General features: G+C 37.1%; 3 protein-coding genes across 5 annotated transcripts; 2 read left to right on the top strand and 1 right to left on the bottom strand.

Moving 5' to 3' along the window:
* Positions 1-693: 693 nt before the first annotated feature.
* Positions 694-25,071, bottom strand: LOC137958643 (protein transport protein SEC31 homolog B-like). Of its 2 annotated transcripts, none has more exons than XM_068805723.1 (22): positions 24,701-25,071; positions 16,664-16,721; positions 16,442-16,564; positions 15,478-15,574; positions 15,361-15,397; positions 15,137-15,242; positions 14,977-15,034; positions 13,974-14,071; positions 13,710-13,829; positions 13,507-13,576; positions 12,781-12,887; positions 12,578-12,705; positions 11,933-12,488; positions 11,672-11,764; positions 4,701-4,886; positions 4,382-4,592; positions 3,213-3,328; positions 2,779-2,970; positions 2,011-2,136; positions 1,605-1,908; positions 1,192-1,430; positions 694-1,077 (listed from the first exon to the last, which is right to left on the bottom strand). In XM_068805723.1, exons 1-22 carry the CDS (start codon positions 25,018-25,020, stop codon positions 979-981), a joined length of 3,444 nt encoding a protein of 1,147 aa, XP_068661824.1. In that variant the 5' UTR covers positions 25,021-25,071; the 3' UTR covers positions 694-978. The 2 variants fall into 2 exon arrangements, with proteins under 2 accessions (XP_068661824.1, XP_068661823.1); XM_068805722.1 differs by having other exon boundaries at positions 11,933-12,491.
* A 2,877-nt stretch (positions 25,072-27,948) lies between these two features.
* LOC137960568 (protein transport protein SEC31 homolog B-like) lies at positions 27,949-48,165 on the top strand. 2 transcript variants are annotated; one of them, XM_068808223.1, is made up of 22 exons: positions 27,949-28,453; positions 30,321-30,378; positions 30,478-30,600; positions 38,541-38,637; positions 38,718-38,754; positions 38,873-38,978; positions 39,080-39,137; positions 40,011-40,108; positions 40,252-40,371; positions 40,500-40,569; positions 41,190-41,296; positions 41,368-41,495; positions 41,582-42,140; positions 42,309-42,401; positions 44,076-44,261; positions 44,370-44,580; positions 45,633-45,748; positions 45,991-46,182; positions 46,762-46,887; positions 46,990-47,293; positions 47,468-47,706; positions 47,822-48,165. In XM_068808223.1, the coding sequence occupies exons 1-22, from the start codon at positions 28,134-28,136 to the stop codon at positions 47,918-47,920; spliced, it is 3,447 nt and encodes a 1,148-aa protein (XP_068664324.1). In that variant the 5' UTR covers positions 27,949-28,133; the 3' UTR covers positions 47,921-48,165. The 2 variants fall into 2 exon arrangements, with proteins under 2 accessions (XP_068664324.1, XP_068664325.1); XM_068808224.1 differs by having other exon boundaries at positions 41,585-42,140.
* Positions 48,166-57,274: 9,109 nt separating this feature from the next.
* On the top strand, positions 57,275-59,496 carry LOC137960049 (NADPH:quinone oxidoreductase). Its single transcript, XM_068807514.1, has 3 exons — positions 57,275-57,461; positions 57,600-57,791; positions 59,025-59,496. Exons 1-3 carry the CDS (start codon positions 57,362-57,364, stop codon positions 59,324-59,326), a joined length of 594 nt encoding a protein of 197 aa, XP_068663615.1. The 5' UTR covers positions 57,275-57,361; the 3' UTR covers positions 59,327-59,496.
* The last annotated feature ends 12,440 nt before the right edge of the window (positions 59,497-71,936 follow it).

Below are 71,936 nucleotides of genomic sequence, written 5' to 3' on the forward strand. Positions count from 1 at the left end.
TTTTTTTTTAACCAAGCTCAAACGATTTACGACCCGATTTGGCATGATGCCACCCCTACCTATGAAGACAAGATTTTGGATCATGCAAATAATCTGATGAGAACAGATGGCTTGGGCTTGAGTTCAAGTTTAGTTTTACACAGAGTAAACAAATTTACCCGAGAGTTCACGAAGTAAACCAACTTTTAAGTCTCCAGCTTCATATCTTTCTCTTAAGATCTAATTGGAAGACTTCTGTTTCCATTTCTTTTTATTAGCACGCTAGGTTGATAGCTCATAGTCATCTTCATCGTTAGTAGGATTGAGGCATCTGTCACAGGTCATAGTTATTTTCACCATGAACCATTTTCTCCTCCAATCAATGGGAGGGGTATAATCAGCGTCGAAGGCTGCTACAATGATGTGACCATTTGCTCTTTGTACAAATAGAGGAACTATAGCCTGGACAGGTTGTCGAGTGTAATGTACCTCTGATCTACTAAAGATTATTTTATATCCCTTGATAACTCTCATGCACCCAGTGTCTTCTAACATTTCTTGCCCTCGTGCGTCATTGTGATAGGCTATGCAACCTTGTGACAGGTTCTTCGTAGCCCATACAAATCCCACTTGACTGGTAGAACTCCAAACGTTCAAGATAACAACCAATAAAAAATCAACGTTAACAAGCCAGTTTAAGCTGAAACACTGGAACTACTAATGAATTAGAAGGTACAACACAACTAAACCATCAATCAAAATAATCAGGCTCCTCAATGTTCTTTGATTCTCTCATATTCATAGCAGTCGAGAGTCTCCCCTGATTGAGGGCATACTTACAATCTAAAGAGTACAAAAAGATGAAAGAGTAAGATGGGCACAAAAAGAATCCTGCAATTCTATGGAATGGCAGTTTTGTATACACTGGGTGGCACTGTAGTTGAAAAATGTCATTTGCTGCAATAAGAGAATGTGTACTAAACTAGGCATAAAAAAAAACTACCCTTGATTTAACCTTGCCTGCTTCGTTCTAATCATTCTTTTGAGGGCTGCAAGCCAGAAGTTGCACTCGTCCCAGTCACTGGTTGTTAGAAGCACCTGCCAGCAAGAAACGGGAGTCAATTTAGCTGCATAAGTGGAACATTTCTCCTTCATTCTCTCAATCATATTACCATGAGATCTGGTTCTATGAGGTCTGGTTATTATATGTACCTGGATATGTAATGCTGAAGAAAAATCACCAGCATCCAGAGCTTGGCAAAGCTGACTTAGCTTGGATACAGCATTTGGAGAAATGTCCCTACTATTAAGTTTTGCAAATAAAGCACCAATTTTCTTCGAATTGTCATCTATTTCACGCTTTTTGGCTACACCTGCTGCTGGACCCCCCAAAATTTCAGTCGTCTCATGGTACAGCCGTGTCAATGTTGCAATCACAGGCTTCAACTCAGCTGCTTGCACAACAATAGAGCAAGTAAGAATGGACGTACAATTTATAGACAAAAATAGTAAAGATCATGAATTAATCTCAAGATTGTGTGTTAACGAAAAGATACAAGAAAAAAACGAGGCTTTAGACCAATTTGAAAGATAAATATACATATATGATAAGATAGCCCCAGTACCTGGAACCTTTGAAGTGTCAACAGTCTGCACCGTTGCTGGTGGTGCTGGAGGTGCTGCAACTGGTTGCGATGGTGCTTGCTGTATAGGACTTGACGGTTGACCAGGAGCCACACCAGGTCCAGGAGCAAAACCTGGACTACTGACTGGCATAAAACCCCTTGGAGCAGTCATAGATGTTGCACCATGGGACAACTTGGCCCCAGGAACAGGACCAACCTGAGATGGTGGGGCAGCACCAAACGAACTAGGTCTGGGAGTACCAGTCAAGTATGTTGAGGGTGCTGAGGGTGTAAGGACTCCTTGCTGCGAGAAGTGGGATAGGAATGAGCCAAAGCAAAATCAAGATATCTACTAAGACTTAAGAAGATGGTATTGTATATGCTACAGAAAGGTGGGAATACAAACAGGATACAGCTGGGATCCCAAAGTAGGTTGCTGATATTGGTCCACATTTCTCAGCACAGGAGGTGTTGAAGGAATGAAGTGTCTAACAGCAGGCTGGGTGGTCACAGGAGAAGGAACAAAACTTGGCTGAGGAAAAAAAATTATGAATCAGCTTAGTAACTAGTAGTCAAGAGAAAAAAAAAGAAAAAAAACCTAAAATTACAATTTCACCAGTCACAATTCGGAATAAAATCTTTTACAGCTAAGCTCCAAAGATTTCATTGTATATCCTGAATGATGCTAATAAGTGGCACAGAATTTTTTTGTTACTCCCATTATGGCATTTTCACCCTTCAACCATAAAATCAAAACAAAAGAGAGCACATATATCCAAGTACACAAAATCCTATGAAGCAACATTTCATGTATCATGTAGAACAATAAAGAAGGGGGGAGGGGGGGAGGAATCTTCAGAATGACTGAGTTAGATAGTATCAAGAACCCTTCATAATTTACATTTTTTTCTTAATGTACAATTTACATTTCTCTATTCATATTGCTCACAGAAAATGGATTTAGACATCATAATAGTACATTACTTTTCATTTTAGTTATGATGAATGCCTTTTTCTCCTAAAACTCATGTACATATGGAATGTTGATTCTTTCTTATGCATGGATGTAAGAAGCCAGTATAAAAAGGATAAAACGAACTAAGAATAAAAAAAAAACTGCCAAAACCTTGTATTAGAATTTAAAGATAAAATCCAGCTAGAATATGAGGATTACCTGCGGAGTCTGAGAGACCTGAGAAGGGACAAATATATTGGGTGACTGAGATGGCTGAAAAGTAGTCATATAGTCTGGCTGCTTAGGCTGCACTGGTTGATGTTGCCCATCATATGACGAGCCAAATGGTTGTTGATAGGCTTCATAAGAACTGACTGGCATGTTTGTGCTCTGCAACTGCTGAGTTTTATCCTACAAAACAAATTAAAAATAAACTGAGAATGAAATTATCACTAATCACATAAGAATCTTTTGCATGTTTTTGAAAAAAAGATAAAAATCTAAAAGCAACCATTACTGAAAAAAAATCAAACTGTATTAGGTTCTTGGCACGTATTTCTTTCTTGTAATCTTTCCGCTCTTGCTCTTAATGAAATTCTCACTATTCTAAAAAGAAATGTAGAAAAACACCAGTTCATATTCCAGAAAAACACCTGATAATAATGTTGAGATGGATCAGCTACACCTAAACCAGGTTGATCAGCAGTGTAGCTCGGCTGTGTTTGGGCCTGAGAGAGGTCATCAGGCATGGACTTTGGTGCTTCTTCCCCTGCAGAAATGTGTCACTTAATAAGGCAAGATGAAACTTAGGTGACACAATAATATGTAACAAAAATTTATGCAGGAATAGAGGAAACAAAAGGCCATCAGTGCCACAAACTATGAAAATAATGTTCTCTATAAAAAATAGAAAAAAAAAAATCTCAGTAGCCAAAATGTATTGTACTTCACTGAAAGAAACTATTTTCCAGCGAGACTCTTGACATGTTAGCTGCTTTTTATATAGAAATAGATGTAATCAACAATAGTAAGGAGCCACTAAGAAACTTCAATATGCACTAATAGTGTTGAGAAAGCTCACAAATACATCTTTCTAAAAATATAAAAAAATAAAAATCAGAGTGTAAACATGTAAAACATAAGGAACATTAACATCAAATTTTGGCACAGATTAAGTTCTTATCCTCTAACCACATGTCCAAACGATTCTCTCATATTAACTTAAGCTATCATATCCAATTTGACATCACCCAACCACCCAATAGTGTAAAGTCACGCATATTATTATCAAGTACAATTAGAACCACATACCACAATCAGTAACTTATTCTATGCCTTATCAGTGACTAATTTTAACATTCATATGTATGTAGAGTTTTACTGTCATTTTTGTGTTTTATCATTTGAACAACAATAATGATCCTTGCTTTCTATGAACTAGAATGATCCTCAATACTTTTCCACTAAAGCATAAAATACCACCACATTAATACTCTTCTTGTTAATAGAGAACTCATCTGAAATCCTGCCTTAATCATGATTATAGTTAAACTTTAATCTATATCTGAGCCATACATATCTTATCCCAGGTATCTTCTTCCACTAGTGTTTTTGAAAGTTAGGTACCCTTCTCCCATATTAAAAGAAAACATACAGAACCAATCCAATGGCATGTCCTAGCATCTTTCCATAGCACCCTATACAATCAGTTCAAATGTACCAAGCAATAAGTAGAAGGTATAATGTCATGGACTCCATCATAAATGAAATAACATTGAACATGATAAGCATACTAGTTGAAACTAAAACCAAATGTAGCTACCTTCAGTGGATAAAGCAATACGATTCCATAAAATAGAAAGCTCATGAGATGAGCCATCCGTCCCCAAAAGTTTAAGATACTCCATTGCAGTAGTAAGAAGCCCTTGGCTAGCAAGCAGTTCTGCATAATTCTCAACAAGCTTGGATAATGTTGGACTAAATCGCTTCTGCCCGGTTGCTAGAGCAAATATCATAGTCTTTTCCATTAAATCCTGCACAAATATAGGCCCTTGTTAATCTTAATGTCGAACCAAATGTGACATGCATTTGCATAATTTAACAGAAAAACATGAGCATGGAAAAAGAGAATGAAACATTACCTGGAGAATGTCCACATAACTTCGACCTTCATGGTCACTCTTAAGGTTGTGTGACCAAATTTCTACAGTTTTATCAATATTTCCTGCGCAGATGTAGCAGAGAGTTGCAGCCAGTGTGTTATTGGCAGTCATTAATCTTGATGCAAGAGTATCACATAAAATGGCCCATTCCTCTCCCTGAGCTAACTGTTTAATGGTAGATGAACTTGGTAAGACAATTGCAAGACGCAGGTCTTCAAATAATAAAATGAATTTCATCAAACAATAAGTAGTTAACACTACATCAATACTGGTAAAGAAATGTTGACTGAGAATAGACAACATTATAGCAAAGAAAACTGACAAAGAAATTAACAGGAAGAAATTGTTAGTGGCAGTTTGAAAAAAGAACAATTTTTTTTATAAAAAATAAAAAAATGTCTTAACTATATATTTTGAGTTAGTGCTGCATCCAATGAGAAGGAAAATCTCATTGATTACTGTTACCAAAGAAAGGAGAATTTTTTCCTATTGTCAATGAGAAACGCCATGAAAATAAAATTGACTAGAAAGAGAGTCCCGCACAAAAAATCTCTCTCCGTGTATATATATATATATATATATATATATATATATATATATCTGTGTGTGTGTAAAGAAAAAGATTTGAGAGAGAAAGAGGGAGAGAAGTTTGAGAAAAGAGAGGAAGAAGAAGTAGAAAGGGCTGCATTCGAGTTTGTGCCAGAAAAGCACGAGCTCCCCCTCTTTTATGACCTCTTAACTTGTACTTACAAGAAAGGATAAAAATACTCTTAATTACAAAATCTCCTGTAACTCATACATACAACACTGATTTGAATGAAATTTGAAACCTAAAAGCTTAATGAAATTATCTAATAGAACCATGTTGATAAACCTCCAATTCGTTTTACTTACTCTAGAAGGAGTAAGCAGCAACTGAAGGCTAATTAGAAGAAATAACAGTTGATGATAGATTAATAAGGATGGGGGTATTTTTGGTATACTATCGGTTGAGTACTGGGGGCAAGTTGGTTACGGGGATCGTGGGTGAATATAGGTACAGGGAAGAGAGAGAATAAGGGGAATTTTGGATTTGTTTCTTAGAGCTTGGCTCAGGGAGAGTGCTGGTATCTCGAATACCAGTGGCTAGGTTGGTTTATTTCTCTCGATTTTGACAGTGAATATTCTGCGTTTATTTTCATTTTATTTGAAAACTTTCATTACTGTTATCGGGATACTTCATCATTATCGGGGGTACATCATATGGTATCAGAGCATCTAGTCGATCCTCATGGCTACTACGATAATGGAGTCGAGAGTGGATTCGGTGGAGGGAATCGTGAGTTCAGTAAGGGAGGAGGTGAGCTCGATGAAGGAGGAGGTTCGGAAGACTCTGGCCAAAGAGCAAGGGTTGACGACGTTGATAGGGCGAGTTGAACAACTATCATTAATCTATCATCAACTGTTATTTAGGGCGAGTTGAACAACTATCATTAATCTATCATCAACTGTTATTTCTTCTAATCAGCCTTCAGCTGCTGCTTACTCCTTCTATAGTAAGTAAAACGAATTGGAGGTTTATCATTACCCCCCGCCCAAACTTTCATCTTATCCTCAAGGTGAAAAACTGGAAACTGGAGCCTCATTGCCTCAAAATCCTCCCAAGTGGCTTCAAACTCTGGTAGTCCCTTCCTTTGCACCAAAACCTCTAACTGTTGCTGCCTATTTTTTTCCACTCTTCGTATATTCAAAATGGTAGCAGGTTCAACCAACATCTCTAATTCAGCAGTCAATTGTGGAGGAAGAATTGGAGATGAATGTGATATTCCTTTTGCTCGACGAAGTTGGGAGACATGAAACACCGGATGCACGAAGGACTCTTGTGGGAGTTGCAGTTTGTAAGCAACTTTTCCAACTCGTGACACCACCTCAAAAGGTCCATAAAAACGTGTTGCCAGCTTCTCATTGCGCCGAGTGACCAAAGAGCGTTGCCGATAGGGCCTGAGTTTGACAAACACGCGATCCCCAGCCTGAAACTCTTCATCCCTCCATTAAAGATCAGTCGTGGCCTTCATTCTCTGTTGAGCCCACAGTAATTGCATCTTCAAATCATCAGGATACGCATCCCGTTCCTCTAAAATATGTTCTACTTCAGAAACTGTAGTTGTTCCTGACTTATAGTGCAATAAGGAAGGAGGGTCACGTCCGTATAATACTCAGAATAGAGTGGTACCCGTAGATGAATGGAAGCTGATGTTATACCAATATTCTGCCCAGGATTACCTTTTCACCCAAGTTTTTGGTTTATCAGAAGCGAAACATCGAAGATAGGTCTCCAAACACTTGTAAACCACTTCAAATTGTCCATCTGTTTGAGGGTGGTAGGCGGTGCTGTGTCTCAAATCAGTCCCTTGGAGTTGAAAAAGTTCCTACCAGAAATGACTCATAAACACTTTGTCCCGATCTGAAATAATAGACTTGGGCACCCCATGCAATCGAATCACTTGTCTCACAAATAAATCAGCCATTGTTTTGGCTGTAAATGGGTGCCTCAACACCAAGAAGTGAGCATACTTGCTCAACCTATCCACCACCACCATAATAGTATCAAAGCCCTTTGACTTTGGCAACCCTTCAATAAAGTCCATGGTCAAATCCTCCCAAACCAGCTCTGGTAAGTCAATAGGCTGTAGAAGACCAGCTAGGGACCTTGCCAAGTGTTTGTTCTTTTGGCAAACCTCATAATTCTGAACGATTTCAGTCACTTTTTTCTTCATACCCGGCCAATATAAGTCAACAACCATTCTTCTATACGTTTTAACCTCTCCCAAATGGCCCCCAATAGGTGTGCAGTGGTACTCACGCAATAAGGTTGGAATTAGGGAAGAAGTCTCAGATAAAACCAACCTACCATTGTAAAAGAGCTGCCCATGTTCAACTTGAAACCCCACTACCTTGTCACCAGCTGCCAACCGTGTGATAATTTGTTGTAAGAATGAGTCCGCTGCCACTTCTTGTTGTAAAACATCCATATCCAGCCATTGCACCCAAAACTGCAGCTATATTCATCATTTCAGCTTTGTGAGAGAGTGCATCCGCCACTCTATTACTTGCTCCCGACCGGTATTGAATGTCAAAGTCATGGCCCATCAATTTCACCAACCAGCGTTGATATTCAACACTTACTAGACGTTGTTCCAGCAAGAATTTTAAACTTTGTTGGTCAGTTCACACCAAAAATCTCCTTCCAAGCAGGTAAGGACGCCATTTTTGAATAACCAACACATTAGCTCCTTTTCATAAATAGACTTCAGTTGGGCTCGTTCACTCAATACTTGATTGGAAAATGCAACCGGCCGTTGATCTTGCAGTAAAACAGCCCCTAGCCCATATCCAAAAACGTCAGTCTCCACAATAAACAGCTTCGAAAAATCAGGTAGAGCCAAAACTGCTACCGTAGACATGGCTTCCTTCAAACGCTCAAACGCCTCGGTTGCTTCATCCGTCCACCCAAATCTATCTTTTTTTAATTGATTCGTCAAGGGTCTAGCAATATCTCCAAAACCCGAAACAAATTTCCGGCAGTATCCTGTAAGACCAAGGAAACCCCCTTAATTCCTTAAGTGTGGTTGGTGCTGGCCAATCAACCAAAGCCTACATCTTAGTAGGATCAACCGACACCCCCTCTCTAGAGATGATATGTCCCAAGTATTCTATATTGACTCTGCCAAAAGAACACTTCGTAGAATTAGCATACAATCTGTGTTCTTTTAATTTATCCAAAACAGCCACTAAATGATCACAATGAGCACTCCAACTTGGACTATATATCAGAATATCATCGAAGAATACCAATACAAATTGCCTGAGAAAAGGTTTGAATACCTCATTCATAAGGGATTGAAATGTAGCCAGTACATTGGTAAGCCCAAAAGGCATGACCAAGAATTCGTAGTGTCCTTCATGAGTCCAGAAAGCTGTCTTGTGCACATCCGCTGCTTTCATTATGATTTGGTGGTATCCCGACTTCAAGTATAGCTTCAAAAAGACTTGTACTCCATGAAGCTCATCTAACAACTCATCGATCACGGGAATGGGAAACTTATCCGGAATAGTTTCCTTGTTAAGGGCTCTATAGTCCACACAAAATCTCCAGCTTCAGTCTTTCTTCTTGACTAAGAGCACGGGACTTGAAAAGGGCTAATGCTAGGCTGTATTATTCCAGCAGCCAACATTTCTCCCACCAATCTCTCTATTTCATCTTTTTGGATTTGGGGGTACCGATATGGACGAACACTCACCAGTGAAGCTCCATCCTTCAAAATTATAGCATGTTCCTTCTCCCTTTTTGGTGGCAACTCTTGGGGCATAGCAAAAACATCCCCAAACTTCGTCAAAACTCTCTTCACCATCGTTGTCATGTCCTCCTTCGGTTGTGACGTTACCACTGTGGTACTTCCCAACTCGACAAGAACCCCATGTCCCTCATGCTTTGATAGTACGCATCATCCCCTTCAGTGAAACCAAAGTTTTGTGCAAGGAGGGATCTCCCTGTAACACCACTGTCTCATTACCCAATCTAAACTTCATAACATGGGTTTTCCAATTCGTATACATTCCTCCTAAGGTCTCCAACCATTGTACACCCAAAATAACATCGGTGCTTCCCAATTCCAAAGGCAAAAAATCCTCCACAAACTCTATTCCTTGCAAAGTTAATTGAACCCCTTTACAAATTCCTTCCCTGGGTAGTGCCACACCTGTGCCCAATTGAACGCCATACTTCTCTGTTGGAGATAAAAGCAGATGCATTTTTTCCACCACTGTAGTGGAAATAAAATTATGGGTTGCTCCTCCATAAATGAGCACGACGACTGGTTGTTCTCCGATGCTTCCCGCAATCTTAATGGTTTTCGGAAGGGTTAACCTAACTACCGAATTCAACGACACTTCAACTATTTGAGCAGCCACCCTAACCTCTTCTTCTTGCTGTTCACACTTCCCGTCATCACCATCCTCCAAAACTTCTTCTTCCAGCTCTTGTAAAATCAGCACTTGCAGATCCTTGTTTTTACATCTATGCCCAGCTAAGAATTTTTCATCACAACAGTAGCACAAACCCCGCTCTCTCCGGTATTGGATTTCGGCTTCCGTGAGTTTCCTGAATGGCACCCTCTTTTCCATCCCATTTTTGGTCATTTCTGCCATTGTCGTGGTCCTCCCATTACCCCTAACTATGGTCCCCGTTGGTTTTGTGAGTACCCAGCCCAAACCGAGTCTGCTTAATAACTCTATTTTTCTCTTCCAACGTTTGGGCCAACTCCATGGTCCTTCCCAACCCATTGGGCTCCAACACCCTCACCTCGGCCCGAATTTCTGGCTTAAGCCCATTAACAAAGTTGGACTCCAACACCTTCTCTGGAATATCTTCCAACGTGGAAGCCAAATCCTCAAATCACCTTCTGTAATCTCTCATGGAGGCCTCCTGCTTCAACGACAGGAATTTCTCATAAGGAGAGCCTTCTTCTAAACTTCGGAACCGTTTGAGCAATAAGGACTGAAATTCTTCCCAGTTCATGTTCTTCCTCCTATTATTTTCATACTTGAACCATTTTAACGCCTCCCCTTCCAGACATACTACAACAGCTTCCAGTTTTTCAACTTGAGATACTCGGTTTAGAGAGAAATATCGTTCAGCTCAGTAAATCTAATCATCGGGGTCTTCTCCCTAAAAAACTGGCAACTCTAACCTTCTGGGTCGCACTTCAAATCGGCCCTACATATTCCGGTCAACCTCGCTACCATCTCGTCCGTTTTCGGTACCTCTCTGGATCGAGTTATCACCAACTGCCGAGTTCAGCCCTTGTTTCGCTGTCGCCGACTTACTCTGCGCAACCAGATTCCGGGTGAGTTCTTCTCGGGTACGCAAGAGCTATTCAACTCGCCCTATCAACGTCGTCAACCCTAGCTCCATAGCCGGAATCTTCCGAACCTCCTCCTTCATCGAGCTCACCTCCTCCCTTACTGAACTCACGATTCCCTCCACCAAATCCACTCTCGACACCATTCTGGTAGTAGCCATGAGGATCGACTAGATGCTCTGATACCAAATGATGTACCCCCGATAGTGATGAAGTACCCCGATAATAGTAATGAAAGTTGTCAAATAAAATGGAAATAAACACTGAATATTCACTGTCAAAATCGAGAGAAATAAACCAACCTAGCCACTGGTATTCGAGATACCAACACTCTCCCTGAGCCAAGCTCAAAGAAACAAATCCAAAATTCCCCTTATTTTCTCTCTCCCCTATACCTATATCCACCCACGATCCCTGTAACCAACTTGCCCCCACTACTCAACCGATAGTATACCAAAAATACCCCTGTCCTCATTAATCTATCATTAACTGTTATTTCTTCTAATTAGCCTTTAGCAGCTGTTTACTCTTTCTAGAGTAAGTAAAACGAATTGGAGGTTTATCACATGCATAGATAAATCAGTATATGTGAAATGACTAAAATACTCACGGACTGGTATTTTAACAATATAAATATGTCAACTATTAGCATACTATAAAAACAGATTTTTTTGAAAATGTACATAATGGGGGTTATATTGTTCACTTATTCTATTCAGTTCTAGTATACGAACCAAAATTTGGTTTCCATCGATTTTCTGTGCATGCAAATGCAAAATATTGGTCAAACAGAAACCTTTTTTCTCAAATAATGGTCATTAGTTTCTCATAGAATTGTTTTTCAAATCGGACTAACCCACCACAAGGTGTGAAAAGACATTACATATCATTGTCCTTGAAACAAACTTCAAAGGCATTTCATACACTAACAAGGTAAGTAAATATAGAACAAATTGCATGCATAAAGATAGTTAAATAATTGAAACAAAACAAATTTCAAAAAATGCAGACTAGTATAACATTCTAGCCTCAAGAAATTGAAGAACTTACTGAACACAAAAGTGCCAATGTTTCTTCCCAGGAATTTAAAGGTCTTGTGTTCACGAGCTTCATGAGATCATTTTTTACCATCGCAGAAACTATCTGAAAGTCCATCAAATTTACATCATAAAATTGACTCCTGAAAATACTATGGTACTGTATTGCAGAGTGAAGCTAACAATGGTGCTGGGAAATTTGTAAACCATGTAAGAAAAATTTGATACTTAGTGTAATTTAGCAATTCACAAAAATCAGAAAATAATCTCTAACCTTCAAGTTGGAAAAATGGCTCTTCTGGAGATACTGATCAAGAGTGCTCTCCCACAAGGATGAACCACCAAGATAAGCAATCACCAATGCATTAGCCATCCTGTTTTCAGATACACACAACGAAACTGCCGCCTTGAAGTCCCCAACAACCAAAGCACGTGTGATATCCCTATCAAGTGAAGAGTCAGCACCCTCCGAAACATTTTCATGTGTTTCACCCCCATTGGATACAGAACTACTATCAGCAACAAAGTCCTCCCCAGATGGTGGCAGAGAATTATCTGCTTTAGGGCTTTGCAGATTATTGAAGAAATCTTCTCCATTGTCAGTAGGAAGTGAACGTTCTGCCAATCCATCAGTTGTTTGAACCGTATCTGTCCTCTCATCCACAGAGACAACTTTGTCAATCTCCTGGCTAAGTTCATGTTGCAGATTATCATCATTTTCAGCAATTGGCACACTGAAACCTAAGTGGGAAAGAAGCTTCGTCCTTGCTGTTCCTTCTTCCTCAAACATAACCTTTAGGAAGCCCCAAGTTTGTCGATCATCCTCAGACCTGCTTCATACAATACAAATATAAGAAAGTTAATATAAGGGGTCAACAACATTGAAGCACTCCATAGATCCACTTCACAGATTACTTACTCAGACTCTTGTGACTTTCTCTCACATAGAACCCTCAATAAAAGCTTTTCTCCATTCTGTACCGCAGCCTCAAATTCAGTTGAGCGCTTCACTAAACTGAGTTCAGTAACTACACCATGCATATAGACCTGAGAAAGATTTAAAAGTCCATGAGCCAATAGGAAAAAATACCAAAATAAAACTACCAAAGTTGATACAGTTACCTCTGAGTTTGCTGTTGATTGACTAGGGCGAAATGAAACAAGCTTCCCACCAAAACCAAAAGATGCCCCCACAGGACGCTTCAACCACTTGGGTGCTCTTAGATGAACTACCAAAAGAAGACAGAATGAAACACCAATCAGCAAAATAATTTCCAATATAGATTATGTCAAGAATTGACATGCCTAAGCTATCTTGCAAATTCTTCTACCAACCGGCAGAATAATTTCAACTCATAGTCCATAGACGAATCCAGTTGGATCTGTTTTTCCAGCCCTTCTTCATTCTCCTGGAAAGAAATTGATTGGACTAGGTGTTCTTTCCAGCTTCCTCAACAAAGATGTCTATCATGGAATGATAATATGAAAGGAAATAACATATATGAAATAGGGATGAATTCGTCACAGATTCAAATAATTTCTTTCTGGAACAAGACAATTTTCTCTGGGTTCACATGTACACATGCCCATGCAACCCTTCCGAAGGAAATATGCAATGTCATTACAAAAAAATGAGCGTAGGCAATTAGATTAAGTTTCCAAACATGTAACGTCCCAGGAGTTGCAAAGAGCATAATACCACAAAAATTTTGAGCAAAGCCTTTTCCAGTCATGAAGGAGACAAGTAATAAAAACTTTAATTCTGAGTTCCAAAGGGGAAATTGTTTTAGTCATGAAGGAGACGAGCAGAAGTAATAAAAAGTATGATTGTGAAAGAAAAATTAGTACCTTCAGAAGAGCCAGAACTTGATAAAGTGCCAGGCAACACACCCTCTGTAGATGCCAATCTTGGACAAGCCTGCAGTAACAATAAGAAAAGTAAGAATACTCCTCACCAAGAAAAATGTATCTGAAAAATATAAGCATCAAGTATGATGATTTTGAAAAACAAAAGAAATCACCAATATGTAAAGCACAAACAAAGGTCAGACCTCCATATTGTAAATACCAATTTTCCCATCAAAAGATGAAGCAGAAATCACTCCCGGTATCATTGGATACCAATGTACATCAAAATTCCAATTGGTCCCAGCAGGCAATTCGCATACTACCTGCACAAAGTTAAATATAAGAAACTATGCTGAGATTACAAGAAATATATTTGAGAAGAGCACAGTACTGTCTCCAAGAAAAGTGAAATTAAATACAGGGAAAAAAGCTAGGTCATCAAAAGGAAAAAAAAAAAAATCTTATACCTCTGCACGTGTTGTGTCCCAACAAATAGTTCTATTATCTTTGGCACAAGTAAGCAAAAATGAATTATCACTAGGACACCACGACATTGCAAGCACACCTAGTCACCAAATAGAAAGTCTGGAATTAATTGCAAGATAGATACCAAAATACAGAAAGTCTGAAATTAAGAAGAAGAATCAGCTTCTAAAGACCCACATTCTTTCTTTTCCTTAGAATTGTTATATAATGCCGCATTGGAGCATCCATTCATTTTTCATTCAGGAACAAGAAAAAAAAAAGATGAAAGGTGTTGAAGAGCAATTATGGAAAAGTCTTACATGACTCTCATAGTAAGAATTCTCATAGAGCCAGAATTAATATGGTGGACTCTCACAGGAAGAGGTCTCACAAATAAGTCTAAGTTAAAGGTGTTTTAGTTATGTAAATCCTCTATTTATGTTCAGTTATTTAATTGTTCTAGAACTCATCTTTTAATGTTTAACTTTGGATTTACATCTTCTTCAAAAAAAAAAACTTTGGATGTAACTGGGACAAAGATAATTTAATTGTAATTGGATTCTACTTGTTTCCTCTATTATAAATAGAGGCTCATTGTACTTGAATTACAACAAGTTAGTGAAGTTTTTCTCTTTTCCAAAAATTCAACAAAAAGTCTAAATAAAAGTATACAAATGATCCACTAAAAAAATGCTATCCACATCTAAACTCTTCCATTGATCTAAATTCACAAAAAACAAACATGTGACTTAAGCATGCAAATTAGACGCCTCTAGAAATGTGCATATTTACTTGAAAAGCTACTAGCAGTAGAACATTAAAAGAAACAAGGCTAGCACAAAAGAAGACAATAGCCATTTAAAAAACACAACAACCAATCAGTCAAGGAAAGCTAAATGACCAGAATCAGAAAGAAGTAGTGAAAATTGCACAGCAACATGTGAAATGGCCAGGAAAAACAAAAAACCTATAGTGTGTAACTATCTGACTGTTATATAAGCAGACCTTTGTTATGGCCAACAAACTCCTTGATCGGTGATATTGTGTTCCTCACATCCCAAGCCTGGAAATAAACAGTCCGAAGAGTAATTAACTTAAACAACTTCACCTTCATATCTAAAAAAGCAAAAACATTGATCAACAAATCCAAAACAATGTCGCTTACACTCAGAGAAGGGTAATTGTCATCATCAGAAGCAACAATAAGATGGGTGGCATTATCAGGGTGCCACTGCAACACTGAACATCGCCTACGTTTGGAATCTGAAAAACTGTTATACATGTATAAAACATTCAGCTACAACAGATCTCACAGAACATTTAAGTGAGCCAATGTAAATAGCTTGAAAAAAATGGATCCATGACACTTGAATCAAGTAAAAAACTTGCCTAATCACTGGTTTCTGCCGTTTTAAATCCCAAATGACTGAAAAGTTACAGGAGTTATCAATTTCATAGTGCACACAGCATCAAAATAATGAATTTGATCAGTGAACATGCATGTACCAGTTGCTCCATTGGAAGAAGTAGATGCTAGTATGTGTTGCACTTTGTGGTTCCATGACAGAAAAGACACTTCCTCTTGTGAACCAGATGCTGAACTCTACAGCAATTTAACAAGCTATGTCAGATATTGGAACAAATTGGTTGAAGAATCATAATTACCCAAAATTTTCCATGAATACCTTAATTAGTGAATTGCTTTTCATTAAAAAACAATAATGAATATAACTAAGAGGAAAAGAAGGCTCAGGCCTCCGAGCATAAGGAGTGAGGGACCAACTCAAACCTCAGAATTGAGGGGAAGAACATTTCCCACTACAATTTGGGAGCAGGTGACAACATCTTTAGCCAAGGAATTTGTCGTGCTGCTTGCCTAGGACACATTGCCACATGATAGTGAGGGGGCCAAAACATCTCCATCTTGTGGCAATATATCCTGAATCAAAACATCAAACAGCCAGAACTAAAGCCAGTCATGGAAAACATTATTCTCTAAATAACCTATTAAAAACAACTCTCCTCAACATCCAAACATACATTCAGTTAGAAGATATAACTTGTGTTTACATAGGTTTCTAGGAAAGTGTTTTCCTATTAAAATCTTATTTCTAAGAGTGTAAAGACAGAAGGGCATTAGTGTCTTTTATCAGTCTTTTGTGTTATAAATAGGTGAGAAGAGGGAACCTAAGAACCTTCTCTTCCACGATTAAACGTTGAGTAAAGTTTCTTCTCCAACCCTCTCTCTCGCGTTGCCTCTTTACTTTATTTCAAGTTCATAAATTTTCACATGGTATCAGAGGGACAGTCCTGAGATGGAGAAGACAATGGAGAGGAAAAGAAGAGGAAGAAGAACAAGAAAAAAAGGAATAATAACAACATGGTTGAACGAAACATCAGGAAAGGCAGCGCTAAGACTCCATAGGTATCAATTTAAAAAAAATAAAATTAAAAGAAAAGATATACATACTTTAAGGACAGGAAAGAAATGAGGCTCTTTTGGGTTTGTAAGATCCCAAATGCAGATTTCCCCACCATCAGCACCTGTAGCAAGCATATTTGGAGAATTGATGTTGAACTCTAAACCACGAACCTGTTGGTGAGACAGAAACACATCTTATAAACCATACACTCAAAAAATAGAAATAATAATAATCATAAGAAGTGAGATGAAAACAGTTAATAAACTTACAGGTCCGGCAAGCTTTTGAAGGCGAGCAACAAAAGCATCATCCTCATCGCCCTCTGAACTGCAAAAGAAGTGTTCTTCCAAAATAAGAATGGTATCTTAGCTGTACTAAACAAAAATTTGTCTATTCATGAAGGAAAAAAAAGGATGAAATAGGATTTTCATATGAGCACGTCTTTACCTGTAGTATTCACGACTACTTTTTTCTTAACTATTTTCCTTTAAACATGAAATCAAAAGTTCTCATGACGGTGACTTGATAATAAATTGCTAACCACATAAATGGAAGGAATGTGGTCAAATCTGGCTAAGACCACTTCTCAACAAGCTGGTGCCCACAAATCTACACCAAAAGTAATCTTGTTTCCTTTGAAGGTTTTATTAAAATTGTCCACCACCTGGAGATGGAATCGGTTTATTTAATGCTTCCATTCTCCTCACAAATAAAAGAGATTTCAGACAAACTTTCTTGACATTCTTGCTATATCTTAAATTTACCCTATTAATCATCAAACTCCCTTGTAGGCATTGAACTGTCATTAACCTGCAAAATCAACTTTTTCTAATCCGTTTCCCCAGCCTAATTTCCAGTTCTGAGGCCTTGTTGGGGATGCATCATAGCTAGTACCAGAATGGGAAAAGTTTATTACAACTCATAGCACCAGGAAATTGTCAAGAGGTTGGCCAATACAACCTAAAAGACTAGTCGTTTAAGTGTGGAAACCCAACCTAATCAAGAGAGGTGGACCAGAACAACCTCTGACACCCACCCCGCCCCTGACCGCTCCCCGCGGGATTCGAAAGCGGGACGTTCCGGACCTAGCTCTGATACCATGTCAAGAGGTTGGCCAATACAACCTAAAAGACTTGTCGTTTAAGTGCGGAAAGCCAACCTAATCAAGAGAGGTGGACCGGAACCACCTCTGACATAAATTCCTTTGAAAAGTAAAGACTTGCTTGTGATGCAGATTAAAGGCATAGTTAACACCAACAAACAGTTTACCACAGCAAATATGACAATGCATCAGCCACCTATTCTACTATTCAAATTCATGATAGTCCCCTGGATCAGAGAGATGACCACTTGAAAAAAATAGAAAGCCTCCTATTGTGAAACATATTATTGTGTACGGCAACCTGCATTGCAGCTGCCTTTATAAGGTACTGAAAGCCTCTCCACACACACATCTAGCTCCCGAATACTACAAATGCGGGGGAAACAAAACTTATGGGTCCTAAAACGACATATAATGAAACGAGACACCCTTATGCTATCGTGATGTGTTAGATCAGAGCCACACTGCAATTTTACTATGACCAGATACAAGAAAAAAAATCATCTTTCCACATACATATTTTTTATTCCAAACATAGACTAAAGAAATGACCAAAAAATGTGTCCATCTAGCAAATGCTGAATTATCATACAATTCCAGAGACTCACTAAACTGGAACCAACCTGTTACTGCACAACTCATCAAATAGAATTGGCACAATTTTTTCCACAAACATGCCCCTCCAGCTTTCATTGCAATTCTCAAACTACAGAATGTGTCACAGCCTGTTTTTCAATAGACAAGCACCAAAATGCACTTCACTACACTCGCTATACAAAGTTTCACTCCTCTCTCGTGAATAAAAGGGCCTTCAGAAATTTAAAAGCATTCAAACAGAGAAAGAAAGAAACATGCGAAGTTAGGTAGAAGGCTTAAACTCAGCGATAATTAAGTTTTATATCATATTTCCTACATCCAAAGGACTCAATAATAGTTTCCGGTTTTCTTTGAAGACGGACGCCATCTAGATCCCAGCCTTCAATTTGTATTTTTAAGCAGAGGTGAAGCAACCTTTCAGTTGATATTAGAATGTAATTTATTTTTTGGTTATTTCATTGTTATGTAAGTTTGTAAATTTACTGTTTTACCCCTCTATTGTATAAAACTTCCATTGTAATTTGTAAACAGCAACCATACCAGAAAATAAAGATTGAATCTGTTTTTTGTCTTCTCGGCTGTGCCTCCCCGACGACAGAGCTCAACGGCTCTCTGTTCGTCTGATTTTCTAACATGGTATCAGAGCGGATGATCCGCCTTCTCTGATTTTTTTCGGACAACGGACATTCCTCCGTCTCTCTCGCCTATTTTCGGTGATTATTTCCGGCGACGATCACCGGCCAGCCCATTATTTCCGACAGAGGGGTTTCCGTCTTCTTTTTTATCTCTGTTCGGAAGGGGCTCCGCGATTCAAGGTATCGGGAGGCTATTTCTGATGTTTCCGGTGTTCTGCAGAGGTTAGGTTCCTCACTCCGTTGATTATTTCCGGCAAAGAGGTTAGATTTCGCCCCTCTTTTATTTTTCGTCTGGATTCTGTTGCCGAGAGGTTGGATATGCTTGCTGCGTTCAATCTCTGGATTTTAGGTGCCGATTTTGGGCGTTTTCTTTGAAGAGATATCAGATCTCTGGATTTTTTGTTGGCCGAGAGGTTGGCCTTATTCGTGTGATTAGTTGGATTTCTGGTTGGCCGAGAGGTTAACATTTTTTGGGTGTTCACATTGAAGTCTCGAGGACAGTGAATATTTTGGTTCGTTCTCTGGATTATTCCCGCTCGATTTTTTTTTTCGAGCTCACTGTTGGATTATGAGGTTGTGTAAAAGGATTTGATTCTTTTTTTTGGAGAGATTTGGTGGAGAAATTTTTTTGGAGCTGCATTGGTAGTCAGCTTCGGTCAGTGCTCCATGGAGACTTATTCATCGACGGGTGCTTCCGATTCTAGTCTTCATACCAGTTCGACTCGTTCCGTTTTTTAAGAACCATCGAACCCCTATTATATTCACCATTCGGACAGTCCCTAGCAAGTTCTTGTCTCGTAGCTGCTTACCGGTGAAAATTACATTAGTTGGAGTCGTGCGATGTTAATTGCCCTATCAGTGAAGAACAAAGTGGGCTTCATCGATGGTTCCATCCCTGAACCTCAAAGTGTTGATCCTATTTTGCTCAACTCCTGGACCCAGAATAATAATATGGTCATCTCTTGGATCTTAAACTCGGTTTCCAAAGAAATTTTTGCGAGTGTTATTTTTGCTGCTTCTGCTCGAGAAATTTGGCTTGACCTTCTGGATCGTTTTCAACAGCGAAACGGCCCTCGCATTTTTCAGCTTAAACGAGAATTGATGAACTTGCGTCAAGACAAGGATTCCTTTAACACTTATTTCACCAAGCTAAAAACCATTTGGGAAGAACTGAGCAATTATCGTCCTAATTGCTCTTGTGGGAAATGCTCTTGTGGTGGCGTTAAAAATCTTATTGATTACCACCATATGGAGTATATCATGTCATTCTTAATGGGCCTTGATGATTCTTTCTCCCAAGTTCGTGGTCAGTTGCTCCTTATGGATCCGATGCCCCCTATTAATCGTGTTTTTTCTCTGGTTATCCAAGAGGAACAACAAAGGAGGACTACTCATGCCTCAAGTTCGAACACTCCCACTTACACGATGGCATTTGCAGTTAAATCTGGGAAGACAGAAGTTACTATACCTAGCTCACAAACCTCTCAGAAATTTCATTCAAATTACAGTGCTCCACGGAATTCGAATTACAATGCTTCCCGAAATCAGGATTACAGTGCTCCCCGAAATCAGAACAAGGACCGGTATTGTACTCATTGCAAGAATGTTGGTCATACTATTGCTCGTTGCTACAAGCTCCATGGCTATCCGCATGGATCTACATCCAAAACCAACCACAATTCTCATGCTGCTACTCATCAAGTTTCTACTGAAGCTGATAACCAAGGTTCTACTTCTGTTGGGAGTTTTGTTCAGAATCTAGACTCAAATCAATATCAGCAACTCATGTCAATGCTTTCAACACACCTGAGTAGCTCAGCAAAGGTCACCACTACTCCGGAATCTTCTACATCCAACTGCTTGGCAGGTATTTGTTTTTCTGTGTCCTTAAATCCTCTAATTTCTTCACCTCATTTCTGGATTGTCGACTCAGGAGCTACTCGACATATTTGCTTTCAAGCTCATGTTTTCGTTTCCTTGCATGCTATACCTCACACTACAGTTACTTTGCCCAATAATTCTCAACTTTTGGTCCACTTTGCTGGTGATATTAAATTGCATTCTCACATTGTGCTTAAAGACGTACTGTTTGTTCCTCAATTCAAATTCAACTTGATCTCTGTTAGTGCTTTAGTTACTGACTCTGGCCTTACAGTAAGTTTCCTTCCTGATTGTTTTATTCTCCAGGATCTATCCACCCAGAGGACGATTGGCAAGGGTGACAAAGTCCAAGATCTCTATGTCCTCAGCACTCAAAATTTGAATTCTGTTTCTCATGCTTTTGTAAACAATGTTTCTGCCCATGTTTGGCATAATAGGCTAGGACACATTTCTTTCAAGATATTTGATTTCTTGAAAGATCGGTTGAACTGTGATGTAACTAGATTATATAAATCGGATCCTTGTTATATTTGTCCTCTTGCTAAACAACGTAGGCTATCTTTAGAATCCCATAATCATTTGTCAAAATTTCCTTTTGATCTTGTGCACCTTCCTGATTGTTTTATTCTCCAGGATCTATCCACCCAGAGGACGATTGGCAAGGGTGACAAAGTCCAAGATCTCTATGTCCTCAGCACTCAAAATTTGAATTCTGTTTCTCATGCTTTTGTAAACAATGTTTCTGCCCATGTTTGGCATAATAGGCTAGGACACATTTCTTTCAAGATATTTGATTTCTTGAAAGATCGGTTGAACTGTGATGTAACTAGATTATATAAATCGGATCCTTGTTATATTTGTCCTCTTGCTAAACAACGTAGGCTATCTTTAGAATCCCATAATCATTTGTCAAAATTTCCTTTTGATCTTGTGCACTGTTATATTTGGGGACCATATCAAACTGTTTCTTATACTGGTCATCGTTTTTTCTTAACTCTTGTTGATGATTGTACTAGATTTACTTGGATTTATCTATTGAAGACTAAATCTGATGCTGTTTCTGTGATACCGCGTTTTTTTAACATGGTTTCTACGCAGTTTAATGCCAAAATCAAGGTTTTTCGATCTGATAATGCACCTGAGTTATCTTTTGTTGAATTTTTTCAAGCTCAAGGAGTTTTGCACCAATTTTCATGTGTTGAACGACCTCAGCAAAACTCGGTTGTTGAAAGAAAACATCAACACCTTTGAATGTGGCACGGTCATTGTTCTTTCAATCCCGCATTTCAGTCTCTTTTTGGACAGAGTGTATTCTTACTGCGGCTTTCTTGATTAATAGAACTCCTTCTCCTCTCTTGCAACACAAACACACCCTTTCATTTGCTCTACAACACATCTCCTGATTATTCTCTCTTTCGAGTCTTTGGCTGTTTAACTTTCGTTTCCACCTTAGCTGCTCATCGCACCAAGTTCCACCCTCGTGCTCGGGTTTGTGTGTTTCTTGGTTATCCAGCTGGTGCGAAAGGTTAAAAATTCTATGATGTGGAGACCAAACAGGTTTTTCTTTCAAGAGATGTCGTGTTCCATGAGGATGTTTTCCCTTTTCATACTATTACAAGTTCAGATCAAGTTACTGATCCCTTTCTTGATTTGGTTCTGCCCCACTCCTCCATCCAAGCTCATCCTCTTCCCGAACTTGATTTTTCACCTATTCATGATTCACCGGTTATTTCTGATGTTTCAGTTGATGATCTTCCACCTCATGATCTTCCTACACTTGTTCTTTCCTCATCCGCTGGTGCTATTATTCGAAAATCTACTCGGAAGACTCATACACCTCATTACTTGCAGGATTATCACTGCAATTTAATTGTTGGTTCTCCTCCATCTACTTCACCCTCTTCGTCTTATCCAATCTCTAACTCCATTTCTTACCTGCCCTTTCTGATTCGCACCGACATTTTGCACTCAGTTTATCTTCTCAGGTTGAACCTCAATACTATCACCAAGCAGTGAAGTGTCCTAAATGGAGGTTGGCTATGCGTGAGGAGTTAGACGCTCTGGAAGCAAACAACACTTGGACCGTCACTTCTCTGCCTCCTGATAAACATACCATTGGATGCAAATGGGTTTATAAAATCAAGCTTAACTATTATGGTTCCCTGGAGCGATATAAGGCTCGTTTGGTAGCTAAAGGCTATACCCAACAAGAAGGTTTGAATTTTGTTGACATTTTTTCTCCAGTGGCCAAATTGGTCACTGTGAAGGTTCTTCTTGCTCTTGCTGCCTCCCATAGTTGGCATCTAGCTCAGCTTGATGTCAACAACGCGTTTTTAAATGGTGATCCTTTTGAAGCCTATATGGATCTCCCTCTTGGCTACCTTCGACAGGGGGAGTCATCTTCCTCTCACAACAAACTAGTTTGCAAGCTTCACAAGTCCCTTTATGGTTTCAAACAGGCTTCGCGACAATGGTATTCCAAATTTTCTCAGGTTTTAGTCACTTTTGGTTTTCTTCAATCGAAATCCGATTACTCTCTTTTTACAAAAGGTCATGGCCCCTCCTTTGTCGCACTATTGGTTTATGTAGATGATATCATCCTTACTGGTCCTTCCTCTCACGTTATTACTGAGCTCAAAAACTTTCTGCATACTCAATTTAAGCTTAAGGATCTTGGTTGTCTCAAGCACTTCCTTGGTCTTGAGATTGCTCATTCCAAGCAAGGCATAGTGCTTTCCCAACGCCATTACACCTTATAATTACTTTAAGACACAGGTTACTTGGCTTGTAAACCAACTTCTGTTCCAATGGATCCCAAGCCTCGTTTAAATGCCACTGAAGGTGACCTCCTTCCTGATATAACTCACTATAGGCGGCTTGTTGGGAAACTTTTTTACCTCACTTTATCTCGCCCCGATATTACTTTTACTGTTCACAAACTCACTCAATTCGTGGCCCAACCCCGTCTTCCTCATCTCAAGGCAGTGCATCACCTGCTTCGTTATCTCAAGAATAGTCCTAGTCAAGGGTTGTTGTTTTCCTCTACTTCTTCCTTGAAGATGCGCGCTTACTCTAATGCTTGTGCTCCAGTTCATTTACAGGCTTTTTCTGATGCTGATTGGGGATCATGTCTTGATTCTCACCGATCTACTACCGGTTTTTGCATATTTATTGGTGATTCTTTAGTCTCTTGGAAGGCCAAAAAGCAAACCACCGTCTCTCGCTCCTCTGCCGAGGCTGAATATAGAGCTCTTTTTTCTACTACCAGTGAACTTATTTGGTTACAACAACTTCTTCAAGATTTTCAGGTCAAGGTTCACTCTCCTGCGCTGTTATACTGCAACAATCAAGTTGCGATACATATTGCTTCTAACCTCACATTTCATGAGCGTACAAAACATATTGAGATAGATTGTCATTTTGTTCGTGAACGGGTTACTTCGGGCGCCCTCAAGTTACTTCCCATTCGTTCTCAGTACCAGTTAGCCGACATGTTCACTAAACCTCTTCCTTCTACCTAACTTTTTTCTTTGTTGTCCAAAATGGCTATAAAAAACATTTACAAGCCACCTTGAGGGGGAGTATTAGAATGTAATTTATTTTTTGGTTATTTCATTATTATGTAAGTTTGTAAATTTACTGTTTTACCCCTCTATTGTATAAAACTTCCATTGTAACATGTAAACAGCATCCATACCAAAAAATAAAGATTGAATCTGTTTTTCATCTTCTCGGCTGTGCCTCCCCGACGACAGAGCTCAACGGCTGTCTGTTCGTCTGATTTTCTAACAGTTGACTAGTGAGACAAGAAATGCTAACCTCAATTCAAAGTGGAAAAAACAGAGAAAGAGCTAAGAGCGAAGTTATAAACGGGGAAAAGATTAATTAGGAACATGAATAATAAAATATATAACAATCAGAAGTTAGACAAGAATGCTGAGAGAACGTGAAAGAAGCACAATAGAACAAAAATCTTCCAATCTAAGATAGACAACTTAAGAAGCCATGAGAACATCAGATCTATAAAAGGATAAAGTTCTTAATTTTACTAACTTTGCCGTCAAACTTTAACGTGAATTCGATGTAAATACCTGATTAATTTAAGAGGATTCCAAACACTAACACTGCCATCAACTAGACCACCAGCAATGAGACCCAAGTCAAATTCGTCTGACGCTGATCCAAGATTGCCACCCCACGAAAGCCGATGAAAGCGCTCAGTGCTGGCACACTCTCCGACAACGGGTAATTCCGCATCATCGGATTGGAAATCGAGTTTAAAGATCTCCAGATTCGCCGACGAACTGAAGGACAGATCGACAGCTCCCGCCATGGTCCCAGCGGCAAGGTAAGGTGACGCCGGCGCAAAGGCGACCGTCGCCGATCTAGAAGCGCCTTTGATGCAGGCCATGGCTGAATCCGAGATTCAGCAGAGAGTAGATCTAAGGAATTTGGAAGTGTTTTGTCCCCGGGAAACGTATTAAACTAAATTATCCATACCCCTCTTAGAGGATTTTGGTAAAATATTTATCTCCAATGAAGGGAAAGTTTTAAATATCTTATATACATGCATAACAAAATTATAACAATTAATTTTTAAGGGTTAACATAATTACATATCATGTCCCAGATTTTGTTATAATTAAAATATTGTTATTAAAAATATTCATCATGTTGATCGTTTTTCCTGTCTTCATGCAACCGTCTGATGTTTGGTCATAGTACTTATGTCTACACTTGAAACAAAATGAGTTATACATAATGAAAGACTAGATGGAGGTAAAAGGTGAGTGATCCAGTACCACTTTAATGCTTCTTAGATTAGTTTTCTTATGATTTCTCTCTACTTAATTGTTTAAAAGGCGAGAGAAGCTAAGGGCATGCTAGTGTGCAGCGTAAGTGAAGTGTATTTCTTTAATGCTTCTTAGATTAGTTTTCTTATGATTTCTCTCTACTTAATTGTTTAAAAGGCGAGAGAAGCTAAAGGCATGCTAGTGTGCAGCGTAAGTGAAGTGTATTTTACTTACGTTGGGGAAAGTGGGTTGAAACCCGTTAGTGCGCCCTGTAAGTGACAATTGTATTTCATTTTTCCCCATTTCAGGCATAAGACGATGGTAAGTGAAACCCGAGGGGTTGACCTCGGATTTTACTTACCATCGTTCAAATACATCTCGCTGTCGGAAAGGATCGGGGAGGAACTTCTGTCAAACGAGGTTTTGGAGAGAAAAAAAATTCTCTCTCATGACCTTCGGCTTCTCTTGTCTCTCGGCCTCCCTCTTTGCTCCCTCTCGGTGTACCGTTGGACCACAACCTCTGTTGCTGTTGGCCATTGGCCTGCCGCCTTCGTCGCCATTGCCCGCTGACCCGTCGACGTAGTCACCTGCCACTGAGGAAGAAGAAGCGTGCAGGAAAACGATGGTTTAATTTTTCCTAAGTTAGGAAAAATTAAACTGTCGTAAAAATAATAATTTATATTTTTATTTATAAAATAATATTTTAATTAATTAATATATTTATTTCATAATTACTATATTAAATTAGTGATTTAATAGTCATAATTAAAATATGCTAAAATAAATACTTGATAAATTGTTTTGGTTTAATTATCCCATTGCTATAATTAATTAAACCAATGGTTTAAAATTTTGTGACGATATATTATTAATTAATAATACATAAAAATATATTATGTTATTGATAAATATATATTTATTTATTATATTAAATTAGTGGTTTTTAATGTTAAAACATATCTTATGTTATTAAAAATAATTTATTTATTTATTATATTCACTTGTGTTATTTTTTATTTATTTTTAATAATTTATATTAGTCGCACGTACTCAGAGGGAGTCTGCAATACAATCTGCAAGAGCATCATATTATTGAGATATTTTAGCAATTCAAATGTGGCAAAATTATTGACTATTATATTTTAATGTCACTAAATATTTTTTATGATGTACTTTTGTATGAACATATATAATTTTTTATATTAAAAAGTTGATTGAGTTATATTTGTATTATTTTTATTTTTATCATTACAATATTTGTGTAGTGCGATATTTGTATAATTATTTTATATTTAGATATTACAAAATTAAAATTTGATTACAATTTTAATAATACAAAAGTAAGCATTTGTTTAATTATTATATTTAATATATTTTATTTATTAACTAATATTAATTTAATTTCCTGATAATCAGATATATCAAAATATTTTATTTAATAAATAATTTATATGCACTTTACACCACACTTTCCATTGTGCACACTAACACAAACAAATACGTTATACTGCACTTTCCATTGTGCACACTAACACAAACAAGTACTTTATATTCCCTCTCACTTTCCACAGGGAAAGTACTTTTCATTATATTTAATTTCCCTCTGTTCTTACATTGTGCACTAACCCCCTAAGTGTGTGTTTTGCTAACAAAAAAGTGTAGAAAAAGGTATCATATGAAAACTGTCCTCTTGACCAAAATCTTCCAATATTTGTACCAGTTTTTATAGACGATGTTTTTTTTTTGTCTTACCTTTGAGTGAATATTAAAAAAGATAGGAAACTAGTTTCCTTTGTTTCCATAGGAAACTATAGGGAAAATAAACCAAGAAGTTACCTCTTAATTTGATTTTTTGTATTATTTATAAAAATTAAATTATTTATAAAGTAAATCTAAACACCTTAAATAATTCTCCCATTGTTGCCTACACATGCAAGAAAATTGTTCAAAGTGAAATTTATCTTGTAGGAAAATTTTCTAATGAGAAACTTAGTCGGGTGTGTTTGTGCCAATAGGAATTCGTAGAAATAAATGTCATAGGAAATTTGTTAGTATTCATGCCATTTTAGGGATGAAAATTTTTAACTTGATTCTTTTTTATTCCTCTTACCTTTAAAAAAATGATAAAAAAGGATAAAAAAATGAGTTTCCTCTTGTTCCAATAAGAAAATATAGGAAAAAACAAATAAAAAACACCAAAGTGAATCTTTTTATCATTAGTTCTTATTTTGATTATTTATAAAAACTAATTTATTTCTCACGTAAATACAAACACCGTTACTAATTTTTCAGTTGTTTCTTATGGCGACCGAACTTGGGTACATCAATCAACTATGCCTCTGGTGCTACGACTCGTTCACGCGCGCGGAGACACTTTGACACCGCTCTTTTATGGACCAGCGATGCTTACTTTTCCGGCCAAGATCGAAAGATGCACATCATCACCTCCATTTATCATCTGAAGTGGCCTAAACTGTAATTTCCTTATCATAATGGGTATGGGTATGGATCATTTAGTTTATTATGTTTCCAAATCCTAGGGGAAAAACAGGCCCGACTCACACATCCTCAGAGCAGAAAGAGAGAGACGAGGGTGTTTTATTCAGTCGGTTCCTCTTCTTCATTTGCAGTAAGTTTTACCTGTATTTCGGAATAAAAGGTGAACCAAATCCTAGGTAGTGTTTGTTCCAAATTCCTTAGATCTACTCTCTGCTGAATCTCCGATTCAGCCATGGCCTGCATCAAAGGCGCTTCTAGATCGGCGACGGTCGCCTTTGCGCCGGCGTCACCTTACCTTGCCGCTGGGACCATGGCGGGAGCTGTCGATCTGTCCTTCAGTTCGTCGGCGAATCTGGAGATCTTTAAACTCGATTTCCAATCCGATGATGCGGAATTACCCGTTGTCGGAGAGTGTGCCAGCACTGAGCGCTTTCATCGGCTTTCGTGGGGTGGCAATCTTGGATCAGCGTCAGACGAATTTGACTTGGGTCTCATTGCTGGTGGTCTAGTTGATGGCAGTGTTGGTGTTTGGAATCCTCTTAAATTAATCAGGTATTTACATCGAATTCACGTTAAAGTTTGACGGCAAAGTTAGTAAAATTAAGAACTTTATCCTTTTATGGATCTGATGTTCTCATGGCTTCTTAAGTTTTCTATCTTAGATTGGAAGATTTTTGCTCTATTGCGCTTCTTTCACGTTCTCTCAGCATTCTTGCCTAACTTCTGATTGTTTTATATTTTATTATTCATGTTCCTAATTAATCTTTCCCCCGTTTATAACTTCGCTCTTAGCTCTTTCTCTGTTTTTTCCACTTTGAATTGAGGTTGGCATTTCTTGTCTCACTAGTCAACCGAAAGGTTGCTTCACCTCCGCTTAAAAATAAAAATCGAAGGCTGGGATCTCGATGGCGTCCGCCTTCAAAGAAAACCAGAAACTATTATTGAGTCCTTTGGATGTAGGAAATATGATATAAAACTTAATTATCGCTGAGTTTAAGCCTTCTACCTAACTTTTCATGTTTCTTTCTTTCTCTGTTTGAATGCTTTTAAATTTCTGAAGGCCCTTTTATTCACGAGAGAGGAGTGAAACTTTGTATAGCGAGTGTAGTGAAGTGCATTTTGGTGCTTGTCTATTGAAAAACAGGCTGTGACACATTCTGTAGTTTGAGAATTGCAATGAAAGCTGGAGGGGCATGTTTGTGGAAAAAATTGTGCTAATTCTATTTGATGAGTTGTGCAGTAACAGGTTGGTTCCAGTTTAGTGAGTCTCTGGAATTGTATGATAATTCAGCATTTGCTAGATGGACACATGTGTGTATAGAGAGGCTTTCAGTACCTTATAAAGGCAGCTGCAATGCAGGTTGCCGTACACCATAATATGTTTCACAATAGGAGGCTTTCTATTTTTTTCTAGTGGTCATCTCTCTGATCCAGGGGACTATCATGAATTTGAACAGTAGAATAGGTGTATTTTCTGTGGTAAACTGTTTGTTGGTGTTAACTATGCCTTTAATCTGCATCACAAGCAAGTCTTTACTTTTCAAAGGAATTTATGTCAGAGGTGGTTCCGGTCCACCTCTCTTGATTAGGTTGGTTTTTTGCACTTAAACGACTAGTCTTTTAGGTTATTTTGGCCAACCTCTTGACATGGTATCAGAGCCAGGTCCGGCACGTCCCGCCTTCAAATCCTGCGGGGAGCGGTAAGGGGCGGGGTGGGTGTCAGAGGTTGTTCGGGTCCACCTCTCTTGATTAGGTTGGCTTTCCGCACTTAAACGACTAGTCTTTTAGATTGTATTGGTCAGCATCTTGACAATCTTCTGGTGCTAAGTTGTAATAAACTTTTCCCATTCTGGTACAAGCTGTGATGCGTCCCCAACAAGGCATCAGAACTGGAAATTAGGCTGGTGAAAGGGATTAGAAAAAGTTGATTTTGCAGGTTGATGACAGTTCAATGCCTACAAGGGAGTTTGATGATTAATAGGGTAAATTCAAGATATAGCAAGAATGTCAAGAAAGTTTGTCTGAAATCTCTTTTATTTGTGAGGAGAATGGAAGCATTAAATAAACTGATTCCATCTCCAGGTGGTGGACAATTTTAATAAAACCTTCAAAGGAAACAAGATTACTTTTGGTGTAGATTTGTGGGCACCAGCTTGATGAGAAGTGGTCTTAGCCAGATTTGACCACATTCCTTCCATTTATGTGGTTAGCAATTTATTATTAAGTCACTGTCATGAGAACTTTTGATTTCATGTTTAAAGGAAAATAGTTAAGAAAAAAGTAGTCGTGAATACTGCTGGTAAAGACGTGCTCATATGAAAATCCTATTTCATCCTTGTTTTTCCTTCATGAATAGACAAATTTTTGTTTAGTACAGCTGAGATACCGTTCTTATTCTGGAAGAACACTTCTTTTGCAGTTCAGAGGGCGATGAGGATGATGCTTTTGTTGCTCGCCTTCAAAAGCTTGCCGGACCTGTAAGTTTATTAACTGTTTTCATCTCACTTCTTATGATTATTATTATTTCTATTTTTTGAGTGTATGGTTTATGAGATGTGTTTCTGTCTCACCAACAGGTTCGTGGTTTAGAGTTCAACATCAATTCTCCAAATATGCTCGCTACAGGTGCTGATGGTGGGGAAATCTGCATATGGGATCTTACAAACCCAAAAGAGCCTCATTTCTTTCCTGTCCTTAAAGTATGTATATCTTTTCTTTTAATTTTATTTTTTTTAAATTTGATACCTATGGAGTCTTAGCGCTGCCTTTCCTCATGTTTCGTTCAACCATGTTGTTATTATTCCAATGAAAAGAATTCAATCATATTGATTGTGTATATCTTTCTTAATTTTACACTCTCTGTGCTTGTATCTAATGCCAGAGAAACAACTGCCATTAGCAGGAGAAAAAAGGACTAACTGTAGCTCATAATTAGGTCTTGTAGAAGTTATGGCCTGTAGAACATCCAGTCTTCCCATTATTCATTGGGTTTTTATCATATTTACCTACAATGTTGAATCTACTCTCCCCTTTCTTTCACTATGGCTTTATTACCTCTATTTGCTTTCTTCATTTGGGGCTTTAAGATCTGGCTAAACTTCCTTTTAACTGAAGTCCTTTTTGGATTGTCATACTTGTAATGGTTATTGGGTTTTTAATTAAATTGTATATATTTATATGTATGAAAGGATGTATATATGTATTATATGTATATGAATGATTGTTATATGCACGTTGGACAGTAACTTTTTAAAATGTTTAGACACTTCATGAAAAATAAAGTTCATATGATGAAACAGTAGCCATCGTGACTGAACAGCACTCTGACGGTTTATTCTATCTTACTAAAAGTCATATAGCCTATCTATTAGCAAAATATCTATATCCACTATGCTATCCTTGTGTGTATTGTCACCAGATTTGTAAGATAGTCACTGGTGTTTGTATAGTCACAGTAGCAAAACTATGCTTGTGGGTAGTTTGGAAACTATTTTGTTCAGTTGAATGGTTTGATGGTGCTACAATTTGATATTCTGAGAGCCTCCTTTGGTTGCAATTGCTCTGCTTCTGCATACAGTGGAATTGAAGTCCTTTGACGAAAAGTCTTGTCTGTCTTATGAGTGATATAGGCACTTGAATGCGGACACATGCTTATTTTCTGATGGTTCTTATTGACCTTTTAAAAAGTCATAGCTCCTGACTTTTGATGGGGTAAGATTGCACTTATGCTTATGGCATTTCTAGTTTTAACAATAGCAAGCCTTTTGAAAACTGAATTCATGCATCTACATCACATGCCCATTTCTCCAACTAGAGGTGGCTCTTAGCTGAGCTAGCTGGTGAGCAACTTGGGCTCAGACTCAGTTCAGTTCCTTCCTGAGCTTGCGCCTTGAGCCTTGAGCCTTGAGCCTTGCGCCTTGAGCCTTGAGCCTTGAGCCTTGAGCCTTGAGCCCTGGGCCCTGAGCCCTAAGCCCTGAGCCCTGAGCCCTGAGCTTTGAGCCTTGAGCCTTGAGCCAAACTCATTAGCCAAAACAAGGCGAGTTCAAGCCTTGCCTAGCTTGGCTGTTGATGGTTCGAGAACCAACTCAAAATTGTTATTTTATAAAAATATCATTTTGTGTAAGAGGTAAAACTAAGAGGTTGAGCTGAGCAATGATTTTTGTGAAACGTTTGCTAAGCTGAGCTGATCTTGATCCTATGGAATTATGCTTAAGCCCGATTTCGAGCCTGGTTGTTTGGACTCGGGACTTCAACTCACTTGCACCCCTACCTCTAAGCGATTGATGCTTTATTCTATACAATCTGACAATGTACATTATGTTGGTTTGGTTGTGTTACAAGTATCTTTAAGGTAAAAAAGTTTATTTTTTTTATGTGTTTTAAATTTCATAAAGAGTTGGAGTGTGTAAAAAATTTAAAAAGAGGCAACATTGGAGATAGGGCTGGAAAAGAAAATTTGTTCAACATTGAATTGTGGAAGAGAAGGTTCTTAAGGTTCCCTCTTCTTACCTATTTATAACATAAAGTACTAATAAAAGACACTAATGCCTCTTCTCCCTTTACACCCTTAGAAATAAGATTCTATAAGAAAACATTTTCCTAGAAACCTATTTAAACAAAAGTTACATCTTCTAACACTCTCCCTCAAACTGGAGTTTATAACTTTAACTTGTTAAATTGCATATATAAAAAAAAGGTGATGATAAAAAATTTCTTCTTGAGTCTTCCAACAGCTCACAACTCTGTCTTCAGTTTGTTCTACCTCAACTTTTTATGCAATTGGTCCTTCACACAAGTTCTTCATCTTCCATTATTTCTCTTTCTTGGATGTCTTAAAGAACTTGGCTCTGGTCACCAACTTTGATAAAAAGTTTCACAACCATTCTTCATTGTAGGCTCTTCAAAATACCTCCTTTCTCTGTACTCCTACTTCTCCCCGGTCAAGTTGGGGATCCATGACACTAAGAGACCCAACTTGCCAATAAAATATTTGAGAGAAGTAATATCAGTCCTAGCCACTCAATAAGACTCCAAAGACCAGCACTGCTTGGTCAAAGAAGAGTTAAGAGACACCAGCCTACCCACTTTTAATGTTATCACAACATTCACCCACTTTTAAGGATGTCAAATAACCTAACTCAACTCAACTCAAGCTGTATTTGGGCACATTCTTACTTTGCCAGGTAGTTGGTCTATGACGTTTCTCCTTAGTGATATGTAGAAAAAAACATAACCCATTGAAGAAGTACTACTAGAGGTTCACAGCCTACCCTTGAACATAACTTGGATGTTGCTTCTTCCGTGAGACACATCTTTGAACTAAGAACAACAACAACCAGTTTTTGATACCAAGGAGAGAAGAAGTTGCACACATCATGCTAGGACAGCAGCAGCTTGAACTGATTGAACACTTGTCTCTCAGCAATGTTAGTTTTTCAAGGACTCCCAAAACAAGGAAATATAGGTGAAATTAAAAACTAGGGCATACTCCTTTTCCACTAACATTGAGACATCTTAGCTGGACAGTAGTGGCATGCACACTAGCAATTCATGTGACAATATTCTCCAGCTAAGGCAAACAGCAAGGCAAACTAGGTCAGAGTTAAGCAAAGAAGTTGTGAGGAAGAAAACATGAAACACATGTTACAATAGAAACATGACAGTTTCACAATAAGAAGTTCACATGGACATGCTGACTAAAAAAAACTAACATATGGGGAGAAAATATAGGAGAAGAGATTCCAACATGGAGTGATTATGTGTGGCCTAATCTCTCTGGTTAGAAGGGAAAATTGCCTAAAAACTAGGAATTGGTGCTCATAAATGTGGAGGAATTATTCTATTGAAGGATTTCAGACAAGACTTGAAACGAAACGACAGGGGGAAGCAAGCTGATAGATGTCCAACAAAGAAAGACTAATCCCAGCAAATTTAGGACTTCTTTCCAAAATTGAAGAGTCCTTTTTAAAAGGAGTTTAAACCAGGAAACAAAGTTACTGGACGTCTGTTATGTTGTTAAGAAAGAAAGTCGCTGTCCTACAACGAATGGTAATTGCTTAACATTCTCCTTCTAGGAGTCTTACATGGGTTAAAACTCCTTCGACTGGTTTTAATACTTCTTTGAGAATGATAAATTGTAGGAGAAATAGGCAAGTAGTTAAGAAACAAGAGGACTCTGATATTAACTAACTGACAAATTTCAGAGAACAACTACTTATCAGCCAATGTGTAAGGAAACAAGTTTCTCTGTCCAGCAGTTCCATATAACAAAAACATGAGATGTTGAGTTGGATTAACACAATACTCAACAATAGCAAATGAATTCTTTTCAATGACAAAAACTCATGCAAACACTGTCCAAACGAGGAGACGGCAGCAAAGGAAAAAATCATGAGGTAGACTGGGGGAACGAGCAGCAAGAGACAAAAGAAGAAAACTCAAGATTTAACGAAAAGACTAATCAACATTTATCTAGAACTCAACGTTCTAAATTCACGATAAACAGGCTTGAAGAAAGAATGAGTAGAAACCAGGAGATCTCATCTGTTAGGACTATTAAACTCTTGAATGAAACAAACTCAAACTCAGAAAATGACAACAGAGATTATTTATAACCAGGATTGATGGCATGAGCTAGAACTGGATCTTGTAGAACTCAAGCGCAGTAAACAACGTAAAGAACTTTCTGCTGCATGACAAGAGAATACTCAATATGGGGTTGACCACAAATATTTATTTATTTAATTTTTTTGAAATGATGTTGAATTTTATTAAGACAAAAGCTCAAGAGAATAATTTACAAAGGGGGGAAGCCATCTCAAACAATGAGAGATTACCAGGAAGTTCCGAATTTTGCCAATTTATCAGCCAAAGAGTCGGTTGATCTAGGAATGAGATTCCAATTACTATGAATAGATGATATAATGTTAGCAATACAATCGGTGATAGGCCAGTGGCGCCAAGGGGGGTGCTATCTTTTGAACACCAACTGATGACAGTCTTTGAATCTCCTTCAATAATTAGCTTGCCATGGAGACGTTCCTTGAAGATTCGGAGGCCGAATAGATGAGCACTTACTTCGGCAGTATTTGAATCAGCAATGCCCACCAGCCCAACATAAGAAAGAGTAGGGTCTCCATTGTTGCCACTGAAAACACGACCTGCTTCAGTCGGCCCAGGACAACCAATAGCACTACCATCAAAATTGAGTTTGTTGTAGTCGCAATGGGGAGGATCCCAGATGGGCATAATCAGATTCCTGCAAGGGCCTGTTATATGAGCGATCAAACTCTAGTTTTCCCGAAGGGAAACACATGATGGAGCGACAAACTCCTTTTTGGTATGTAACCAGTTCGAGATAAGACCCACAACATGTTAAGTCGTATTGTCCGTGGTGCTAGTTTTTGAGTTGAATCTCCAGTAATTTCGTTCGAGCCATATGCACCAAGGGAGTCAGCCACTGAGCAAGAGAGGTCTCTAGCCACTCTAGAGTGCCCCGGGAAGGCCTCCGAGAGGGGCGGGGTGCCGCACCATTCATTCGACCAGAAAAGGAGGGTCCTTCTATTGCCCGTGTGAAAGGAAGTAGCATTTTTGAATACTGGGAGGAACTTATATATTGATTTCCATATCAGGGATAGGAGGCGAGTGATGCCACCCTCTCCACTAGGCACCAGAAAATTGAAGGTAGAATTTGACCATATCTCCACATAGGTTGTTATGCTTGATGTTGAAGTTCCAAATCCATTTGAGCATAAGAGCTTTGTTCATTGCCTTCATTGGCCGAATGCCTAATGCTTCCTTGGTACGGGGCATGCAAATATCCTTCCAACTAACCAAATGATATCTGAAGGTGTCTTCTGATCCTCTCCTAAGAAAGCACTGACATATGGCGTCAATCTTGGAGCAAACGGAGGCCGGAGAGTGCATGAATGATAGCAGATAGTTTGGCAGCCTTGCCAAACAAGACTTGAGGAGAGTCAAATGCCCCGTTGTAGATAGAAGCTTACCCCTCCAAGTAGCTCGTCTCTTCTTAAATTTCTCAATGAGGGGGGGCCAGAGCGACGCCGAAGGCCGAGAGTCAAAAAGTGGGAGCCCTAGATATGTAACTTGCAAATTTCCCAAGGAGGATCCCAAGTAGTCAGCTATACCTTGAAGCTCAGCTGGGTCGATGTGGTCCTAGAAAAGTGGTTTTCTTCCAATTTATGTTTTGACTAGATGGCAATTCAAATAATCCCAAAACATCACACAGTTTTTTGATCTGATCCATAGTACCAACCCCGAAACAAATAGTATCATCTGCAAACTGGAGGATCGGAATATCAAAGGCTGTGCAGTTTGTCATGGGGAGGAGCCTTCCCATGTTCTTGGCCGGAATAGATCAAGGAGGATAGATATTCTGCCACTACATTGAAAATCAAGGGGGAGAGGGGGTCTCCCTGTCTGATTTCCCTAGTTCCCTCAAAGTACCCTCAAACTGTTCCGTATTATTGATTCTGAAAAGGCCCAGGACCACAACAACGGCTTCAACAACTTGAGCTTGATTGGGAAGGTCCACCTGCTCGGGCCAACAACGATCATTTCCTCCCAGAAGGATTGGATAAAGAGGTCAAAAGAGGGGTCCGCCATCCTAGTATTATTGATTCTTAAAAGGAAAAAGAGGGAGAGAGGGGGGGGGGGGGGGGGGGGGGGGGTCTGCCAAAATGGGTATCCACCATAATCGGCCAATGATCAGAAATTACTCGGTTGAGAACTTTGTCAGTGACATCGTTGTAGAGCTGGAGCCAATCATTGTTGGCTAAGAAACGGTCAAGCTTGGAGAGGACGGGGGGGCTGTCTGCAGTTTGACCAAGTGTAGGTCTTCCCAGATAGGGTGATCTCATTTAGATCCCAGTAGCCAATAAAGTCAGAAAAGAGCCTCTTGGAGGTTGTGATTCTCCGAGATGGCGGTAATGTTGAAGTCGCCAGCAAGCATCAGAGGAACAGGCCACATATGGCAAGTCCGCAAGATCAAGCATCTCTATGGTACTAGTATCCCACACCAGTAGCATGCCGCCAGCCGATGTCCCCCGCATCCACTGAAGCCCAGTCGGACTCCTTGAGGGGTCACAACTCACGGATATAGCCAAGGGGAATAGAAGCCGCCTTGGTTTCTTGAAGAACAACTACAATTGCCTTGGTAGAGGCAAGGAGGTCCCGAATGGAGCGCGGCGATGCAAGGACCCAATTCCACGGACATTCCAGGAGCGAATAATCATTGATCATTTTTCTTCTTCTTTGACTTCTCAGATGGGTGGTTATCTCCCTGGAAAGGCTCCGTGAAGACGATGCTCATCACTTTGGCAAGTTGTACTATCTGGGCCCAAGTTTCTGGGTTGTATTTATGCTGTTCTGATTGGAGAGCAGCCACAAACTTTTGAGTTCTTTCACGCGCCTCTGGAAGTATGAAGTCTCCCGTCTCTGGATTATGGGAATATCGGGTGGTAGCACTGGGTTCTCCTTGGAGAAGCTGTTTGGGCTGGCCTCTGTTTCGGCTCAGGTAGGTGGCAAGGGGATGAGGAGAAAGATTTTGTGTGTGACCACGGGGAGCACGCTCACTGGTTCCGGACTATGCGTCAGAGAGGTAGTTTTCGGGGTGGGGATTTCTTGTAGGTGAGGGAGGAGGAGAGTCCCTTGTCCTTTGGGGGGGTGTGGGGGGGTGCTGTGGTGGTGATTTATAGGAGGGCATGTGGGGGTCTCAATGGGAGGGGAAGGTGGGGGTGAAGTTATTTCTGTGGTTAAGACCGTTGACCACAAATATTAACCAACCGAGAAAGATAGAGAAGGACTAGAATGACCAGAAACGAAACTAACAGAGATAGAAACTAGCGGCTGAAACTTATCTTGTTGTCGTTGTTCTTGTTCTTCTTTTCCTCTCCATTGTCTTCTCCATCTCAGGACTGTCCCTCTGATACCATGTGAAAATTTATGAACTTGAAATAAAGTAAAGAGGCAACGCGAGAGAGAGGGTTGGAGAAGAAACTTTACTCAACGTTTAATCGTGGAAGAGAAGGTTCTTAGGTTCCCTCTTCTCATCTATTTATAACACAAAAGACTGATAAAAGACACTAATGCTCTTCTGTCTTTACACTCTTAGAAATAAGATTTTATAGGAAAACACTTTCCTAGAAACCTATGTAAACACAAGTTATATCTTCTAACAGAATCTATGTTTGGATGTTGAGGAGAGTTGTTTTTAATAGGTTATATAGAGAATAATGTTTTCCATGACTGGCTTTAGTTCTGGCTGTTTGATGTTTTGGTTCAGGATATATTGCCACAAGATGGATATGTTTTGGTCCCCTCACTATCATGTGGCAATGTGTCCTAGGCAAGCAGCACCACAACTTCCTTGACTAAAGATGTTGTCACCTGCTCCCAAATTGTAGTGGGAAATGTTCTTCCCCTCAATTCTGAGGTTTGAATTGGTCCTTCACTCCTTATGCTCGGAGGCCCGAACCTTCTTTTCCTCTTAGTTATATTCATTATTGTTTTTTAGTGAAAAGCAATTCACAAATTAAGGTATTCATGGAAAATTTTGGGTAATTATGATTCTTCAACCAATTTGTTCCAATATCTGACATAGCTTGTTAAATTGCTGTAGAGTTCAGGATCTGGTTCACAAGAGGAAGTATCTTTTCTGTCATGGAACCACAAAGTGCAACACATACTAGCATCTACTTCTTACAATGGAGCAACTGGTAAATGCATGTTCACTGGTCAAATTCATTATTTTGATGCTGTGTGCACTCTGAAATTGATAACTCCTGTAACTTTTCAGTTATTTGGGATTTAAAACGGCAGAAACCAGTGATTAGGCAAGTTTTTTACTTGATTCAAGTGTCATGGATCCATTTTTTTCAAGCTATTTACATTGGCTCACTTAAATGTTATGTGAGATCCCTTGTGGCTGAATGTTTTATACTTGTATAACAGTTTTTCAGATTCCAAACGTAGGCGATGTTCAGTGTTGCAGTGGCACCCTGATAATGCCACCCATCTTATTGTTGCTTCTGATGATGACAACTACCCTTCTCTGAGTGTAAGCGACATTGTTTTGGATTTGTTGATCAATGTTTTTACTTTTTAGATATGAAGGTGAAGTTATTTAAGTTAATTACTCTTCGGGCTGTTTATTTCCAGGCTTGGGATGTTAGGAACACAATATCACCGATCAAGGAGTTTGTTGGCCATAACAAAGGTTTGCTTATATAACAGTCAGATAGTTACACATTATAGGTTTTTTGTTTTTCCTGGCCATTTCACATGTTGCTGTGAAATTTTCACTACTTCTTTCTGATTCTGATCATTTAGCTTTTCTTGACTGATTGGTTGTTGTGTTTTTTAAATGGCTATTGTCTTCTTTTGTGCTAGCCTTGTTTCTTTTAATGTTCTACTACTAGTAGCTTTTAAAGTAAATATGCACATTTCCAGAGGCGTCTAATTTGCATGCTTAAGTCACATGTTGTTTTTTTGTGAATTTAGATCAATTGAAGAGTTTAGATGTGGATAGTATTTTTTTAGTGGATCATTTGTATACTTTTAGTTAGACTTTTTGTTGAATTTCTGGAAAAGAGAAAAAATTCACTAACTTATTGTAATTTGAGTACAATGAGCCTCTATTTAGAATAGAGGAAACAAGTAGAATCCAATTACAATTAAATTATCTTTGTCCCAGTTACATCCAAAGTTAAACATTAAAAGATGAGTCCTAGAACAATTAAATAACTGAACATAAATAGAGGATTAACATAATTAAAACACCTTTAACTGAGACTTATTTGTAAGACCTCTTCCTGTGAGATTCCACCATATTAATTCTGGCTCTATGAGACTTTTTACTATGAGAGTCATGTAAGACTCTTCCATAATTGCTCTTCAACACCTTTCTACTTTTTTTTTTCTTGTTCCTGAATGAAAAATGAATGGATGCTCCAATGCGGCATTATATAACAATTCTAAGGAAAAGAAAGAATGTGGTTCTTTAGAAGCTGATTCTTCTTCTTAATATCAGACTTTCTGTATTTTGGTATCTAGCTTGCAATTAATTCCAGACTTGCTATTTGGTGACTAGGTGTGCTTGCAATGTCGTGGTGTCCTAGTGACAATTCATTTTTGCTTACTTGTGCCAAAGATAATAGAACTATTTGTTGGGACACAACACGTGCAGAGGTATAGGATTTTTTTTTTTTCCTTTTGATGACCTAGCTTTTTTCCCTGTATTTAATTTTACTTTGCTTGGAGACAGTACTGTGCTCTTCTCAAATATATTTCTTGTAATCTCAGCATCGTTTCTTATATTTAACTTTGTGCAGGTAGTATGCGAATTGCCTGCTGGGACCAATTGGAATTTTGATGTACATTGGTATCCAATGATACCGGGAGTGATTTCTGCTTCATCTTTTGATGGGAAAATTGGTATATACAATATGGAGGTCTGGCCTTGGTTTGTGCTTTACATATTGGTGATTTCTTTTGTGTTTCAAAATCATAATATGCTTATATTTTTCAGATACATTTTTCTTGGTGAGGAGTATTCTTACTTTTCTTATTGTTACTGCAGGCTTGTCCAAGATTGGCATCTACGGAGGGTGTGTTGCCTGGCACTTTATCAAGTTCTGGCTCTTCTAAAGGTACTAAGTTTTCTTTCACAATCATACTTTTTATTACTTCTGCTCTTGTCTCCTTCATGACTAAAAAAATTTCCCCTTTGGAACTCAGAATTAAAGTTTTTATTACTTGTCTCCTTCATGACTTGAAAAGGTATTGCTCAAAATTTTGTGGTATTATGCTCTTTGCAACTCCTGGGACGTTACATGTTTGGAAAGTTAATCTAATTGCCTAAGCTCATTTTTTTGTAATGACATTGCATATTTCCTTCGGAATGGTTGCATGGGCATGTGTACATGTGAACCCAGAGAAAATTGTCTTGTTCCAGAAAGAAAGTATTTGAATCTGTGACGAATTCGTCCCTATTTCATATATGTTATTTCCTTTCATATTATCATTCCATGATAGACATCTTTGTTGAGAAAGCTGGAAAGAACACCTAGTCCAATCAATTTCTTACCAGGAGAATGAAGAAAGGCTGGAAAAACAGATCCAACTGGATTCGTCTATGGACTATGAGTTGAAATTATTCTGCCGGTTGGTAGAAGAATTTGCAAGATAGCTTAGGCATGTCAATTCTTGACATAATCTATATTGCAAATTATTTTGCTGATTGGTGTTTCATTCTGTCTTCTTTTGGTAGTTCATCTAAGAGCACCCAAGTGGTTGAAGCGTCCTGTGGGGGCATCTTTTGGTTTTGGTGGGAAGCTTGTTTCATTTCACCCTAGTCAATCAACAGCAAACTCAGAGGTAACTGTATCAACTTTGGTAGTTTTTTTTTTTTTTTCCTATTGGCTCATGGGCTTTTAAATCTTTCTCAGGTCTATATGCATGATGTAGTTACTGAACTCAGTTTAGTGAAGCGCTCAACTGAATTTGAGGCTGCGGTACAGAATGGAGAAAAGCTTTTATTGAGGGCTCTATGTGAGAGAAAATCACAAGAGTCTGAGTAAGTAATCTGTGAAGTGGATCTATGGAGTGCTTCAATGTTGTTGACCGCTTATATTTGCTTTCTTATATTTGTATTGTATGAAGCAGGTCTGAGGATGATCGACAAACTTGGGGCTTCCTAAAGGTTATGTTTGAGGAAGAAGGAACAGCAAGGACGAAGCTTCTTTCCCACTTAGGTTTCAGTGTGCCAATTGCTGAAAATGATGATAATCTGCAACATGAACTTAGCCAGGAGATTGACAAAGTTGTCTCTTTGGATGAGAGGACAGATACTGTTCAAACAACTGATGGATTGGCAGAACGTTCACTTCCTACTGACAATGGAGAAGATTTCTTCAATAATCTGCAAAGCCCTAAAGCAGATAATTCTCTGCCACCATCTGGGGAGGACTTTGTTGCTGATAGTAGTTCTGTATCCAATGGGGGTGAAACACATGAAAATGTTGTGGAGGGTTCTGACTCTTCACTTGATAGGGATATCACACGTGCTTTGGTTGTTGGGGACTTCAAGGCGGCAGTTTCATTGTGTGTATCTGAAAATAGAATGGCTAATGCATTGGTGATTGCTCATCTTGGTGGTTCATCCTTGTGGGAGAGCACTCTTGATCAGTATCTCCAGAAGAGCCATTTTTCCAACTTGAAGGTTAGAGATTATTTTCTGATTCTTGTTAATTGCTAGATTACACTAAGTATCAAAGTGTTCTTACATGGTTTACAAATTTCCCAGCACCATTGTTAGCTTCACTCTGCAATACAGTACCATAGTATTTTCAGGGGTCAATTTTATGATGTAAATTTGATGGACTTTCAGATAGTTTCTGCGATGGTAAAAAATGATCTCATGAAGCTCGTGAACACAAGACCTTTAAATTCCTGGGAAGAAACATTGGCACTTTTGTGTTCAGTAAGTTCTTCAATTTCTTGAGGCTAGAATGTTATACTAGTCTGCATTTTTTGAATTTTGTTTTGTTTCAATTACTTAACTATCTTTATGCATGCAATTTGTTCTATATTTACTTACCTTGTTAGTGTATGAAATGCCTTTGAAGTTTTTTTTTGACAAAAAATGCCTTTGCAGTTTGTTTCAAGGACAATGATATGTAATGTCTTTTCTCACTTTGAGGTGGGTTAGTCCCATTTGAAAAACAATTCTATGAGAAACTAATGACCGTTATTTGAGAAAAAGGTTTCTGTTTGACCAATTTTTAGCATTTGCATGCGCAGAAAATCGATGGAAACCAAATTTTGGTTCGTACACTAGAACTGAATAGAATAAGTGAACAATATAACCCCTATTATGTACATTTTCAAAAAAATTTGTTTTTATATATGCTAATAGTTGACATATATATATAGTTAAAATACCATTACGTAAGTATTTTAGTATTTTAACATATACTGATTTATTTAAGCATGTGGTAAACCTCCAATTCGTTTTACTTACTCTTGAAGGAGTAAGCAACAATTGATGGCTAATTAGAAGCAATAACAGTTGATGATAGATTAATGAGGACAAGGGTATTTTTGGTATACTATCGGTTGAGTAGTGGGGGCAAGTTGGTTACGGGGATCGTGTGTGAAAATAGGTACAAGGGAGAGAGTGAATAAGGGGAATTTTGGATTTGTTTCTTAGAGCTTGGCTCAGGGAGAGTGCTGGTATCTCGAATACTAGTGGCGAGGTTGGTTTATTTCTCTCGATTTTGACTGTGAATATTCAGCATTTATTTCCATTTTATTTGAGAACTTTCATTACTGTTATTGGGGTACTTCATCGCTATCGGGGGTACATCATCTGGTATCAGAGCATCTAGTCGATCCTCATGGCTACTACCAAAATGGAGTCGAGAGTGGATTCGGTGGAGGGAATCGTGAGTTCAGTAAGGGAGGAGGTGAGCTCGATGAAGGAGGAGGTTTATCAACATGGTTCTGTTAGATAATTTCATTAAGCTTTTAGATTTCAAATTTCATTCTTACAGGAGATTTTGTAATTAAGGGTATTTTTATCCTTTCTTGTAAGTACAACTTAAGAGGTCATAAAAGAGGGGTAGCTCGTGCTTTTCTGGCACGAACTCAAATGCAGCCCTTTCTACTTCTTCTTCCTCTATTTTCTCAAACTGCTCTCCTTCTTTCTCTCTCAAATCTTTTTCTTTACACACACACACACACACACACATATATATATATGGAGAGTGATATTTTGTGCGGGACTCTCTTTCTAGTCAATTTTATTTTCTTGGCATTTTGCATTGACAATAGGAAAAATTTCTCCTTTCTTTGGCGACAGTAATCAATGAGATTTTCCTTCTCATTGGATGCAGCACTAACTCAAAATATATGGTTAAGACATTTTTTTATTTTTTATAAAAAAATTTGTTCCTTTTTCCAACTGCCACTAACAATTTCTTTCTACTAATTTCTTTGTCAGTTTTCTTTGCTATAATGTTGTCTATTCTCAGTCAACATTTCTTTACCAGTATTGATGTACTGTTAACTACTTAATTGTTTGATGAATTTCATTTTATTATTTGAAGACCTGCGTCTTGCAATTGTCTTACGAAGTTCATCTACCATTAAACAGTTAGCTCAGGGAGAGGAATGGGCCATTTTATGTGATACGCTTGCATCGAGATTAATGACTGCCAATAACACACTGGCTGCAACTCTCTGCTACATCTGTGCTGGAAATATTGATAAAACTGTAGAAATTTGGTCACGCAACCTTAAGAGTGACCATGAAGGTCGAAGTTATGTGGACCTTCTCCAGGTAATGTTTCATTCTCTTTTTCCATGTTCATGTTTTTCTGTTAAATTAGGCAAATGCATGTCACATTTGGTTCGACTTTAAGATTAACATGGGCCTATATTTGTGCAGGATTTAATGGAAAAGATTATGATATTTGCTCTAGCAACCGGACAGAAGCGATTTAGTCCATCATTATCCAAGCTTGTTGAGAATTATGCAGAACTGCTTGCTAGCCAAGGGCTTCTTACTACTGCAATGGAGTATCTTAAACTTTTGGGGACGGATGGCTCATCTCATGAGCTTTCTATATTATGGAATCGTATTGCTTTATCCACTGAAGGTAGCTACATTTGGTTTTAGTTTCAACTAGTATGCTTATCATGTTCAATGTTATTTCATTTATGATGGAGTCCATGACATTATACCTTCTACTTATTGCTTGGTACATTTGAACTGATTGTATGGGTGCTATGGAAAGATGCTAGGACATGCCATTGGATTGGTTCTGTATGTTTTCTTTTAATACGGGAGAAAGGTACCTAACTTTCAAAAACACAAGTTGAAGAAGATGCCTGGGATAAGATATGTATGGCTCAGATATAGATTTAAGTTTAACTATAATCATGATTAAGGCAGGATTTCAGATGAGTTCTCTATTAACAAGAAGAGTATTAATGTGGTGGTATTTTATGCTTTAGTGGAAAAGTATTGAGGATCATTCTAGTTCATAGAAAGCAAGGATCATTATTGTTGTTCAAATGATAAAACACAAAAATGAAAGTAAAACTCTACATACATATGAATGTTAAAATTAGTCACTGATAAGGCATAGAATAAGTTACTGATTGTGGTATGTGGTTTGAATTGTACTTGATAATAATATGCGTGACTTTACACTATTGGGTGGTTGGGTGATGTCAAATTGGATACGATAGCTTAAGTTAATCTGAGAGAATCGTTTGGACATGTGGGTTAGAGGATAAGAACTTAATCTGTGCCAAAATTTGATGTTAATGGTCCTTATGTTTTACATGTTTACACTCTGATTTTTATTTTTTTATATTTTTAGAAAGATGTATTTGTGAGCTTTCTCAACACTATTAGTGCATATTGAAGTTTCTTAGTGGCTCCTTACTATTGTTGATTACATCTATTTCTATTTAAAGAGCAGCTAACATGTCAAGAGTCTTGCTGGAAAATAGTTTCTTTCAGTGAAGTATAATACATTTTGGCTACTTAGATTTTTTTTTTCAATCTTTTATAGAGAACATTATTTTCATAGTTTGTGGCACTGATGGCCTTTTGTTTCCTCTATTCTGGCATAAATTTTTGTTACATATTATTGTGTCACCTAAGTTTCATCTTGCCTTATTAAGTGACACATTTCTGCAGGGGAAGAAGCACCAAAGTCAATGCCTAATGACCTCTCTCAGGCCCAAACACAGCCGAGCTACACTGCTGATCAACCTGGTTTAGGTTTAGCTGATCCATCTCAACATTATTATCAGGTGTTTTTCTGGAATATGAACTGGTTTTTTTCTACACTTCTTTTTAGAATAGTGAGAATTTCATTAAGAGCAAGAGCGGAAAGATTACAAGAAATAAATACGTGCCAAGAACCTAATACAGTTTTATTTTTTTTAAGTAATGGTTGCTTTTAGATTTTTATCTTTTTTTCAAAAACATGCATAAGATTCTTATGTGATTAGTGATAATTTCATTCTCAGTTTATTTTTAATTTGTTTTGTAGGATAAAACTCAGCAGTTGCAGAGCACAAACATGCCAGCCAGTTCTTATGAAGCCTATCAACAACCATTTGGCTCGTCATATGGTGGGCAACATCAACCAGTGCAGCCTAAGCAGCCAGACTATATGACTACTTTTCAGCCATCTCAGTCGCCCAATATATTTGTCCCTTCTCAGGTCTCTCAGGCTCCGCAGGTAATCCTCATATTCTAGCTGGATTTTATCTTTAAATTCTAATACAAGGTTTTGGCAGTTTTTTTTATTTTCTTAGTTTGTTTTATCCTTTTTATACTGGCTTCTTACGTCCATGCATAAGAAAGAATCAAAATTCCATGTGTACATGAGTTTTAGGAGAAAAAGGCATTCATCATAACTAAAATGAAAAGTAATGTACTATTATGATGTCTAAATCCATTTTCTGTGAGCAATATGAATAGAGAAATGTAAATTGTACATTAAGAGAAAAATGTACCCCCCCCGGTTCTTAATTGTTCTACATGAGACATGAAAGGTTGCTTGTTAGGATTTTGTGTACTTGGATATATGTGCTCTCTTTTGTTTTGATTTTATGGTTGAAAGGTGAAAAATGCCATAATGGGAGTAACAAAAATTTTCTGTGCCACTTATTAGCATCATTCAGGATATACAATGAAATCTTTGGAGCATAGCTGTAAAAGATTTTATTCCGAATTGTGACTGGTGAACTTGGTAATTTTAGGATTTTTTTTCTCTTGACTACTAGTTACTAGCTGATTCATAATTTTTTTTCCTCAGCCAAGTTTTGTTCCTTCTCCTGTGACCACGCAGCCTGCTGTTAGACATTTCATTCCTTCAACACCTCCTGTGCTGAGAAATGTGGACCAGTATCAGCAACCTACTTTGGGATCTCAGCTGTATCCTGTTTGTATTCCCACCCTTCTGTAGCATATACAATACCATCTTCTTAAGTCTTAGTAGATATCTTGATTTTGCTTTGGCTCATTCCTATCCCACTTCTCGCAGCAAGGAGTCCTTACACCCTCAACACCGTCAACATACTTGACTGGTACTCCCAGACCTAGTTCGTTTGGTGCTGCCCCACCATCTCAGGTTGGTCCTGTTCCTGGGGTCAAGTTGTCCCATGGTGCAACATCTATGACTGCTCCAAGGGGTTTTATGCCAGTCAGTAGTCCAGGTTTTGCTCCTGGACCTGGTGTGGCTCCTGGTCAACCATCAAGTCCCACACAGCAAGCACCATCGCAACCAGTTGCAGCACCTCCAGCACCACCAGCAAAGGTGCAGACTGTTGACACTTCAAAGGTTCCAGGTACTGGGGCTATCTTATTATATATGTATATTTATCTTTCAAATTGGTCTAAAGCCTCGTATTTTTTTCTTGTATCTTTTCGTTAACACAGTCTTGAGATTAATTCATGATCTTTACTATTTTTGTCTATTAATTGTATGTCCATTCTTACTTGCTCTATTGTTGTGCAAGCAGCTGAGTTGAAGCCTGTGATTGCAACATTGACACGGCTGTACCATGAGACGACTGAAATTTTGGGGGGTCCAGCAGCAGGTGTAGCCAAAAAGCGTGAAATAGATGACAATTCGAAGAAAATTGGTGATTTATTTGCAAAACTTAATAGTGGGGACATTTCTCCAAATGCTGCGTCCAAGCTAAGTCAGCTTTGCCAAGCTCTAGATGCTGGTGATTTTTCTTCAGCATTACATATCCAGGTACATATAATAACCAGACCTCATAGAACCAGATCTCATGGTAATATGATTGAGAGAATGAAGGAGAAATGTTCCACTTATGCAGCTAAATTTGACTCCCGTTTCTTGCTGGCAGGTGCTTCTAACAACCAGTGACTGGGACGAGTGCAACTTCTGGCTTGCAGCCCTCAAAAGAATGATTAGAACGAAGCAGGCAAGGTTAAATCAAGGGTAGTTTTTTTTTTATGTCTAGTTTAGTACTCATTGTCTTACTGCAGCACATGACATTTTTCAACTTCAGTGCCACCCAGTGTATACAAGACTGCCATTCCATAGAATTGCAGGATTCTTTTTGTGCCTATCTTACTCTTTCATCTTTTTGTACTCTTTAGATTGTAAGTATGCCCTCAATCAGGGGAGACTCTCGACTGCTAAGTATATGAGAGAATCAAAGAACATTGAGGAGCCTGATTATTTTGATTGATGGTTTAGTTGTTTTGTACCTTCCAATTCACTAGTAGTTCCAGTGTGCTTAAACTCAGTGTAACAGGCTTGTTAACGTTGAGTTTTTATTGGTTGTTGTCTTGAACGTTTGGAGTTCTACCAGTCGAGTGGGATATGTATGGGCTACGAAGAACCTGTCACAATGTTGCATAGCCTATCACAACTACGCACGAGGGCAAGAAATGTTAGAAGACACTGGGTGCATGAGAGTTCCTCTATTTATACATAGAGTTAATGGTCACATCCTTGTAGCAGCCTTCCACATTGATTATACCCCTCCCATTGATTGGAGGAGAAAATGGTTCATGGTGAAAATAACTATGACTTGTGACAAATGCCTCAAGCCTACTAACGATGAAGATGACTATGAGCTATCAACCTAGCGTGCTAATAAAAAGAAATGGAAAGAGAAGTCCAATCAGATCTTAAGAGAAAGATATGAAGCTGGAGACTTGAAAGTTGTTTTACTTGGTGAACTATCGGGTAAATTTGTTTACTATGTGTAAAACTAAACTTGAACTCAAGCCCAAACTATCTGTTCTCATCAAATTATTTGCATGATCCAAAATCTTGTCTTCATAGGTCAACCTAGGGGTGGCATCATGCCAAATCGGGTCGTAAATCATTTGAGCTTGGTTAAAAGAAAGCTCGGGTTAACTTTATTTTTAATTGAGCTCGGCTGCTCGTGAATCGACTCATTAACATAGTTTTTTTTACGAAAATACTCTTTATTATGATTACTCTCGTCAATTTCCTCTTTAGTTGGTTGATAGTTTATCTTTTATTTACCTCAAACTTCAAAGATGATCGAACGCTCAACCCTTTTGGTTACCTTCACATCTAATGTTATTGTTTGCCAATGGAATAAACACAATTAATGGAATATTTGCTCTTTCTTTTAGGTCTATTAAGCAAATTATTATACATTAGTACACTCCATTACAAAGTCTTGGACTCCTCTCTGACAGTTCAGTGATACTAAGTTCATCCTAATATTACTTTTATTTATTTTATTTTTTTATTTTTTAGTTTTAAATGTAGGTTGGCGCTCTAACTTGACTTGAGTTCGAGCTTAAACTCAGTTAAAATTTGGGTTTAAGCTCGATTCTAATTTTAGGCTTGAGGTTTAGCTCGAATTCAAACTCGAGTTCAAAGTATTGAGATCATGCCAAGCTCGAACATATGCAGGTTTGAGCTTGGCACGACTGGATGTCACCCCTTGGTGAACCCTGTAAGCTCAAAACCACTCTCTTAATTGGAGAATCCTAAGACCGTTTAGACCTTCGTCTTATGTTTACTTTTAGAAAGCCTAATTACCTTAGAAACTAAATCACTTGACTCACTTTGTTTCTTTTCTACACCTAGTATCCTCATGCTTAAACCCTCACCTCCTGGAAACTGAGCCACTTGACTCTAGAGTCTTTCTTTTCTACACCCACTATCCTATGCTTAATCCCACTTTGTCACCTTTCATTGATGGTTTCACAAACAACATAATCTAGGAAAATTAGCCCTAAATTGGTAGATCAAAAACTCTGTAGAAGCTTGATAGGATCCTACTTTATCTCTCAACCAGTAGACCAGATATAATGTTCTCGCTATGCCTATGTACTAGATTTGAATCCGATCCTAAAGAATCTCACTTAGTGGTAGTGAAAAGAATATTTTGTTATCTACGTGGAACACCAAACTTAGGTCTTTGGTACATGAAGAAGACCACCATATCAATTTAGTTTATGGAGCTGAATGACCTACTTGGCACCACTTTTATGGGAGTGACAAGATATGTCAAGGAAAATTGACCGGTCAACCTTCATTTGTATTGCCCGTAGAATATACAAGATGCAATTTAACTCATTTTGGGTAAACTACAAGGTCTTCATATAGGTAAAGATCAAGGACCTCTCCATGACCCAGAGGGTGATCATGGAAATAGAGGAGCCTTGTAGAGTTTATATGAATTTTTGAAAAAGAGAAATAGAAGACTTTGAAAGGATGTTCTCATCTTATAGAGGACTCTTGGGTAGAGAGGAGTCGATGCCCCCATTCCTAGTCAAGGTATTTTATTCGAATTTTGAGATGGAGTTAGGGTAAATAATTTGAAGATTACCTTGTACATGAAGAAGACCACCATATCAATTCAGTTGATGGAGCTGAATGACGTAATTTGCACCTTTTTTATGGGAGTGACAAGATATGTCAAGGAAAATTGGCCGGTCAACCTTCATTCGAATTGCCTGTAGAATATAAAAGATGCAATTTAACTCAATTTCGGGTAAACCACATGGAGTTCATATAGGTCAAGATCAAGGACTTCTCAATGACCCAGAGGGTGAACATGAAAATAGTGACCCATGTCCTCAATCTGAGGAAGAGCACATATTCATGCCTCACCACCGCCGACATATTTTGGATGTGGGCGATTACACAGAGTGTGCAGCTGAATTTTGGATATTTCACAACATCTTGGATAATCAATATTGCATTTAGCTCCAGAGCGGACGACCTACTATTTTCTTAGAAGATTACAACGATCCTCCGATGATGCAGATTCAATCTCTCTGATGAAGAATCAATGGACATAACAAAAAAATGTCCATTGGAGAAACGAAAATTGGAAATTTTGGTTTCGCCAAATGGCGCGGTCAATGGGTGCAAAAGGACTCCATTCAGGGAGAGGTACCTCAGACCGTAGGCTCCGAGGACAAGATGAGTCCTGAACCTCAAACTGAGTAGTATGAGCTCATGAAGAGGAAACAAACGAATGAAGAAGGAACATCATCATCCTCCCACCAACTCTTGAGGAGGTAGTGGACGACATTTGGGTGACACAAGCAACGATTCTTGCTACACAAGAACAATTGAAGTTCAGCCAATAGAGTATTGAGAGCCTACTTGAGACTCTCCTCAGCATACCGCCATCAACTTGACCTCTCTTTGTCTTTAGAACCTATCTATCTCTTTTTTGTCTCCCATTGTACTTACATTTGTTGTCTTATACTTGCATTTTTCATTTCAATGCTTGTAACTAGTACTCAAATTTGTAATTTTTCTTATATATATGACATGGACTTGAGCAACCTTGTTTTTTATTACTCTTATGTCTCTATAGAAAATATTTTTTGAGTATGATAAAAAAGGAGAGAAAAAGATGGGAAGATGAACTTAGATCCATTAGGCACTCTAGAATTGAATTTTTTTAAATTAAATGATACAACTATGCAAAGATTAGGGGGGGGAGGGATTGCATAATTAGCTTAGCTCCAAATCTTAGGGATTGTGTATATTTCTATCTTTTCAAAGTTAGTTTTTGTCATCATAATAAAAAGGGAGATTGTTGACCATAGGTTGACTCCCATATAGCTTTTGATGATAACAAAACTTAATAGAAGTGATAATTTTTAAAATCAAGTATTTCATATACTTTACCTTCCAGACTCAATGTATCTAAAGGTCTAAAACCTCAAAATGATCAAGCCTACTCAAGACCTCAATCATCATTGAAGGAAGTCTCTTGAAGAAGCACCCACAAAGAAGAAGACAATGAAAAGACCAAAGTTCAATGTAAAAGTTATATGTCAAAACTCAGTCACAGTGTAAGAGAGCATTCCTAAACTCCCTTGTTTGAGTACAATAGTGAATATGGAGCTTTAAGTCATAAATTGCATGTAGACATATTTAGGAGCATCTTAAACATCACTTAGAAGATTTTAGAGAACTTAAAACAAAATCATTGATCTCGCAATGGAAAGATCGATCATCCAGAAGTGTGAAGACCAAAATTATAAAGCATAATCGATCAACCATAGTTAATTAATTGATCATCTAAAACATGACCATTTAATGTTATAAAGTATGATCAATCATTCTATTTGGATTGTTTGGTCAAAACTATCCAGGAATTTTTTTTTACATGGAATGTTCAACCATCCCACTTGATTGATCGATCAAACAAAATATTTCCAGTCAGGGACATAAAGCATGATCGATCATAGAAAGTTCACCGATCGATCATACTCACGTTGCATAGTCATAGGGAATTCTGATTGATCGATCATCTCCTGTCAATGATAGATCAACTTAACTTTTGAGGACCAACGATAACATATTAATCAATCAATAAGTCACTTTAAAACAAAAAAAGAGCCATTATGATTGATTGATCGATCAATCACTTTACTGACTTTTGCAAACTAGCAAAAAAAACTAGTTTGGCATGGAGAAGTTATAAATACCCCACTAAACCATACATAGAGAAGTTAATGAACATTTATTGGCAAATACTTTAAAGATTTATTCTCAAACTTACAAATCTTCTTTAAAGTATTTTTGAGTGAAAATGAGCCATAACCTTGCATATCCTTCACTCTTTCCTCTACCTATTCCTTGTATTTCACATAGTCAAGCTCCTAGACATTCTCATTGTGTTGAAAAGAGGTGGAATCTTGGATGTCTCAAGGAGAAGGTACTCTCCAAGTAAAGGGTGTAAATTTTCCTTCATTTTGTTTAAATTTGTGAAAGTTTCAGCCAAATTAAATCTAGATAGAAAGGGCTATCTAGAGCTAGGATCTAGCATCAATCTCTTGGGGAGATTATTTTTGTAAAAACATGTATTGAACTACGCGTGGTGTAAAGAGAGGGATGATTTCTTTGTGTAAAATTTAAGCTATTAGAGCTGTAAAGTAGTGAGGTTTCCCAAGCAAGGGTGGTGAATACCATTAGGGGAACATCAATACAAAAATTTTCCTTTGTGTGCATGTTTATTTTTTATTTAAATTATGAATTTGCTTGATATTTTATATACACACCTTAAATAACTTATAATTTGAAATACTCAATTCAACCCCCTATTTATAATAGAGGAAACAAATAAATCCAATTACAATTAAACATCCCTTGTCCTAGTTACACCCAAAATCAAATACTTAAAGATAAGTCCTAAAAAAATAAATAACATAACAAAAATAGAATACTAACATAACTAAAAATCTTTGATTGAGACTCTTCTATGAAACCTCCTTCCATGAGACTCTTCTTAGACTCCACCATATTAATTCTGGCTTTGTGAGACTTCTTATTGTGAGAGTAATGTAAGACTCTTCCACACTTGCTCTTCAACTCCCCACCTCAAGTTGAATTTTATAACTTCAACTTGCAATCAAAAGGATTTTTGGTCTTCAATTTTATTTTGCCTAAAAAAATTCTTCATAGATGGAAAAATTTCATTTTTTTTGCTCCCCCTTTGTTATATATTTTTGTGACATAAAAATTGCCACAACATGTGAAACAAAATACCTCTTTCTTATATTTCTAACCCTCAAGTTGGGGATAAAAAGGAAATAGAGACCCAACTTCGACAAAACACAATATGGGAGATTAAAACCACTCTTAGTTGTATGACAGAGATTTATACACCAGTGAAAAATTGTCATAATCTAAAACCCAATTTTAAAGGCGGAAAAAGTTACCTAACTTTAGGGCATGACAAAGAGATTACTAACTTCCTATGTAACAACTTGTACCAACATGAATGAGAATTTGTATAGAAATTATATCACAAAATAAAGCTAAGTGAGTCTATTTTCTATCGCAATACACCCTTTCTCAATTAAATCTTTCTAGATAAAGATATCTATATTGTAAGAATCAAAATTCATACTGGTAGCTTGTTGCATACGAAAATCCGAATTTAAACCAATCTTTTTGCTTTACTTTTTGGGTTGCTAATGTTGGTTAAGTTTCTTGTTTATTTTCAACATAAACTCAAAATTTTACCTACTTGAGTATCTTTTCTTTCTTTAAAGTCATTTATTTGACCTCAAATTACATTAGTTTTCTTAGGAGAAGTCTTTCCCTATATGAGTTTAGCTTCCTTTTTGACATAGTCTGAAAATTTTAAATTATGAAGTTTTGCTTCCTCATTCTAAATGCCAAATATTAGTGTCCTAAGTCTCCCTTATTCCAAAATATAGTTCTTTAATATTTTCTTTCCAAATTGGTCAAGTTGTGTTAAGAAGTAATTGTCTTATATGAAAAGTCTATTTTACAAAGTTTCCATTATTATGTACCATCTCAAAATTTTCTTATTGGAGATTTTTTAAAGTTTCATCAATCATGATATTCATAGAAGAATTATTTTTTATCTCCATCTTGAGTCAAACATGATCATTTTTTATCCATCTATTGGTCTAAAATGTCTCCTTCTTACTTGGAAGTATGAAGAGTTCTATTGTGTGCCTCCTTCCATTTGAAATATGAGAGTTGCTATCTTTTTATTCACTCCTTAATTTCTCGAAGTACTTTCTTCAATTTGTGTTTTTTAAAGTCAGTTCAGAGCAATGCCTATAGAGGTCTTTTTGTTTGAGCTATCCTTAAAATGGGAGTACTTTGTTGTGCCTTGAAGTTGAACCAATTTCTTGCCTTTGAAATTGAACTCAATTTGTTTTAGATTATGACCATTTTGATTAGTGTGTGGAGCTTTGTTATACGATTAAAAATGATTTTTCTTCTCTCAAAGTTATTTTTTTTAATTGAGTCTCTTGGTAAATAACAAAGAGGACCTTAGTTTGAGGTGGAGAAGTAGAAGAAGAAATACAAGAAAAAAATAAGTAATAATGAAGAATTCTACATATTGTGGTAATCAAATTTTATGTCACTAGAATATCCAAGTAAGGGGGAGAACAAGATGAAAACAAGATGAAGACTACTTGTAAGATGTGAACCAAAACAAGATGAATCAAAGTAAGGTAACCAAAATTTCTTTGTCAAGCCATACAATATCATAATTTTTTTTCAAACACACAGTTTTTGACCAAGATTATTTGCAAAGCAAAGTTCCAAATACCACCTTGAGGGGGAGAGTTAAAAGACATCCAAGTGTGTAGAGGTGACATGACTAGTAAATAAGGAGAACATCCATAGAGATGACATAAAATTGTAATTATGCAAGTTGGTGTATGACCTCTTATGTGTTTTTCTTTTGAAACATGTATCCCTAAGGGCATTGTAGTCATTGTAAACTCCTTCATACAACTATAAATACAACGTCAATGCATGAGGTAAACCATACAAGCCTATTACTTTTGGCACAAATTCGTCCTTACACTTCTCTCTTTTCCTCTTCTTTCTCTCCATTGGTTTCTTCTATCCTTTCCCCCAAAAGCTAGAGTTCTTGTCTTTTCTCCTTCCCTCGAGATCTCTTATGTTCATGTGTTGGCCATAGAAATCAACAAACATCTCCCTAAACCCCTCATTTTATATCGACATAATTTGTTGACATGTATACACCATACTCCATCGTCAAAGCACAATGCATACTAGTACAGAAAGTATACAGTCTACTACTTAAAAGGAAATAAAGGAAATGTATCCGAAATGCATCGATAACTATCTCAAACTATAACACCAATAATTATAAACCAAAATTCAGTCTTGAATAGTAAATATATGTTACAATCTTTTGAATACGCATTCACATTTCAATCAAATAATTTAAATCAATAACATGATGTAGGATTTTCACTAATAGCAATTTATTAAACTATGAAAAACGAAAAACTTATACCTAATGGTGAGATTAAGGGTATGTTTAGTTAACCCAATCTTCTTATGCCATGACTCTCTGTTCTTCACAATGAAAAATTATTTATACCACTTGGACACTATTCCATAACATTTCAAAAAATAACATAAATTTAAGGGATATATCTTAAACATACCCTTTTATTTCTTTAATGCAACAAAAAACATGCACCAACAACATATAGTTCATATTCTAATCATAAATTGATTAATTTATAGTTGTTTACTTGATTAATTACTTAGTTAATCACATAATTATATAAATAACTAATTATTATTTAATTATCCATGCATTATGTAATTAATTAATTATTATTTAGCTATTAGAAATTAATTATTATTAATCAATTATGAAGTAGTCATTTAAGGAATAATATAATATATTATGTAATTAATATTAAAAAATTTAAATAATTAAATTATTAGTAATTGAACACAAAATATTTTAATTAGTTAATAAAAAATTATTTATTTTAAATAATTTATATAAATTAAAAAAATACATTATTAATAATGGGTGAATAACCAATTATAACTCAATTATAAATTGCTAATTATTGATTATTACTTACTAATTAATTATTATTAAAAAACATAAAGAAAAAACATCACCATAAATTAAATAATTAAAAAAACAATTGTTTCGGATTGAGAAAAAAAAGTTGGGACTATGTCGTGTCCCCCGCAGAGTAGTGTGCAAAAATGGCAGCCAGTATTGGTGATAGGAAGCCGTCCATCAAGGTCACAACTCTTTGCGGGTCTGGACGCAGAGCCTCCTACAACCGTGGTCTTCTCCGCTCCGGTAACTCCTCTTGATGTAAAGTTTTTTGTGTGAAATACAAACTTGAAAAACCCCCAATAAGAAAGTTTTGAGATAGAACATAATAATGAAAACCTTCTAAACAGTCTTCTCATACAAGATAATAAAATTTTAACACAACCCGATGAATTTAGAAAGAAATATTCCAAAGATAAATTCTGGAATAAGGGAAGTTTTACGACACTAAGATTTGGAATTTAGAATGGGCAAACACGATTTTCTAATTTAAAATTTGTAGACTTTGTGAAAAAAGGGAATTAAACTCATAGTTTCGGATTCTGGAACTTGACCATCTTATTCAGATCAAGTTAACACAACCGGATGAATTTGGAAAGAAATATTCGAAAGATAAATTCTGGAATAAGGGAAGTTTTACGACACTAAGATTTGGAATTTAGAACGGGCAAACACGACTTTCTAATTTAAAATTTGTAGACTTTGTGAAAAAAGGGAACTAAACTCATAGTTTCGGATTCTGGATCTTGACCATCTTATTCAGATTCTTGATCTGAAATCATTTATTCAGATTTGGATATGCAAATTTTTTGGATTTGGACCCAGGTTTGGGTTCAGATTTGAATCTGTTCATTGACAGACGCCCCTCCAAGAGAGCTCTTTCCACCCACTGACACACTTAACAAAAGCCTTATAGTGGCCAATCGTCTGTTAGGACCTGCGATAAGCGGATAAATAGTGCGGCATTTCTAGTGATCCTTTGTCCAACATACTTTGTCGTCAGATTCGTGTCCCCTGCAGTGTAGGTGTGCAAAAATGGCAGCCAGCATTGGTGTTAGGAAGCCGTCCATCAAGGTCGCGGCTCTTTGCGGGTCTATACGCAGAGCCTCCTACAACCGTGGTCTTCTCCGCTCCGGTAACTCCCTTGTCTTTCTCTTGATGGAAATCTTTTCGTGTGAACCCAGTCTTCCTCGTCTTCTTTATTTTTCGCTTGTTTCATTCACTTTTCAGCGACTAGGTTAATCAATTCAGCAGGCTGTGTTTCAATTTGCAGCCAACCAAATCTGTGCCGACTCTATCCCAGGGATGCACATAGAGTATGTGGAAATTGATGCTCTTCCTTTCCTCAACACTGATCTCGAGTTGGCCGGTACTTATCCTACTGTCGTGGAAGCCTTCCGTCAGAAAATTCTGGAAGCCGATAGCGTTCTCTTCGCTTCGCCTGAATATAACTACTCCGTCACTGGTAAATCTTCTAATTCCTTCTTATTTCATTGGGTTCAGTGTTGTTATCCTAGGGCTACTCCGCAACAACAGATTATTACAGAAAAGACCTGGCCTCCATTTCTCTATTCCTCAATGTAGTTCGGCGGAGACATGATTTCTGCCTGGAAACCCGAATCAGGCATTTAACTTATTCCCCGCATGCACGTAATAGGATGATGATTACTTGAAAGTAACAATTCGTAATGACCTGTATTTGTCAAAAGCAGTGGCAGAGGCAGAGAGTTGTAGAAAGGAGGCATAGTACTCATGGAGGGGGTTAGCAGAGTGGTCTGTAGGGCGAGGGAAAAATCTCGAAGGGAGCGAACAATGAAGAAGATGAGGGGCTACAAAGGCGAGAAGCAATGAATCACCCGTGATAGAATCGGTGTAACATGGTCTGAGCTGGGTTTCACTTGGGTGATTTCGAGTCTTACCTCAATTGGACATGTCTCCTTTTGGCCTCCCATATAGGCTTCTTGAAGCAGTCTAGTCAACTAATGTTTTTGGGTCCCTAGACCTTGGTCTGACATGCAAAATCCTGTGAAGGGGATAGGTCCATCGGAGTGTCATTACTTTACCTTAGAGAATTCCTTTTTGAAAAATCTTCAATCCCCTAAATCCGCACAAACACTAGAGCATTTTAGTCAAATAGAATTGTCTCCGATCTGTAATTTTTAGCTCTGCTTTCATATTGTGCCATTTCATGCAGTTAGGATGTTTTGTTTTTGCTCTTTACATCTCTTCTGCCTTTTCTCCCCAGTTGGTGGCCATATTTATGGACCACCCAACAACCGAACCCCCCTTCATATCTGCTACAATGAGCCTCCACCCTGCAACTTGAGCAGAAAAGGAAAAACAGGAGAAGGAAGAAGAGAAAAGAGAAGGAAAAACATCTTTAAAAAATAAAATAAAAGAGGCAGCTGCTAGGGAGAAGAAAGAGAAGGCGAAAATTTTGAAAAAGTTTGGGTAAAAAAAAATTTGTTTCCAAGTGTATTGTTTTAATTATGTGACAGCTAGGCTGTCATATCATGTAAATCCACATGAATAGTTCATTTTTTAGAGAAGTAGTTCAGTCTATTATAGTGTCTTGAAGCAATGGATAAGTATTCTATTTGTTTGTTAGCATGCTGCCCACAGCTCTGAAACTAGTATTCTGTTGTTCGAGCTTCCCTGACTTTTATCTGTCATTCTCTTTAATATCATTTGGTTTTAGGCCCTCTGAAGAATGCTATTGATTGGGCGTCTAGACCTCCAAATGTTTGGGCGGACAAGCCTGCTGCTATTGTAAGTGCTGGAGGCGGCTTTGGAGGTGGACGTTCGCAGTATCATCTACGTCAAATTGGAGTATACCTTGATCTTCATTTCATTAATAAGCCTGAGGTTTTTGTTAATGCTTTCAACCCTCCTGGACGTTTCGATAGCAATGGAAATCTCGTTGATGCAGAGATCAAGGAAAATTTGAAGGAGCTTCTTTTATCGTTACAGGCTTTTACTCTCAGGCTCCAGAGTTGTTGAGGTTTGAGTTTCTGGTCAGGTGTGTTCTTTTATGTTGCTCAGCGTTATTTTGGAATTGAATGCCAAATTGATGTCAAATATTGAAAACTTAACAACGTGAAAGTGCTTGGTTACATTTGGATGGTGGTTAGCAGATAGTGGTGTCTGTAATGGGAGTTCATTTGTGCTAACTTGTCCAATAGTTGTCAAACTGTACCTCCCAAGTAGCATTCTTTCATGAATCATTTCTCAAACCGAAGGGATTTTGAAATTGTACCTACAGACATGACTTTGTGATTGATTGAAGTAGTTTAAAGAAAAAATTCCCAATGTTGCGATGATATTTTTATTAATAATGGTTGCAAGGTAATCGATTTTCATTTCTTTTCTGGTTTTAGTTTTGTGTCAATGTTATAAAAACAGATAAAGAAAGCTCTGATTACTTGATCCCGAGCAGTGCACTGGTTGAACTTAATTCGTTCAGGTCATTGGTTGATCAGCCGATCCGGCAGGTCAGTTGGAGTCTGGAAGTTTTTCTGGTTTCTTCTCTTTTTGTGCTGAACGTCTAAGTTGAACTAGGGTCAACTGATTCAACTGACTGGTCTAATCCAGATATCTGACATTGGTCAGCCTGTGTTCACAAAGAAATATTCTGCCTGTTGAGACGTAGCAGTACTCAGGAACTGAAGGAGAGATGTCAAATACTTGGGTGGCTTGATTTTCTCTCGCATTGCATAGGAATAGAAAGCTTCAATGGATGTGAATTTAATTCCGCACCACCTCAGCTTTACTTGTCTTCATCTGAAAAACACGAACAGAAAACCAAAGGATGTCAAATAAGTAATACAAACGTTAGCAGATGAAGATTTTTGTTTTTTTGCTTCAAAAGCTTTAACCCTGTAGAAATCCTAGTTGTTTCTTTGTTTTCTTCGATGATGCAATCTCAGATAATTTTTAGGCAGTGAAACATTTCTCTACGCGAGCGTGGGCTCCAATCCCTCGAGGTTGTAGCGTTTATCTTGGGGTGGGTGTGGATCAAAATTTCGAAAACCTAGAATCAACCCTGGAAAGAAAAACCAAAACTATCTTGGGGTGCGTGTGGATCAAAATTTCGAAAACCTAGAATCAACCCTGGAAAGAAAAACCCAAACGGGATAGAAATCTTTCCCTCATCCTTTGGAGTTCGTCCCCTTTTAAATTATACTATACTATATACAATTAATATTGTAACATGAAGAGATTAATTCAAAAAGATTCAAAACATTAAAAGAATTTTCATTTTTTTATTGTTTAAAAATATGTTATTGTAATCTTTAAAATGGGTATATGAGACATTTGGGTTAAGTTCAAATCGGGTTTGGGGTATATAAAGCATTTGAGTTGGGTTTGTTGAAACTCGTCCCTACTCGAGCTGGATCTTGCAGGTGAGGGGGCAAACCCTTAAATAGGGTTTTTCAGGCCAGCCTCCCCGTATAACCCAATGGATGCCCAACCCTATATTTATCTAAAAGTATGTGGAGAAAATTCTTTTACATTGGGTTTTGTTTATTTATCATAGGAAAATACTTTTTTTGGTTATCGATGTTCTCTTAGTGGTATTCACAATCCAAGAACACTTGCTTGGTAAATTTTATTATTATTGTTTTTATTAGTTAAAATTTACAAAAAAAAAAAAAAAATTTGGCTATCTTGTAAGCCATGAGTATGCTTATATACATGATTACAATAGTCTCCCTTGAGATTTTCAACTAAATTCTAGTTCTAGAAAGCTCTTCTACCTAGAATTAAAGATTCTAGATCAACCTATGAAAAGAAATATAAAAATGCAAAAGAAGAAAAAATTATGCCTTTATAATTTATGGAGAGTCAACTTTCTTCTTTGAAATTTCTAAGCCTCTAATATTGAAGAAAAATGAAGATGTATTTATAGCTTGACAGTAAAGCGGAGCATGGAGAAATTTGAGAGAATTAAAATTTTGCAAAGTTTCTAGCTCTCTTTTTCTCTCAAAAATGTTTTTGAAGTGGATTTCAAGTAAAAAATGTTTTGAATGTGGTAGGTTTGTAAATAAATATTCGATAACTATGCTAAGGCATGCTTGGTGGGGTATCTATAACTTTCTCAAGCTAAAGTAGCATATATTTGGCCATTTACAAAAAAATTGACAACTCAATCATACATTGTTTCCCTTATTGACATAATTATGTATGTTCAATTAGTACTTTAGTATGATCGATCACGCTTTATAATTTTTCAATGGCCTTATAACTCATTCTGGCTAAGTTTTGTCTAATTGATCAATCATTCTTTATGTTTATAGCCGGGTTGCATTCTGGGTGATCAATCTTTGGCAGGTAATGATTGATCATGTCAAAGCCAGTTTTCTAATTCAAAGTATAATAAAAATTCATCCTAAGTAATTGTAATATGTTTAAAACTTGGATATGCATTGGTTAAACATGTTGTGAGTATAATATGCCATAAAGCTCCATTTTCACCTCAAATTTGATGATTTGGGGCTACTCTTTTATATGGTTAAGAGTTCTTAAGATTTTTTAGTTAACTGAGACTCTGAACTTTCATTCTTTATTTCTTCACTTGATCGTGCTTTTTCAACATGAGTTGACACTTCGATAAAGTTGGAGGTTTTGAGATGCATATGCCATTTTTGTGTCTTTTGAAGGAAAAACCTTGATTTTTGTGTCTTTTGAAGGAAAAACCTCTTGTTAGATTCTAGGGTTTCCTGTTTTGACCAATTAGGTTTAGGAGAAGAAGAAGTAGAAGAAGAAGGAGAAAGAAGAGAAGGCTAGGCACATGAGACAAGAAAGGAGATGGACAAATTGAGGAATTACAACACAAATTTTAGTGCTCTCCCCCTTAGCTTGATACTTATAGTTTTAGGGTAGAAATCCTATTACATGTGTAAAAAGAAAAGGAACTTAAAATCTATTATAATTAAAAATCATGCCACTCACTCACTTAATGTAATAGATGACATTCATACTACCTAAGCCCTCTCTCAATCTGGTGCATAAAATCAAATAACCCCCAACTTGGTACATGTAGTTGAGAGGGAACTTACAAGAATAACTTTTGGGAAAATATCTAGTAACCGGTTCTTGGAAGGACCATACTATATGGATATGACACTTTCTTACAATTTTGTCTCCAACAAAATGACAGTCAATTTTAATGTGCTTAGTTCTTTAATGAAAAATTAGATTGGTTGCAATATGAAGGACTACCTAGATCACTGATCATTAATATAACAAGTAAACCTTCCTTTGTTAGAAGTTTCCGTATTTGGCGTATTAGTTTTTTTTTTCTTAAGAGATCATTGATTGAACCCTCAATAGTCCAATTATGGCGAGAAATAATCACTTTCCCTCTTTAGATTTTGGGAAAACCAACTTTCATCAAATAACCTCAATTCCCCTCAAAGGGGTTTCAAATTACTTTTCTTGGGATCAATTAATCAAAAGATTCCTTATTACAAAATATTTTGCTAATCACCTTGTCACATCTCCTCCACCACTTAATGAGGATGATACATTACAAAGAAGATATATTCAAGCATCGATCATCTTCAGAAGCTTTATAATATTTTTCAAGCCATATACACCACCAAACAAGAAGGCAATCTCAATGAATTTTTTACCAAATTCCAAGGTTACTTGCAAGAGTGGAAGTTGGCTCAGCCCTATTCCTCCGATGTGGCTATTAAATAAAAATAATGGGAGTTGGTTGGAGCATTTTTCTTAGGCAATTCGAAGTCGTATTAAGATGTGGCAAAGTCTGAAATCCTTAGTTCAACAACCAAACCTTCCTTTGATGATATTTGTGCTGCCATATATAGAGTTCTGATAAAAAAACATAAAGGACTTAAGATCAAAATCCCAAAGACTTTTGCCATGCTCTCTCAAGGTAGAGGGTCTCCTAATGCTTCAAGAGGACGAGGAAGAGATGGAAGAGGTTGTGGTAATTAAAACAAAGGCCAAGGTATGTTTGATTCCACATAATCCCGTTCTTGCACCTATTGTTGCCTTTCTAATTACAAATGAGACAAGTGTTGGAAACTTCACAGTCGGCTGACAAATATGCATCAAATAAGCGAATCAAAGGAAGTCGACTCTCAAAAAAAAAAACCCTCACTGAAGAGGATTATAAAGTCTTCCAAAAATTGAAAAACTTGCTCATTACCACTCCTAGCACCTCTTCAGCCACCATGGCCTTTGCAGGTATGTCATCTACTTTTCTTTGTGACCCTTCTCTTTTCTAGATTATTGACTCAAGGGTTTCTAAATATATTACTGGGAAGTTAAGTAACCTCACTAAACTCTCTCCTTGTCCTACTCTGTAGTTTGTTTCCATTGTCGATGGATCTCAAACACAAGTTCAAGGAATAGATGTTTCAAACCCTTCTTCCCTACTTCTATCTGATTTTTCTTTGTTCCTCAATATCCCTTAAGTCTTATGTTTTTGAATAAACTCACAAAAAAACTTGAATGCTTTGTAACATTTTATGTCTCTCATTGTGTCTTTCAAGATTGCTAGACCAAACAAGTGATTGGGGGATGCCATGAAAAAGGAGAACTTTACTACCTTGACACTAAGCTTCTCTCCGTACTTATCATAAAGAAACAACAGGTGATTCAATGGCACAAGAGGCTAGGACATCCATCTTTATCGGTTTTAAAAACACTTATTCCAAATTTACATTCCATAAAAAAAATGTCATGAAGCATCAAAGAAGTGGTCTTTTTTTCTTTAATTCATTCTGATGTTTGGAATCTCTTAATATTCAATTATCTCTCATTTGTGGTAATTTATTATATTTATTGATGATGACTCTCGTGTCACTTGGCTATTTTAATGAAGGATAACTCTGAGGTACTTAGTATCTTTACCTCTTTCCATACCATGGCAACCAGGGACATTAACTGTTAGATGTTGAACTAAACCACACTTTAGCAATTGAGTAAGGGTGATATTTATACAATTTAGAATACAAAAGATAAGCTTTACATGGTAAGGTAAATACAACATGGGATAAATTCAATGAGATTATGTTTATCCCTTATCATGCGATATACCACTTGTTAGAGAGGCCAATCTTATCTCGTAGCAACAAAAACTGTGAACTTAGCATTGGCTATGTAAGGAGATTTGTTTCTTGGAAGCAAAAGGACGGGTAGAGCAGCGACATTGGTAGCGACTAGGGCAAATGGAATTGCATCGTCCGGTGATGAGATGTAGAAGAGCAACGACACTGGTAACAACTGCAGAAACATAATCAAAGAGAATGCATCATCTAGTGAAGAGATGTAGAAGAGCAGCAACACTGGTAATAGCTGGGGAGGACGAAATTGCATCATTCGGTGAAGAGATGTGGAAGAGTAGCGGAACTGGTAGTGATTGGGGCGGATGGAATCGTATCGTCTCGTGAAGTTGTTGGTTTCTAGGAATTCAAAACTCCATAATGAACTTTTCATATTTCAAATTATATATTGATGGAAAGAACTTCGAGTCTTCTTTCCAATGAAAAGAATTTTGGCAATCGAAGTTTTATACAAAGATAAATCGATATTTGAAATAGCAAAGGTCAGACTGCAAGAGAGGTTCAAATAACAGCAGAAAGCTTCAATTTTTGAGCCATTTATGCCATCAAGAATTAGACTTTAAATGGAGAATTATATATATAAAAAAACTATCTGTAAGTCTATTTTCTTACCTATCCAACCAATTCTCAATTCGAGTTTTCTGGAGGGAGATATTTATCTCGGAAGAGTTAATGGTCATGCTAGCCAAAGAAGAAAGAGTACTTAGTTCGGCCAAATTAAAGAGTCTGAAATCTATCAGATTATTTTTATAAAAATAAGTATATTTTATGAAGAAAATTTATATTTGGTTGAAGGATATCAAATTCTAGTTTCAGAGGGAGAAATTTTATGTCAATCTGATATAAATTCAAAGAAATATTTGCATTGGAGTTGGCAAGGGTCAAACTACTCAACAAAGACAATAAAGAGGTAGTAAAAGGATTCAAATTAAATATCATTTTAAATTTATTTTGAGTCTAGTTTCTTGAGAAATAAACCGTTTGTGATTATGAGCTATATTTTTGAAGATATCGATATCAGAAGTGCCAAAGGTCAGTTATGCCAAAGATCTCTTTTTTTTTTCCTATTTACTCTCTTATTATCTTTCCATGCATTCACGTGAATTGAGTTTCCTTTTCTACTAAAATCCGAGTTTTTTAGCTAAATTTCTCTTCTAATAAGAGAGTTCTAGTCAAACTTAATCACTTCATTATGTGCTCATTCAAAGTTTATAGTATCTTGCTTCAATGTTGTTTTCAAGTTTTGTGTTTTTGTTACTTGGTTATGTATCTTCCACATAGTTAACTCCGAAAATTGTGGTTACCCCCAAAAAATTTATACTTGGTCAACTTTATTAAGTTTTGCTGTTATAGTCTCCCCTAGTTTTTTTTTTTTTTTAAAAACCACTTTGGAAGTATGAGTGTTGCATAGTCACCTCCTTCTGGTTAAATTTGTTTTTTTCTAGTATTTTTTTTCACTTTATCATCTTGTGTTTTTATCACTTCATAGCAATATATCCACTACCTAAAAACTATAGGAGTGTGCCCAACATCCAGCTTGAGTCAGGTCTTTTATTCTTCACCTAAGAGGTGATTTGTGTTTGAGCTACCATTAAAAAGTGAGTAGTCTATTTGTTTGGCCCTAAAGTTAGGCCATTTTCCCGCCTTTAAAATTGAGCAGAGTGTGTTTTAGACTATGACCATTTTAATTGGTGTATGGAGCTCTGTCGTAAGGCTAGGATTGATTTTCTTCTTCCACATTGTGTTTTATCCAAGTTGGGTCTCTATATCCTTTTTATCCCCAACTTGAGGGGGAATAGTAGAAGAAGTACGAGAAAGAAGTATTTTATTCCACATATTTTGGTAATTTTTATGTGACCAAAATATTCAAGAAAGGGAACAGAAAAGATGAAGTTTTTGCATCTATGAAGAATTATTTTTCAGCAAAAAAAATTGAAGACCAATAAGCATTTTCATTGCAGGTTGTAGTTTTAAACTCCAGTTTGAAGGAGAGTGTTGAAGAGTAGGTATTGAAGAGTCCTACATGATTCTCACATTAAGAAGTCCCACAAAGCCAAAATTAATATGGAGTCTATGAAGAATCTCATGGAATGAGGTCTCACATAAGAGTCTCAACTAAAGTTTTTTAAGTTATGTTAGTCTTCTATTTATGTTCAGTTGTTCGATTGTTCTAGGACTTATCTTTTAGTGTTTAACTTTGGGTGTAATTGGGACAAACATAGTTTAATTTTAATTAGATTATACTAGTTTCCTCTATTATAAATTGAGGCTATTGTAATCAAATTACAACAAGTTAGTGAAGTTTTTATCTTTTTTATTAGAAATTCAACACTCACCAAACCCCATGTGCCTATACTCATCGACAAAATGGTGTGGCTAAAGAAAAAATAAGCACCTATTAGAAGTGGTTCGAACCATTTTATTTTCTATGAATGTTCCCCAATTTTATTGGCCCTATGTAGTTCTTACTGCATGTCATCTCATCAATAGGATGCCCTCTTTTGTTTTACAAAACTTGTCTCCAATCTCCTTACTCGTACCACAGACGAAGTCCTTTCCACTCCCTCTAAAGACCTTTGGGGCCTTTGTTTTATTCACAACTCTACTTTGAGTAAAACAAAACTAGATGCTCGAGCCTTTAAGTGTATCTTCCTTAGGTATGCCAATGATAAAAAAAGAAGAAGATATATTTGTTGCTACCTAGGATTACAGTGTACCTTTATTTCTACAAATATCACCATTTTTTAGGATCAACCATTTTATTCTAGACAAAACTCACCCTATACAGCTTTAAATCCCTTTGAAGCACCCATACCTTTTGTGCTATTGGACGATCAACTACTTCATCCAGATGTAGAAAACATTTATCCTCCTATGGCTCCTCCATCACCTAGGCCTGCTAATAGTCCTTTATTCCTTCTCCTTCTATTCCATTTGGCCCTCAATATGACCGTTAAACCATTGCACGTAGAAAAGAACTTTGCTCATGTGTCCCTACATGGCGATCTATTTCCCATCCTATATCCAACTTTGTCTCTACTCATCGTTTGTCTTTAGGTTGTCAATCCTTCCTTGCAACGCTTTCTTCCATCACTCTTCCTAAATATTTTCAAGAAGCTCTACAACATCCAAGATGGAAAGTAATCATGGAGGAAGAAATGGCAACCATGTATTCCAACCACACTTGGGATCTCATGATGTTACCATATGGAATATTCACCAATGGGATGGTAATGTTACCAATGATGTTACCACTTGGGATCTCCCTTGCTGCAAATGTTCAATGGGATCTTCACCTACATGATATAAAAAATATTTTTCTAAACGTTGATCTCTAAGAAGAAGTTTCCATGGTACAACTACATGGTTTTTTCGTTGAGGGGGAGAAAGTATGCAAACTAGGAAATCCATGTATGGCTTAAAACAGTCTCCTCGGGGATGGTTTGACAAATTTAACTAGGTAATTCTTGGGCTCAAATTCAAAATGTGTGAAACTGACTACTTTGTATTTGTCAAACGCACTAGCACCGACAGAATACTCATGGTTTTTTATGTGGTTGATATTATTTTGATCAGTAGTGAAAAAAGTGGAATAGAAAAAAAAGAGGAACTAAGCAAGATATTCCAAACCAAAAATATGGGTTTACTCAAATACTTCCTTAGAATAGAGGTTTTGCAAATAAAAAAATATGGCAATCTTATCACAAAGAAAATATGTGCTAGGTCTTTTGGAGGAAACAAGTATGATGGGCTGTAAACTTCTCAATTCACCAATGGATCCAAATGCCAAATTACGCATGGATAAAGGAGATGAGGTAGATATAAGAAGATTTCAAAGATTCGTTGGGAGGCTAATCTACCTTACTATAACTAGACCTAATATTTCTTTTGCATTAACCATTGTTAGTCATTTCATGCCTTAGAGGCAATCCAAAGCCCTATGTCATCACATGGCGGTTCGACTTCTTAACAAGATTTTTTTCACCTACGAGTCATTTGTTACCTCCATTTTGGCTCAACTACCACAATGTTTATATGAGGAAGTGGTTCCATTCCTCAAGAGTCATGAAATGTGCCTAAAAGAGACCTTATCCATTAGTTTTTTCTACCATGTTCACCAACAACAAAAACTTTGGTAAGATTCAACTTCTTAATAGAAATACCCACATGGATAGGCACCACTTCTTAGCAATGTAAGAATCAAAATCAACAACCGTGTCAATTGTTCCATCAAAATCGCTCACCATCATTGTCTTTTACCAATAATAAGCACAAGAATGGAAACCCTATCCATTGTCAATCTACCACAAAAATAATTCAGATGATGCTTTCTTACATCAATTTAACCATATCTAGTAGTCATATCAAATCCCACTATACATCTTGTTTTTTTCATCTCTAAAATCAAGGACAATCAATGGTTTCTAGACACCAGCACAACTGCACATATGACAAACAAATCTGAGTTGGGGATGAGAACTCTTCTTCCCATTATAGGTCAAGTATAGGTGACTTTAACTTCTCCTATTGGTTCATTTATGTTGTAGAACAGATATAGAAGAGTATTACATAACTCTCTGTTTAATTTATGGAAAAAAGAAAAACTTCATTGACTTGATGTAATCAGAGTACATGAACCCCTATTTATAATAAAAGAAAGTAGTAAAGTCCAATTATAATTAAACTACCCTTATCCCAATTACACCAAAACTCTAACACTTAAAGATAAATCCTAGCATAATTAAATAACTCAACATAAATAAAAGACTAACATAACTAAAACACCTTTAAACTAAAACTCTTCTGTGAGACCTCCTTTCAAAATAATTTTGGTTCTTGAAGAAGACTCCTTATTGTAAGAGTCATGTAAGATTCTTCTATATTTGCTCTTAAACACTCTCACAATAAGAAGTCTCATAGAGCTATAATGAATATGGTGGAGTCTTACAGAAGTCTCACTGGAGGATGTCTAGCATAAGAGTCTCAATTAAAGGTTTTTTTTTTATTTTAATCTTCAATTTATGTTTAGTTATTCAATTGTTCTTGGACTTATCTTTTAGTGTTTCACTTTGGGTGTAACTAGGATAAAGGTAGTTTCATTGTAATTGGATTTCACTTATTTTTTCTATTATAAATAGAGGCTCATTTTACTCAAATTACAACAAGTTAGTGAAGTATTTCTCTTTTCTAGAAATTTAACATGATATTAGAGTTGGTTTTGTGAGTTAACTCGGTTAACCCACAAAGATAATGTGATGCTTTTCTGATTTATCATCTCTAGTAGTTTATGTTCATATTCCATCTTTTTTCTTTCTTTCTTGTCCTTGTACCCGTAGTTTTCTAGACATTCTCACCTCCGTAATTAATTTTTTATATTAAAAATTATATATTTACAAAAACAACTTTGAGTCTACTTTCCAATGAAAAAAGAATTTTCGCAATCAGATTTTTCTGCAAAGAGAAATTGATATTTGAAGCAACAAAGGTCAAACTATAAGAAAGGTTCGAGTAGGAGCAGAAACCTATATCATCAACAATAAGACTTTATATGGAGAATTATTTATAAAAATAAATTTCAATGAGTCTATTTTCTTAACCATCCAACCAATTCTCATTCTTAGTTTTCTAGAGGGAGATATCAATATCGAAAGAGTCAATGGTTATGCTAGCCAAAGAAGAAAGAGTACTAAGTTCGGCCAGATTAGAGAGTCCAAAATCTATCGGATTTTTATTTCAAAAATGTATATTTTATGAAAAAAATGTACACTTGGATGAAAGCTATCTAAGTTTGGTTTCATAAGTAGAAAAATTTATGTCAATCTGGTTTATATTTAAGGAGATATTCCCATTAGAGTGTGCAAGGGTCAAGCCAAAAATGAAGAAAATAATGGGGTCATAAAAGATTCATGAATGAATGTTTGTTTGTCAAATTAGATATCAATTTAAATAACCTTGAGTCTAGTTTCTTTAGAAATAATTTATTTGTGATTCTGAGCTATATTTTTGGTAATATTGATATCATATATGCCAAAGGTCAGTTATGCCAAAACTCTCATTTTTTCCTATTTTTTCTCCTATTCTCTCTCCATACATTGATGTAAATTGAGTTTCCTTTTCTCTTACAGTCATGAATTTTAGCAAAATTTCTCTTCTAGTAAGAGAGTTTTGGTCAGACTTAATCACTCCATGATGCGCTCATTCAATGTATGCAATATCTTGCTTTGATGTTGTTTTCAAGTTTTGGCGTTTTTTTTATATGGTTGTGTATCATCCACATAGTTAACTTCAAAAAGTTATGGTCACCCCAAAAAACTTATACTTGGTCAAATTTATTAAGTTCTACCATAGTAGTCTCCCCTAGATTTTTTTAAAAGAAGGTCACTGTGAAAGTATGAGTGTTGCATAGTCACCTCCTTCTGGTTAAAGTTGTTTTCTTGTAGTATTTCCTTAGTGTATCACATTGTGTTTTCATCACTTCAGAGCAATGCCTAGACCCACTACACAAAAAGTAAAGGAGTGTGCTCAACCTCTGGTTTGAATCAAGTCTTTTATTTTTTACCCAAGAGGTGATTTGTGTTTGAGTTACCCTTAAAAATCAAGTAGTTTATTTGTTAAGCCTTGAAGTTGGGCCATTTTTCCCCGTTAAAATTGAGCGGAGTGTGTTTCAGAGTATGACCATTTTGATCAGTGTATGAAGCTTTATCGTATGGCTAGGAGTGATTTTCTTCTCCACAATGTGTTTTGTCCAAGATGGGTCTCTATGTCTTTTTTATCGCCAGTTTGAGGGGGAGAAGTAGAAGAAGAAATACAATAAAGAGGTATTTTGTTCCTCATATTGTGGTAATTTTTATGAGACCAAAATATTCAAGAAAGGGAGAGAACAAATGATGAAGATTTAACATCTATGAAAAAATAAAGCCAATTAAACGGGGTGTCGTGGTTCTCCCCATAGCATTATATTATAATTGGTCTTTCATCGATTGAAGGTCTACATGAAACAACCCCTTGGTTTTGAAATCCCTTCTCACCCAACACATGTTTTCTATCTTGCAAAGATCCAAGGCCTTAAATAGACCCCTGGAGCTTGGTTTTCACACTTTAGCACCTTTCTACTAGACTACGGTTTTCACACTCTAGTATATGTAGATGACATCATTTTAATTGGGAATAATTGTACATTGTTAAAACTTTTGAACCTACTCTTCAGCAAACATTCTCGGCTAAAGCCCTTAGTCCTTCATATGCGTTTCTTGGTATGCAAAGTTCCTAGGACAACTAATGGCCTCTTTCTCACTCAAAAACAATGTCATAGTCCATAGGGCTTGCATGACCTTATGCAGTCAATCAGAACAACAAAACAGACACTTGTAGCCCTCCCTACCCTAACCTATCCCACTATCGGAGTCTTGTAGGAGCTATACAATATTTATAATGGGGATGGCTTCAGCTGGCTACCTCAACTTTTATCCGATCTCCACCATTGTTCAGCTCCTACATGCCTTCACCAAGTCCCT

This window comes from Aristolochia californica, unplaced genomic scaffold (genome assembly GCF_029961685.1).
Source record: "Aristolochia californica isolate CCGP_79_NKW_82.1479 unplaced genomic scaffold, dmAriCali1.0.hap1 SCAF_3, whole genome shotgun sequence".
NCBI classification, from domain to species: Eukaryota; Viridiplantae; Streptophyta; class Magnoliopsida; order Piperales; family Aristolochiaceae; genus Aristolochia; species Aristolochia californica.

What these genes read in the sequence shown, in the direction of transcription:
- LOC137960049 (XM_068807514.1), top strand. Translation starts at nt 57,362, where the DNA reads ATGGCAGCCAGCATTGGTGTTAGGAAGCCGTCCATCAAGGTCGCGGCT. An exon ending in CCGTGGTCTTCTCCGCTCCG is followed by an intron (nt 57,462 to 57,599) that starts GTAACTCCCTTG and finishes TTCAATTTGCAG; the next exon opens with CCAACCAAATCTGTGCCGAC. An exon ending in ATATAACTACTCCGTCACTG is followed by an intron (nt 57,792 to 59,024) that starts GTAAATCTTCTA and finishes ATTTGGTTTTAG; the next exon opens with GCCCTCTGAAGAATGCTATT.
- LOC137960568 (XM_068808223.1), top strand. Translation starts at nt 28,134, where the DNA reads ATGGCCTGCATCAAAGGCGCTTCTAGATCGGCGACGGTCGCCTTTGCG. An exon ending in TTCAAAAGCTTGCCGGACCT is followed by an intron (nt 30,379 to 30,477) that starts GTAAGTTTATTA and finishes TCTCACCAACAG; the next exon opens with GTTCGTGGTTTAGAGTTCAA. An exon ending in GCCATTTTTCCAACTTGAAG is followed by an intron (nt 42,141 to 42,308) that starts GTTAGAGATTAT and finishes ATGGACTTTCAG; the next exon opens with ATAGTTTCTGCGATGGTAAA.
- LOC137958643 (XM_068805722.1), bottom strand. Translation starts at nt 25,020, where the DNA reads ATGGCCTGCATCAAAGGCGCTTCTAGATCGGCGACGGTCGCCTTTGCG. An exon ending in TGACACTTCAAAGGTTCCAG is followed by an intron (nt 1,431 to 1,604) that starts GTACTGGGGCTA and finishes TTGTGCAAGCAG; the next exon opens with CTGAGTTGAAGCCTGTGATT. An exon ending in CTTCAGCATTACATATCCAG is followed by an intron (nt 1,078 to 1,191) that starts GTACATATAATA and finishes TCTTGCTGGCAG; the next exon opens with GTGCTTCTAACAACCAGTGA.